This window comes from Emys orbicularis, chromosome 12 (genome assembly GCF_028017835.1).
Source record: "Emys orbicularis isolate rEmyOrb1 chromosome 12, rEmyOrb1.hap1, whole genome shotgun sequence".
Lineage (NCBI taxonomy): Eukaryota > Metazoa > Chordata > Testudines > Emydidae > Emys > Emys orbicularis.
This window is the reverse complement of record NC_088694.1, coordinates 44,161,883-44,233,217: the sequence shown is the minus strand read 5'-3', so window position 1 is coordinate 44,233,217 and position 71,335 is coordinate 44,161,883. Positions and strand designations below refer to the sequence as shown.

Below are 71,335 nucleotides of genomic sequence, written 5' to 3'. Positions count from 1 at the left end.
CCCCCACATTTGTACCCTAAAGTTCAGAGTGGGGAAGCAGCCTTGACAACATCTCAGAGCAGGAAGGGACAGGCTGGCTTGGGGGATAAGAGATGAAGCAGTTGCTTTCACCTCTAGACCAATTGTCCCAACCGAACCCCACTGAGCAGTGGTCAGATCCACAAAAGGATTTAGGTACCTAAGTCCAAAATTTACATCCTCAAACCTCTGCTCAACTGCTGCCTAACCCTGTAAGTTCCTACGTTTCCCTGGATAAAGACAATTACAGTCTCATGCTGCATGGGCTTGCAGATGTTGACGTATTGGCCATATAAAACCAAGGTTTGTTCTATTAGGCTCTTTTTGCAAATCACAGGCTTAATATTTTTGAAATTCACGAGAAGCCCAGGCCTTAGAAGTTAACAAGATAGAGATGGAGCTAGAATTGCAAAGGGCCTTAGGTACCTAATTGTTCTAATAGGTGCCCAGTGGGATTTACAATTCACCTAAGCAGACTAGGTGCCTAACTCCTATTGGAAGTGAACAGGACTTAGCCACCTAGCTCATATAGGAGCCTTGATAAATCAGACTAGGTGCCTGTCTCCATCTTTAGGTGCCTAAATGCCTTTGTAATCCAGCCATTGAAAACACAGAAGCTGAGCTGGAATAAGGAAACACTGTGGGAGATCCTAAGACCTGTGCTATGCAGGAATCAGACTAGAAGATCACAAAGGTCCCTTTTGGCTTGGAAATTGGTGAATCTGTGAATATGTAGGCCTGTTAGCCTGAGATAGAATTTTGGGTTTTGTTTGCCTGTTTGACTTTTGATACTTTTATATCCTTACTAATATGTGTGAACAAAGAACAAAGACACTGTGTGTTGCATTTCCCACAACCAGATGGGGCTTACAGTACAATGAGAAAAGATGAGGGATATGGTTAAAGTGTTCCTGGGCATGGTGGGAGTGTAATATACGAGCATACTCTGGAAGAACACCCACCACAAGATCCAGTCCTGATGCTGAGGTGGACGAGGGTTTCAGGTAGGCAAAGGTTGCAGGGAAAAAGAAGGAGATGACAATGAGGTGAGGAAGGCAAGTGGGGAAGGCGTTATGCCAGCCCTCCTCAAAGAGGATTCTCAGCATCGTAGTGAAGAGCTGAATATACAACACAATTATTAAAGCAAAGAAGATTAGGAATAGGCACACGCTAAAGAAAATAGCCCCAGTTTGAGGTATGAGTCAGAGCAGGCGAGCTTAAGTAGCTGGGGGATTTCACAGAAGAACTGGTTCATGGCATTGGAGTGGCAGAAGGGTAACCTGAAGGTGTTCCCGGTGTGCAGTGCAGAGTAAACAATACCAGTAATCCAGGCACTGGCTGACATTTAGACACATCTAACTTGCATCTGAAGAAGTGAGGTTCTTACCCATGAAAGCTTATGCTCCCAATACTTCTGTTAGTCTTAAAGGTGCCACAGGACCTTCTGTTACTTTTTACAGATTCAGACTAACACGGCTACCCCTCTGATATTTAGACACAAACTCTCCTATACATCACTCTCTGATAGTGCAGTGGTTGGCAGATGGTGACAAATCAGTCATATGCCGTGATGGTGAATAAGGAGATATTGGTTGCAGTGAAGAAGACAAAGAGAAAGACTTGGGCAACACATCCAGAATACGAAATCAACCTGGTGTTCAGTAGAGAATTGACCATGGACTTGGGGACAGTGACAGAAATGGATCCAAGGTCTAGAATGGACAAATTCACCAGGAAAAAGTAAATGGGGGTGTGAAAGGGGCAGTTGAGGGCTACAATAGTGACTACAAGAAGATTCTCTTTCAGGGATGTCAGATACATCACCAGAAACATGAAAAGTGCAAAATCTGCATCTCAGAGAAACCCAAGAGTAGGAACTTGGTCACAGTAGTTCAGCTGGACATTTTCCTTCTCAGTGCATCGTGTGCTGCCTGTGGAGGAGCAGTCCTCACCTCTGTGATAATTGTGATAATGCACCTGACTAGGTGTGTGATTGTCAGAGGTGAGGACTACTACATCCTGACCTTTGCTCTGTCCTCCCCTCCACAGGCAGCACACCATGCACTGAGAAGGAAAATGTCCAGCTGAACTACCGTGACCGAGTTCCTACTCTTGGGTTTCTCTGAGCTGCATATTTTGCACTTTGTCATGTTTCTGGTGATGTATCTGACATCCCTGAAAGGGAATCTTCTTGTAATCACTATTGTGAGTGTAAATTGGTAGGCTCCAATAATTGATCATTAATAATTTGTCAGTATCAACAACCAATGACTTGATAACCAATAACTGGTAAACATTTCAACTCTGATTATATGCTTAGCAAGAGGGCTTTTCTTGTGTTGAGATTACTTTACTTGTAACAAACCTCGGAAAAGTCAAATTTGATTGGATGTATTGATTAACAGTTAGTAAGGATAGGACACACAGAGAGAGGCATACAGTTACCAAGAACTGGGGAAGAACTTCCCCATAGTTTTCTGCAAGTGGGCTCTACTACCTCCTCATTTTTCAGGGCAGTTATACCCTTGTTACCCTCATTGTGCATCATTCTGATCCTTATCTATTTTCTCTTTTTGGAACACACTTCATCTTATCTTAGGCTATTTCCAAGGTTCCCTGCTCCACTGGAACTTTCCAATTCTCTCGACATCTGTTGGTGAGTCATTAAGTATGCCCTTCTAAGAGGCATGTTGATTCATTTCTCATCTTGCAGTTAGAACATTGCTAAGATATCTCTATAAAAGTTCTGAAAATATGCTAAGGGTTACTGCTTGGAAAAATTCCACTCTCTAAAGTTAGTTTCCTCTTAACTGTGATGCATCATAGGGGTCTTGCAAGCCTTAAAGTCTTTCTTGGCCTATCTTAAGTGTCAACATTCCCTTAAAGTCAATAGAGTGGCATCTAATTCCACCCTCTGACAATCTGGTTCAAAATATGTTTGATAATATGCAGTATAAATATGGAACAAATTATAACCCCAACCCAACAATCTTAGGAACAATAGTTGTTCTATTGCGACGATGGAGAACCTATTTTGTGAGAGGAGACTAAAATAATTACGTTTCTTTAGCCTAGCAAAACACAGACTGAGGTGGGATTTGGTTGCTCTCCATAAATACTTCAGAGGGACAAACACCATGGAAGGAGAAGGGCTATTGAAGCTAAAGGACAATGTTGGCAGAAGAACAAATGGGGAGAAACTGCCCAAGGGTAAATTCAGGCTGGAGATGAGAAGAAGATTTGCACCCATCAGAGGAGGGATGGTCCAGAAAAGCTTCCCAGTAGGAGCAATGGGTAAAACAACCTAAGTAATTTTAAGATGGAGCTTGGTAACTGTATTGCCAGGTTTGTATGATAGAGTTACCAGTGATATCAGGGATTGGACTGGATGACTCAGGTCCTGTCCAGTTGTATGTTCTTATGGCAAACAGCAGGCTCACAACTTGGCCAGGAAACTGAAATTCTAAACCATCAGTACAACCTGATTCCCTCTTGCCATTGAAACAGGACATGGGCGCACCCAACATCCAAAGTGGCAGCTCGTCTGTGATGATTCCACCCAATGTCATGTTGATGGCCTGCTACTCGGCTGCACACTGATTTATGGCAGCCACCACTGCACTTTGCTATCAGTGCAAGGATGGGCTGGTACCATCCCTTCGCTACCACTGTGTTGTACAGTTTCCCTCTGCACTGAGAGGGTCAGTGGTCCTCAGGAGACTTGGGTTCTATTCTTGGCTTTGCCACTGAGCTGCTGTGTGACCTTGGGTCAGTCACTTCCCCTCCCCGTGCCTCTGTTTCCCCTTCCTCCATCCCATTTCTCTGCCTTGTCTAGGAGGACTGTGAGCCCTTTGGGAGATGGGCTGTGTTTGATTGTGCATATATTCCATCTTCAGCATTTGTGCTCAGCTGACAGCAGTGCTGTACACAGGATACAGTGTTAGACTAAAGAGCTTAGTTCTAGTTCTGATAACCCCTTATTTCTCCTTGGGCAGGATACAGATAGACTGAAATTGTCTGCTTGGTTCAAATCTGTCCCTGACTGTAAAGGTGCCAGCATGTATAGAACATATTCTGTGGGCTCTCAGCTTTGGTGCTTTGCAGTTTTGCCATCCTGCAGCTTCCCTGTGAAACTGAAATTAAAATGGATGCAATAGCATGAATGGGTTTGAAATTACAATATTATTGGACAATATTAGTGATCCCCAACCTTGTGGAAAGCTAAGCTTCCAATTAGGGGTGATCAGAAAGGTTCTGATTAAGCTATTTTTAAAGGAAAATTGGGGTTTTGATTACATTTCCAGGTAAAGTCTCAGCTATCCTTCCCCTCCCCCACCACTCTGTGTGTGTGTGTGTGTGTGTGTGTGTGTGTGTGTGTGTGTGTGTGTGTGTGTGTGTGTGTGTGTGTGTGTCAGAAAAATTGAAACCCCATTTTGCAGGACATTATGGCTGAAATTTACATTTTCATATGACCCACATTTGGGGTCCTTTAAGCTAGGTGTTGCTGAGATATAAGCTATGAAAGAGGTTTCTAAGTGGTGGTGTGGGTTTTTTTTTGTGGGGGGGTATTTTTGGTTTTGGTTTGGTTTTGGTTTTTCGTTTTGGGGTTTTATTTGTGCAGAGCTAGAGGTCAAATAATTGACGTGATGCAGGTCAAAATGCTCTTGATCTGTTGACTTTTAAAAAGGTAGTTCATAACCTCCATAAAAATCTTTGGGGAGACCAAATTGAGAAATGTATTTGAGAAAATGTACATTTTTAGTGTGCATGCACCAATGCAGAAAAATGGCTAGAAAGTTTCCATTCCCAACAGTTTATATTCTTTAAAGCTCGACTCTTGTAGGTGTTCTAAAATCTGCTTTGCTCTGAAGTTTGGTGAGCCACTTGCAGGCATGGGGTATCTTTAGTGATCTAAATTTGGGGTCATTTCTCTGCAGGTATCCTGTGTTTCTCCTCCCCTTCCCCCCCTCCCCCAAAAAACCCTTTCCTTCTGCTGTCTTGCACTGTTAAACTGAGAGGTACTAAGGACTGGATGAATCACAGAACATGTTGAGATGAATGGCTGTGAACTCACCCTTCAGTTAACATAACTAAGTGTAAATTAATCACAAGTCCCCACCCACAACAAAAGGAGTTTTAGACTTAGTGGCAGGTAGTTACTAAATTTGTGAAGCCTGGGTGGCAATTTTATTTTAGGGGGAAGGCCATAGAAAGAGAGGGTGCTGGTCTACAGGGGAAACTGCTGGAGCTTCCGTCTCCACCACCGTCCTATCCACCTCCACACACATAAAGGGCTTTTGAAAGGTCCCCCCAATCCCAAATAAACAAAGCAAACTCTGACAGGCCAGAACCTCAGCTGATGTAAATTGGCCAGACCTTGATTGAAATCAAAGGGCCAGGTCATCAATTGCATAAATAGCCCTAGCTACTCTGAAATCAACGGAACTGTATCAATTTACACCAACTCAGGACCTGGTCCTAAGTTTTTAGTCTTTGCCTCTGAATACCTCTTAGTAACCAACTTTGAAAACTCAGGGCAGCCTGAGCTGTGGGTTCTTTGGTGGCTGCATGCCAAAGGCTGCTGAAGTAGTAGAGGACAAAAAATTATCTTCTCCCCCAGTGGTAATCATGTGGCGTTAATGAAGGAACAGGCTGTTCCAGGCCATCTGGGGCTCGGGCACTGCTAGGCTCTTAGCTAGTATAGGTCACATGTCTGAGATATATATTTGATTTGTCAAATACCTTAGTCAAACCTGCCTTGTTTTTAGCCAAGGGTCCTTCTGGGGATGCTGCCATTGTGCGAGATCCAGGGCAGGTCGTGTTCCCCCTCTGTGGGGGTTAGGTTCGATTAGGGCAGGTTGTCAGGGTGGCTTGTTCAGAGGTCCCATCAGATCTGGGCTTACAGCCCTGGAGACCAGATTCAGCTATTTAGCCCCAGAGCAGGGACATACTGGGATGTAGCCATCTCTGGATGCTGCACAAGCTGGTATCAGCTCTAGAGCTGGGAGGCGCTTTCAGCTCTGATCCCATTTAGTCCATCACCTCTCAGCTAAGCCTGCCCAAGGAGGGGAGCAGGGAGTGCCCATTGGTGGAGTGGGTCCTTGGCTGCTAGGAACTACAGAGAGACCCAGCAACTCCGGAGAGCCAGTGACAGAACATGGAAACTGCTGCTGGATAATGCAGTGATGGCTCCATGAGAGAGATAAGGTGATAGACTGTTGTGCATGGAAATATACAGCTAGATAGTGGCCAATAGTTTCTGGTACCGGAGGATCAAATGAATCGCAATTTGGGGGAAATTATCCAAAGACCAGCACAGTAAGTTTGCTATTTCAACTAAATATGTTAAACTATTAATGTACAGGGCAAATTTAAGAACATAAATGTGAACTGCAATTGAAACTCTTTACAATGTTTGCTATCAATTCAATCAAACAAGTAGAGCCAGCCAGATTTATTTATTTTATTAGAAAATTTTGACTTTTCATAGAAGTCCATAAAATCCCTAAATGTTGGGGTTTCTGCAACAGAGAACCAAACATTTTCTGCTGAAAACTGAACAATTCCAACCAAAATTCCCCACAAAGAAAAAAATCAGTTTTTAGATAGATAGATAGATAGATGAGACCTTGCATAAAAAATTGTTTAACTGAAAACCCAAAGTTTCTTTAAAAAGAGTTAAAGCAGAACATTATTGACCAGGGTGGGAAGTACTAATGTTGTCCAATGATACCGTAGTTTCAAACGCTGTCATTAAGTTACATCCATTTTTATTTCTGTTTCAAAGACATAACTGCAGGATGGCAGAACTGAATAAACAGCAGAGCTGACACCCAGGGAATATGGGCTGTACCTAATAGACGTACTAGCAGCTTGAAACTCGGAGTCCGGGTTGAATCAGGCAGTCGTAGCCTGTCTATCTGGACCCTGCCCGAGGATATGGAGGGCACATCTACAGCGCAGCTGGGAGTGAGTTTCCCAACTCAGCTAGGCAGACTTCACCAGTTCTGTGTTAAACATAGTGGAGTAGATGGGGGCAGCACAGGCAGCAGCTCAGTCTCGCCACTTCAGTGGAAACCCTGCTGAACTCTGTGGCTTCGTAGTCAGCTGATGCCCCTGCTATCTCTGGCATTTAGGATGCTCAGCAAGTCTGTCCTATTTCCCTAGAATGGGGGAATCGGGCTGTCTTGGAGTTCTAGTACTTTAGTTTTGTGCCCAAGTTTTTCCTCTGTTGTTTTACAGAGTTGAGGGGCCATATTTGCTCGATCTGTGGGTTTGGGTTGTAATTTATTCCAGTCTTTAATGCATTTGATCAAGTGACGCCTTGGGCCAGATCCTTAGATGGTGTAAAGTGACACAGCCACATGGACTGTAAGGGCATTACACCAATTGACACTAGAGGGACAACACAGCTGGGTTATGGTCTGATTGCATGAAGTAGTTGTAGACATGTTGGTCCCCATTTATTAGAGAGCCAAGGTGGGTGAGGTTGTCTGTGTGGCTCTAAAGTTTGTCTCTCACACCCACAGAAGTTGGTCCAATAACAGATATTACCTCACCCTCCTTGTCTCACCAGTGCTCTGATTGTCGGAGGTGAGGAGCACTCACTGCTCCTAGTCAATTGAAGTGACAAGCGCTGTGCACCTTTGACATTCAGATCATGGGGTATTACTCGGAAGGAAAAAAGGGTAATTCCCTCTGTCTCTCTAATCTTGACCATTGCCATTCTCCTTCCCTCCACAGCCATCACACAATGTGCTGAGGAAGAAAATGTTGAACCGAACCACTGTGACCGAGTTCCTTCTCCTGGCATTTTCTGATGTTAGGGAGCTGCAAATTTTGCACTTTGTGGTGTTTCTAATGATTTACCTGGTAGCCCTGCTGGGGAATCTTCTCATCATCACAGCCATAGCCTTCGACCACCATCTTCACACTCCCTTGTACTTCTTCCTGGTGAATCTGTCCATCCTAGACCTCAGCTCCATCTCTGTCACCATCCCCAAACCCATGTCCAATTCCCTCATGAACACCAGGGTGATTTCTTATTCTGGATGTGTCGCCCAAGTCTTTCTCTTCATGTTCCTTGGTTCAGCTGATCTCGGCATCCTGACTGTCATGGCGTATGATCGATATGTCGCCATCTGTCAACCACTGCACTATGAGAGAGTGATGAACAGGAGAGCTTGTATCCAAATGGCAGCCAGTGTCTGGATCAGTGGTATTCTTTACTCTGCCCTGCACACTGGGAACACTTTTGCAATATCCTTCTGTGGAGGAAATGTTGTGGATCAGTTCTTCTGCGACATCCCCCAGCTACTCAAGCTTGCCTGCTCTGACTCAGACCTCAGTGAAACTGGGGTTATTGTCTTCAGTGCATGCTTAGCTTTAAGCTGCTTTGTTTTAATAATTGTGTCATACGTTCAGATCTTCAAAACTGTGCTGAGAATCCCCTCTGAGCAGGGCCGGCATAAAGCCTTCTCCACCTGCCTTCCTCACATTACAGTCGTCTCTTTGTTTATTTTCTCTGGCATCTTTGCCTACCTGAAACCCAACTCCAGCTCAACATCATATCTGGATCTCGTGGTGGATGTTTTCTATTCCGTGGTTCCTCCAATGATGAATCCGGTCATCTACAGCATGAGGAACAAGGAGATCAAAGCTGCCCTGAGGAAATTTATTGGACAGAGGTTTTTCATGATCAATAAAATGTCCATCTTTCTCCTTTGATTTTAATTTCCTTCTGTGCTTCCAGGGTTGCTGGAACAATTTTAATAGTGGGGGTGCTGAGAGCCATTGAACCAAACTTTATAAACCCTGCATATAATAGAAACTACTTCAAGTCAGGGGGTAATGCAGCACCCCTCGCACCCTTAGTTTCACCGCCCATGTGTGTTTCTTTACAAATAAATCAACTGATGACATTTTTGTCTCCATGAGCACATGGTTTGCCATCTCTTTATACACAAAGGGGAATTTGCATGGGCAAAAATGAGAACACCACTCAAGTCAATGGAGCTACTGTAAATTTATATCAGTGTGGATAATATCAGCATCAATTTGTCTGTCTAGCTGTCTGTTTATCTATCACAGGATTGTATACTGCCACCCATCACCATGCTATCTGAGCACCTTCCATATAAAATCAGTAGCCATATCAAAGTCCTTAGTGGACTTCATGGAGTCCCTGCCTCTTCTTTTTTGGGGTACAAAATTGGATTGCAGTATCAGTGCAATAGCTGTTGGTTTTTTGCTTCTGTCTCTGATTTTTAGTTATATTTTTTTTTACCTAATCGGTAGGTGGGTTTATTTCTTTCATTGTTCCATTGTTTTTAAGGTGGGACTGACTGGGGAGATGTTAAGTATTAATTGAGACAGCATTGTCAATATTTTGTTACCTATTGGGGGTGTCCCTATGTCATCTCTTTGGTGGCGTTTTTTGCGTGAGCTGCAAATTTTCTTTCTACAACTATAAAGGTGTGACAATTGTCTGCATGGTTGAGTTCCTATTGAAATAATTATATGAATAGAGCTGGGGTATTAATGTGTCATTAATGATGTGTTAGGGAACCAAGAGCCTTAGGTAGACATCTTTTTATTGTTGTAACTTAAATAAATAAATCAATGCTGTGTCATTCGTGCTATAGTGGGAAAAGTTGTTTGTTTGTTTGTTTGTTTAAGAGGAAGCTGTGGAGTATTTCTTACAGACAATCAGACAGGATAATGAGGCCAAATTTTGATCCCTTTTAAATCACTGGAATTTAGCCACTCACTTCAAATGGATCAGGATTTGGCCAATGGCCAATACACACAAAGTTCCAAGAATGGGTAATGGTGGCCGGGAGAAAGTGAATGCAACAGAGATGCATAGGTGAATTCCCCATCTCAGCTAATCCTGTGCTAATGCAGAGAAGCTCCATCAACATCGCTGGTTTGATACTGTCCCAAAGACACAAGGCTAAGTTCAATAGTGACATAAACACTGGTGTATGCAGTGTTGTTGTAGCCATGTTGGTCACCAGATATTAGAGAGACAAGGTGGGTGAGGTAATATCATTTATTGGACCAAGTTCTTCAGGGGAGAGTGTGACTTTCCCCTCTGGTGTTATCCGGACCGGTGATCTGCTAGGTCACTCCAACCCTTGACTCTAGGAGCCAGCCTTACCCTGCTCTGCTGTGAGAACCCCCACTCCTGGATTGTTCACACACAGCCTCTGGCATGTAAGCTGCTCCTTGGATTGTGCAACCGAATGACACTAGCCAATATCTCCAGTCTCAGACACAACCCCAGGAACCTCAATCTTGCAGTGTCCAGTTATGAGTTTGTTAATTTAACAAATAAATTGATATGTATCAGGCTTGTTATCCCAAGGGGAGTCTCTGACACATTTAAAACCAAACGCACTGCTTCAGGAGAATAAAAAGACCAGTGATTTATATATCAAAGCATAACAAGTCAGAGTGGTTACCAAAAGAAAAGAAAATATAAGCACGCAGTCTAAACTCTCAACCCTATTAGACTGGGCAGCAACTAGATTAAGCAGTTTTTCTCACCCCACTGGAAATTGCAGTCCTTAATATATGGGTTTATTCCTTAAACCTGGGCCAATCTCCTGTGTTAGAGTTGTGTCTTCTTCTCAGTGTCCTGGTTGCTTGCAGCTGAGGTGGGGGCAGGAGAAGGGCCCAGTATGTGTCCACTCTGTCTGTTTTATACTCTCAGTCCATGTGCTTGTAGAACACAAGTCCAGGCATGCAGGGCCGGCTCAAAGCTTTTTGCCGCCCCAAGCAAAAAAATTTTCCCACGCCCCCCCAGCCCCGCCACAAATCCATCCTTCCCTGCCCCATTCCAATCCCTTCCCCAAATCCCTGGCCCCGCCTCCTCCCCTGGGCGCACTGCATTTCCCCTCCTACCCCTCCCGCCCAGGCCTGTAACCCTGGGAGGGGGGCAGAGGAACCGCCCCGCACCGCCACAGCTCACCTCCATTCCACCTGCTCCCCTGAGCGCGCTGCTGCTGCTCCGCTTCTCCCCCCTCCTTCCCTCCCTCCCAGGCTTGCCGTGCCAATCAGCTGTTTTGCGGCAAGCCTGGGAGGGAGGGAAGGAGGGGGAAGAAGCAGAGCAGCGGTGCGTTCGGGGGAGGAGGACGAGGTGAGCTGGGGGGGAATGGTTCTTCTGCCTCCTGCCCAGGGTTACTTCCTGTGGCCCTCCCCACAGCCCCCACCGCCGCAGCTCACCTCTACTCTGCCTGCTCCCCTGAGCGCGCCGCCGCCACTCCGCTTTTCCCCCCTCCCTCCCAGGCTTGCCGCAAAACAGCTGATTTGCATGGCAAGCCTGGGAGGGAGGGAGGGGGAGAAGCGGAGTGGCAGCGGCGCGCTCAGGGGAGCAGGTGGAACGGAGGTGAGCTGCGGTGGTGGGGGGCGGTTCCTTTGCCCTCCCCAGGGTTACTTCCTGCGGCCCTCCCCGCATCCCGTACCGCCGCAGCTCACCTCCGCTCAGGGCTGGCTCCTGGCTCTTTCCACCCCAAGTGCAAAAAAAAAGGAGCCGGAGTGCCCCCCCTTGGAAAATGCTGCCCCAAGCACATGGGCATGTCTGTAGGGCATTTCTGAGTCTCTCCAAACAAGGTTGAGCAATTCCCCTGGTGTGGCCTCATGCACGTGAGTCATTACACTGTTGCTCCCTTGCTGGACAATGGCTGCTGATGGGTTGTTTGACACCCTGCCCGGGCATTGGTTACTTTCCTTGCTGTTGCCTCTGGGGAGCTAATATCTGGCTGATTCCCCAACTTACAGCATGTTTTAGTGACAACCATACAACACAATTCTCATAACTTCATATGCATTAATGGTATACATATACGGATAGAGAAATGACTTTCAGCAGATCATGATATTTTCACCGATACCTTACAAGGCATGTTTTATATGTAAGATCATGATTATATGAAAATGAGGAATATGTGGGTTACAGTGTGCTCCCCCAAGGTATAGAATGTCACAGAGAGAGACAAGGTTTCAAACATATACAGAGCTCTTCTTCAGGTCTGGAGATGAGCTCTGAATAAAGTCCATCTTCTCTCTCTAATAAATACTGGTATGAGTAATTTGACTGTTGTCATATCTTTATAATATTGGTGTAAGTGGAAAAGTACCATCACATGCACTGACCTGGCATTTCATGCTTTATCCATTGTAAAACTAGTCACATCCAAGCTAAAAAAGGATCTCACAAAGCACGCCTATTCTTCGTATTAGGATACCAATGTCTGTGCATGGATATATACAATTCATATATGAGGGACAAAAGCATAGTATGTGATTTGAGATATAGATTGATAGATCAATCAATAGATAGATAGATAATGCCAATTATTGTGACTCATTTCCTCTTCATGATTGTCCATAAGTATTCATTATAAGACATTATTTAACAAAGGATTTCTATGAGTATCTTACTTCACAGATCATACACAAACAAAAAGAACAGGAGTACTTGTGGCACCTTAGAGTCTAACAAATTTATTAGAGCATAAGCTTTCGTGGGCTACAACCCACTTCTTCGGATGCATATAGAGTGAAACATATATTGAGGAGATATATATACACACACATAGAGAGAGCATGAACAGGTGGGAGTTGTCTTACCAACTCTGAGAGGCCAATTAAGTAAGAGAAAAAAAACTTTTGAAGTGATAATCAAGATGGCTCAGTACAGACAGTTTGATAAGAAGCAAGTGTGAAAATACTTACAAGGGGAGATAGATTCAATGTTTGTAATGGCTCAGCCATTCCCAGTCTTTATTTAATCCTGTGTTGATTATGTCTAGTTTGCATGTCAATTCCAGCTCAGCAGTCTCTCGTTGGAGTCTGTTTTTGAAGTTTTTCTGTTTTAACCGCATTTGCTCCAATCCCTCAGATAGAGACAAGCACCTACAAGATCTCTATCAAGCAGTCTTAAAACTACAATACCCACCTGCTGAAGTGAAAAAACAGATTGACAGAGCCAGACGAGTACCCAGAAGTCACCTCCTACAAGACAGGGCCAACAAAGAAAATAACAGAACACCACTAGCTGTCACCTTCAGCCCCCAACTAAAACCTCTCCAGCGCATCATCAGAGATCTACAACCTATCCTGAAAGATGATCCTTTACTCTCACAGATCTTGGGAGACAGACCTGTCCTTGCTTACAGACAACCCCCCAACCTAAAGCAAATACTCACCAGCAACCACACATCACTGAACAAAAACACTGACCCAGGAACCTATCCTTGTAACAAAGCCCGATGCCAACTCTGTCCACATATCTATTCAAGTGACATCATCATAGGGCCTAATCACATCAGCCATACCATCAGGGGCTCGTTCACCTGCACATCTACCAATGTGATATATGCCATCATGTGCCAGCAATGCCCCTCTGCCATGTACATTGGCCAAACCGGACAGTCTCTATGCAAAAGAATTAATGGACACAAATCTGACATCAGGAATCATAATACTCAAAAACCAGTGGGAGAACACTTTAACCTGTCTGGCCATTCTATGACAGACCTGCGGGTGGCTATCTTAAAACAGAAAAACTTCAAAAACAGACTCCAACGAGAGACTGCTGAGCTGAAATTGATATGCAAACTAGACACAATCAACACAGGATTAAATAAAGACTGGGAATGGCTGAGCCATTACAAACATTGAATCTATCTCCCCTTGTAAGTATTTTCACACTTGCTTCTTATCAAACTGTCTGTACTGAGCCATCTTGATTATCACTTCAAAAGTCTTTTTTCTCTTACTTAATTGGCCTCTCAGAGTTGGTATGACAACTCCCACCTGTTCATGCTCTCTCTATGTGTGTGTATATATATCTCCTCAATATATGTTTTACTCTATATGCATCCGAAGAAGTGGGTTGTAGCCCACGAAAGCTTATGCTCTAATAAATTTGTTAGTCTCTAAGGTGCCACAAGTACTCCTGTTCTTTTTGCGGATACAGACTAACACGGCTGCTACTCTGAAACCTGTTGTCATACACAAACAGCTCATCATAAGTACCTGGTGTTTGAGCTGTTTTCACTGGCTACCTTTTAACATGCCCTGTTTCTCTTCCCTGAGTGGATAAATTGAATTATCACACCAGGGTCCATTAAAAGGGAAGGTGCCAGTCCTCAACTAGTTTAAGTTGCCATTGCTCCACTGACATCGGTTGAGCTTGAGAACTTGCACACGCAGAGAATCTGCTCTCAGCGCTTATGATTATTAATTCATAGCTCACTTCCTTTGCATATTTTGCACTAAGGCCCTGATCCAGCAAACCCCTTTAGTTATCTTTGGTTATCTTTAAACACATGAGCAGTTCCACTGACAATTTACAGTTAAAAACTCATATTTTATTGGATTAGGGTTAGAGCTAGGTCTAAACTGGTGTCAGACCTGTCACCACCTGAATATTTCTCCTTCCTCTGTTAATCCATCTCCTACATTTGATGTATCTGAATTACTAACCCCTTGTGGGGACTGGTTTATTAACACAGAATAAGGGTTGTCTCAAAGCTAGAATCTCTGGGTTGCCTTCGCCCAGACTCACCAGGCTGTTATGCCCCTCCTAACTCCCTCTGATGGGTTCTGTTCTTGCTCTGCAGTGCAAGTCGCTCCAGCGAGGCCTCCACTCTGGCTGCTCTGGAGAGCCTCTTCCCAAGTCCTACGTGACCCTTGTTCCCTTCTATGCATGTCCTGCAGGAGGCTCCCTACTCCCTGACTTTCTTCTACTCTTTATCTCTGGATCAGAGATTACAGCTGGGGGTCCCTGTCTTGAATGGGAGCTTCAGCTCTCCGCTCTGCAGCCTGGAAGCCCCAAGAACCCTGGCTAAAGACAGGGCTCTGAGGGCTTCCAGATTCCATGCCATGGAGCTGGGAGCCTGGAATCCCATGGTCCATGGCTCTGGGGTAACCTTGCCATGCAGACTGTGCTAGGCCAGGAACATAAGGGCTTCCAGATTCCCAGGCCAACTGGCTCCTTGGAACCAACACTGAGACTGGAAGCCTGGGGAGCCAGGTGTCCCAAGAGACTGGAAGCCCTGGGGTACCCAGTCTGGGACAGTTGCATGGCTGGCCAGACCCTGATCAGCAATCCCTAAACCCATTCCCTAGGACCATTCCTGCAGCCATTGCTCATGCAGCACTGCCAATGACTGCTGCCAGAACCCTGAGGAATGGCTGCAGGATCTGGCCCTGGCATCCCAAATTCAGTCCCTATCAAGCACAGCTTCTCCAAGATGGAGCAACAGTAGGGGTTGAAAAACGATTTCAGATCCCTGCAATGTGCAGAGAAAGGGCTCTGGGTCCTCAGTGCAGGACACTGTGTCTCAGATCACATGGTCTTTGTCAGCAGGACTCTAGGGGCACAGCACAAGCCTTGTTAGGCAGAGCTCTGTGCCCTGCAGGGGGGGGTTGCTGAACAACACCCCCTCCCCCCCTTAGGTGTAGCAGCCATTTCAAAGAAGCTGCTTCCCAATCCTTGACTTTGATTCTCCAACATGCCACCAGCCTTGGTGGACACTGACCTGAGGAACCTCCAGTGAGATCCTCAGTTTCCTGCCCCAGGCCAGGAGGTGGCAGTGGTGGCTGGTTATTGTTCAGCTTGGGCCTTAATTTATGGAAGGTTTAACTGGAGCATGGTCCAAGCATAGGACTTAGAACCAGAACAGAGTTGCAATCAGACTCCTCTCTACCCAGGCCTATAGGCTGTTTAGCCCATTCCTGGCCATGTGTGGTGCCTCTGCTGTTGACCATCTCTGTGACGTAGCTCCATCACCTACATGAGGACATGGCACATTGAGGACCGTCCAACAGCTCTCATCCAGTGTCCACCTCCAGGATGGATGATGAGCCCTAGACAGTCCATAGAAGGAGAGGAGAGGGTGGTGGTACTCAGGAGAAACTTTTGGAACTTCAGCCTCAACCCCGCCCAATCCCCCTCCACACAAAAAATGGTCTTTCAAAAGACACGCCTAATCCCAATTAAACAAAAAAAAACTCTGACAGGCCAAATCCTCAGCTGATGTAAATCAGCCATAGCACAATTGAAATCAAGGGCCAGGCCATGATTCGACATAATTAGCCCTAGCTACTCTGAAATCAATGGAACTGTATTAATTTACACCAGCTCAGGACATGACCCTTCTTTTTTAGTGTTTGCCTCTGGCTACCTCTTAGTGATCAATTTCCAGCAGCCAGGGCAGCCTGGGCTGTGGGTTCCTCTGGTGGCTGCATCCCAAGAGCTGCTGATGCAATGCAGGGGGAAAAAAACTCTGTTTCCCCCGAAGAAATTATGCGGCAGGAATGAAAGAACAGGCTATTCCAGGCCAGCGGAGCTTCTGGTGCCACTAGGCTCTTAGCTATTGTAGGTCACATGTCTGTGCTATAAATAAATATTTGATTTGGCAAATATCTTGGGACATTCTTTGGGCCTCAGCCCTGCCTTGTTTTTAGCCAAGGGTCCTTCCAGAGATGTTGCCATTGAGTAAGATCCAGGCTGGGTTGCGTTCTCCCTCTGTCGGGTCAGTTAGAGTATATTGTCAGGGTGGTTTGTTCAGAGGTGAGATCATTGCTGGGCTCACAACCCTGGAGACATCATTCAACTATTTAGCCCCAGGGCAGGGACTTCCTGGCCTGTAGCCATGTCAAGATGTACAGCTGGGAGGGACTTTCAGTCCCTGATCCCATTTAATCCTTCACCTCTCAGTCAAGCCTGCCCCAGGAGTGGAGCAGGAAGGGCCCATCTGTGGAGTGTATCCCTGTCTGCTTGGAACTGCAGAGAAACCCAGCAACTCAGAAATCCAGTGACGGAACATGAGGGTGACAGATAATGCTGTGATGGATTTATGGGAGAGATAAAGAGATTGTTGTGCATGGAGATATATAGATGGATAGTGGCCAATAATTTCTAGCACTGCAGGATCAAATGCTTTGCAAGTTGGGAAACGCTATCTAAAGACCAACACAGTAAGTTTGCTATTATCTTTTTTTCTTCATTAGAAAATGCTGCCTTTTTATAGAAGTCCCCCAAATTTCCAAACATTGGGATTTTTGCAACAGAGAACCAATCATTCTCTGCTGAAAACTGAAAAATTCCAACCAAAATCTCCCACTCCCCAAAGAAAAAAAATCAACTTTTAGATAGATAGATAGATAGATAGATAGATAGATAGATAGATAGATAGATAGATACTTTCCATGAAAATTTGTTTAACTGAAAACACAAATTTTCTTTTAAAATTTTAAGCAGAACTTTATTGACCAGGGTGGGAAGCACTAATATCGTCCAATGATACCATAATTTCAAACGCTGTCATTCTCTTACATCCATTTTTATTTCTGTTTCAAAGACATAGCTGAAGGATGGCAGAACTGAGTGAACAGCAGAGCTGACAGCCCAGGGAATATGGGTTGTACCTAATAGACATGCTAGAACCTTGAAATTCAGAGTCTGGATTGAATCAAGCAGTGGCAGCCTGTCTATCTGGACCTTTCCCAAGGACATTAAGGGCATATCTACACCACAGCTGGGGGCATGCTTCCAAACTCAGGTAGGCAGACTTCACTAGCTCATAGCAGAGTAGATGGGGCCAGCACAGGGAGTGGCTCAGTCTAGCCACCTCAATACAAACCTGCCTGAACAGCGTGGGTTCGTAGTCAGATGGAGCCTGAGCTGCTGCCCAGACTACCTCTGGCTACATGGGTCTGTTTTGTGTAGTAACTTGAGCAGAGCTAGCCCATGTCCATCTACTGGAGCTGGGAAGGTGTTCCCCTCTGCTATGTAGGTGAACCCCCAGGAGGTCAATGGGACAGGAACCCAGACCTCCTGGTCTATCACCATATCCCGTGTGCAACACTGCTGCCAGCTAAGCACAAAGTCTGTAAATGGGTTCACAGTGCAGATACATTATAAGACACAGCCCATCCCCCACAGAGCTCATAAAAGAAAAATCAGAGAAAAGGAGGGAGGGGAAACAGAGGCATGGGGAGAGGAAGTGACTGTCCCAACATCACACAGCAGGTCACTGGCAGAGACGAGAACAAAAGCCAAGTCTCCTGACTGCCTCTGACCCGCACAGACCAGATATAAAGTCACAGAGGGAAACGACACAACCTAGCAGTAACTGTGCAATGCTACTAGCCCATCTTTACTCAGAGATGGGAGTGCTGCTGGGATTGCTGACAACAATCAATTTGTAACCAAGTGGCAGGTCATCTATAAACAGAGTTTGGGGAGGAATTGTTACAGACAAGCTAGCACTTAGGACGCTCAGCGAGTCTGTCATATTTCCCTAGAAAGTGGGAATCAGGCTGTCTTGGAGTTCTAGTACTTTAGTTTCGTGCCCAAGTTTTTCCTGTTGTTTGACAGAGTTGAGGGGTCATCTTTGCTCAATCTGCGGGTTTTTTGCAATATGTTCCAGTCTTTAATGCATTTGTTCAAGTGACATCTTGGGCCAGATCCCCAGATGGTGCAAACTGATGTAGCCCCATGGATTTTATGGGAGTTGTGCTAATTGACACTAGCGATAACACACCTGTGTAGTGGTCTGATTGTATGCAGTAGTTGTAGCCATGTTGGTCCCAGAATATTAAATAGACAAGGTTGGTGAGGTAGTATGTGAGGCTCAAAAGCTTGTCCCTCTCACCCATGGGAACTGATCCAATAACAGCTATTACCTCACTCACCTTCTCTCTCTAGTGCTCTGATTGTCAGCAGTGAGGAGCACTCGCTGCTCCTAGTCAATGGAAGGATGGGAGGAGTGCTGTGCACATTTAACAGAGGATTATGGGACATTACTCAGAAGGGAATCAAGGCCATTCTCTCTGACACTCGAATCCTGACTATGGATCTTCTCCTTCCCTCCACAGCCATCACACAACGTGCTGAGGAAGAAAATGTCCAACCGAACCACCATGACCAAATTCCTTCTCCTGGGATTCTCTGGTGTTCGGGAGCTGCAGATTTTGCACTTTGTGATGTTTTTGGTGCTTTACCTGGCAGGCCTTATTGCGAACCTTCTCATAATCACAGCTATATCCCTCAACCACCATCTTCACACCCCCTTGTACTTCTTCCTGATGAATCTGTCCATTCTGGACCTTGGAGTCATCTCTGTCACCATCCCCAAATCCATGGCCAATTCCCTCATGAACACCAGGGTGATTTCTTATTCTGGGTGTGTCGCCCAAGTCTTTCTCCTCATGTTCCTTGGTTTGGCTGATCTCGGAATCCTGACTGTCATGGCATATGATCGATATGTTGCTATCTGCCAGCCACTGCATTACAAGAGAGTGATGAACAGGAGAGCTTGTATACAAATGGCAGCCAGTGCCTGGATCAGTGGTATTCTTTACTCTGCCCTGCACACTGGGAACACATTTGCAATATCCTTCTGTGGAGGAAATGTGGTGGATCAGTTCTTCTGTGACATCCCCCAGCTACTCAAGTTGGCCTGTTCAGAGTCAGACCTCAGTGAAAATGGGGTTATTGCCTTTAGTGCTTGCTTAGTCTTAAGCTGCTTTCTTTTAATAATTGTGTCATATGTTCAGATCTTCAAAACAGTGCTGAGAATCCCCTCTGAGCAGGGCCGGCATAAAGCCTTCTCCACCTGCCTGCCTCACCTCACTGTTGTCTCTTTGTTTGTTTTCACTGGCATCATTGCCTACCTGAAACCCAACTCCAGGTCCATATCACGTCTGGATCTCATGGTGGATGTTTTCTATTCCTTGGTACCTCCAATGCTGAATCCGATCATCTACAGCATGAGGAACAAGGATTTCAAAGCTGCCCTGAGGAAACTGATTGTACCGAGGTTATTTATGACCAAATAAAGATCCATCTTTCTCTTTTGATTTTAATTTCCTTCTATGTTTCCTTATAAATATAATCAAATGATGACATAATTGCCTCCACGAGAACATGGTTTGCCATCTCTTTATTAAAAAAGGGGAATTTTCACTGGCAAAAATTAAAACACCACTCAAGTCAATGGACCTAATGTAAATGCATACCAATGTACATAATATCATTCTCTATCTGTTTGCCTGTCTATCTATCTATCACAGGATTGTGTACTGCCACCCATCACCATGCTATGTTAGCACCTTCTACATAAAATCATTAGCCATATCAAAGTTCTTACTGATCCTCAGGGAGTGTCTGGTTCTTCTTTTTTGGGGTAAAAATTGGATTGCAGTATCAGTGCAGTAGCTGTTTGTTTTTTATCTCTGTCTCTGTTTTTTTAGTGTATTTTTGGTGGGTTGATTTCTTTCTTTCTTTGAAGTTTTTTTAAGGTGGGAATGACTGGGCAGATGGTAAGTATTCACTTAGACAACATTGTCGATGTTTTGGTACCTATCGGGGGTGCCCAAATATCATCTGTTTGATGGTGTTTTCTGAGCGAGCTGAAAGTTTTCTTTCCACAATGATAAAGGTGTGCATAAGAAGTGTCTGCATAGTTGAGTTTCTGTTGAAATAATTATATGAATAGGGCTGGGATATCATTGTGCTTTTAATGATGTGTTTGGGAACCAAGAGCCTTAGGTAGACATGTTTTCATTATTGTAACCCTAAATAAATAAATAAATGCTGTGTCATTCCTGCTATGGTCAGAAAGGGTTGTTTGTTTGTTTGTTTGTTTGTTTGTTTTGTTTAAGAGGAAGCTGTGGATTATTTCTTAAAGACAATCAGACAGTATAATGAGGCCAAATTTTCATCCCTTTTAAATAACTGGGATTTAGCCACTCAATTCAAATGGATCAGGATTTGGCCAATGGCCAATACACATAATGTTCCAAGAATGGGTAATGGTGGCCAGCAGAAAGTGAGTGCAACAGAGATGCATGGGTGAATTCCCCATCTCAGCTAATCCTGTTGTCGGAGAAAAACACAGTTCTCACTTTTTGTTTTGGTACAGCAAGTCAGATGCTTTATTTTCTTTTTTTCTATCAATTGCATAGAGGGAGAGAGCTAAGCAGGTCTCTCAACAGGTAAACAATTACAGCAAGCATTTATACCTTTTGTTACAGACAATAATGAGCAACAGCTGCATTTTGTTTATACATAGGTCATTCTGATATCTTGTTTTGCTCACTAATGTAGACTCTTAGTCTACATTCCATATTATCTACACAAGGTCGCAACAACTTCTTACACAGTTTTTTTCCACTTGCCTTACACATTCCTTGCTTCTACAAATTTCACGTTATTAGGGTTACAGTTAGCCTAACTCTTGCTAACGAACTGTTATGCATTGCAATCCCCTTCCTGTCAGTTTTTTCTCTGCTTCCACACTGTGCTAATGCAGAGTAGCTCCAACAACATCGCTGGTTTGATACTCTCCCAAAGACACAAGGCTAAGTTCAATAGCGACATTAAACACTGGTGTATGCAGTGTTGTTGTAGCTATGTTGGTCGCCAGATATTAGAGAGACAAGGTGGGCTAGGTAATATTGTTTATTGGACCAAATTCTGCAGGGGAGAGTATGACTTTCCCCTCTGGTGTTATCCAGACCAGTGATCTGCTAGGTCACTCCAATCCTTGACTCTGGGAGCCAGCCTTACCCTGCTCTGCTGTGAAAACCCCCACCCCTGGGATGTTCACGCACAGTTTCTGGCATGTAGGCTGCTCCTTGGATTGTGCAACCGAATGACACAAGCCAATATCTCCCATCCCAGACACAACCCTAGGAACTTCCATCTTGCAGTGTCCAGTTATGCCCGCTGGATGTTGCAAGCTTATATGAGTTCGTCAAATTAACAAAGAAATTAATATGTACCAGGTTTCTTATCCCAAGGGGAGTCTCTGATACGTTTAAAACCAAATGCACTGCTTCAGAATAAACAAACAGATTTATTAACTACAAAGATAAATTTTAAGTGATTATAAGTCAAAGCATAACAAGTCAGAGTGGTTACCAAAATAAAATAAAATATAAGCACATAGTCTAAACTCTCAACCCTATTAGACTGGGCAGCAACTAGATTAGGCAGTTTTTCTCACCCCCACTGGATATTGCAGTCCTTAATATACAGGTTTGTTCCTTAAACCTGGGCCAATCTCCTCTGCTGGAGTCTTGTCTTCTTCTCAGTGTCGGGGTTGCTTGCAGCAGAGGTGGGGGCAGGAGAAGGGCCCAGTATGTGTCCACTCTGTCTGTTTTATACTCTCAGTCCATGTGCTTGTAGAACATAAGTCCAGGCATGTCTATGGGGCATTGCTAAGTCTCTCCAAACAAGGTTGAGCAATTCTCCTCGTGTGGCCTCATGCAGGTGAGTCATTGCATTGTAGCTCCCTTGCTGGACAATGGCTGCTGATGGGTTAATTGACACCCCGCCTGGGCATTGGTTACTTTCCTTGCTGTTGCCTCTGGGGAGATAACATCTTGCTGATTCCCCAACTTACAGCATGTTTTAGTGACAACCATACAACATAATTCTCATAACTTCATAATTATTAATGATATATATATATGGATAGAGAAATGACTTTCAACAGACCATGACCTTTCCCTCATACCTTACAAGGCATGCTTTATATGGGAGATCATGATTATATGAAAATGAGGAATATGGGGGTTAAAGTGCGCTCCCCCATGGTATAGAATGTCACAGAGAGACAAGCTTTCAAATGTATGAAGATCTCTTCTTCAGGTCTGGAGATGAGCTCTGAATATGGTTCACCTTCTCTCTCTAATGAATACTGGTATAAGTAATTTGCCTGGTGTCATATCATTATAATATTGGTCTAAGTTGAAAAGTGCCATCACATGCACTGAGCTGGCATTTTATGCAACTTCCATTCTAAATCTAGTCACATCCATGCTTAGAAAGGATTTCACAAGCAGGCCCATTATTAGTATTAGAATACCCATCTTTGTGCATGGATATATACAATTCATGTATGAGGGACAAAAGCACAGTATGTGATTCGAGAGATAGATCGATAGATCAATCAATTGATAGATAGATAATGCCAATTATTGTGACTCATTTCCTCTTCATGACTGTCCATAAGTATTCATTATTAAACATTATTTACCAACGGATTTCTATGAGTATCTTACTTCACAGATCATTTACAAACAGCTCATCATAAGTACCTGGTGTTTGAGCTGTTTTCACTGGCTACCTTTTCACATGCCCTGTTTCTCTTCCCTGAGTGAATAAACTGAATTATCATACCAGGGTACATTAAAAGTGGAGGTGCCAGTCCTCAACTAGTTTAAGTTGCCATTGCTCCATTGACATCAGTTGAGCTTGAGAACTTGCACCAGCTGAGAATCTGCTCTCAGTGCTCATGATTATTAATCCATAGCTCACTTCCTTTGCATATTTTGCACTAAGGCCCTGATCCAGGAAACCCCTTTAGAAAGTGTCAAGTATCAGAGGGGTAGCCGTGTTAGTCTGGATCTGTAAAAGCAGCAAAGAGTCCTGTGGCACCTTATAGACTAATAGACGTATTGGAGCATGAGCTTTCGTGGGTGAATGCTCTAATATGTCTGTTAGTCTATAAGGTGCCACAGGACTCTTTGCTGCTTTAGAAAGTGGTTATCTTTAAACACACGAGCAGTTCCACTGACGGTGTACAGTTAATCTCATCCTTTATTGGTTTAGGGTTAGGGCTAGGTCTAAACTGGTGTCAGACCTGTCACTGCCTGAATATTTCTCCTTTCCCTGTTAATCCATCTCCTACAATTGATGCACTTGAATTACTAACCCCTTCTGGGCACTGGTTTATTAACACAGAATAAGAATTGTCTCAAAGCTAGAATCTCCGGGTTGCCTTTGCCCAGACTCACCTGGCTGTTATGCCCCTCCTGGGTTCCTAACTCCCTCTGATGGGTTCTGTTCTTGCTCTGCAGTGCGGGTCGCTCCAGTGAGGCCTCCCCTCTGGCTGCTCTGGAAAGCCTCTTCTACTCTTTATCTCGGGATCAGGGACCATAGCTGGGGGTCTCTGGCTTGAATGGGAGCTCAGCTCTCTGCTCTGCAGCCTGGAAGCCCCCAGAACCCTGGCTAAAGACAGGGCTCTGAGGGCTTCCAGATTCCATGCCATGGAGCTGGGAGCCTGGAATCCCACGGTTCATGGCTCTGGGGTAACCTTGCCATGCAGACTGTCCTGGGCCAGGAACCTAAAGGCTTCCAGATTCCCAGGCCAATTGGCTCCTTGGACTCAACACTGAGATGGGAAGCCTGGAGAGCCAGGGACCCCAAGAGACTGGAAGTCCTGGGGTACTCAGTCTGGGACAGTTGCATGGCTGGCCAGACCCTGAGCAGCAGTCCCTAAGCCCATTCCCTAGGATCATTCCTGCAGCCATTGCTCAGACAGCACTCCCAATGACTGTGGCCAGAACCGTGAGCAGCATCTGGCTGCAGCATCTGGCCCTGGCATCAATTCAGCCCTGAAAAAGCACAGCTTCTCCAAGTTGGAGCGACAGTAGGGGCTGAAAAATGATTTCAGATCCCTGCAATCTGCAGAGAAAGGTCCTCAGTGCAGGTCACTGTGTCACAGATCACATGGTTTTGTCAGCAGGACTCTAGGGGCACAGCACAAGCCTTGTTAGGCAGAGATCTGTGGCCTTCCCGGGGGTTTGCTGCACAATCCCCCCCCCCCTTTAGGTGTAGCAGCCATTTCAAAGAAGCTGCTTCCAAAATGCTTGAGTTTGATTCTCCAACAGGCCACCAGCCTTGGTGGACACTGACCTGAGGAACCTCCAGTGAGAACCTCAGTTTCCTGCCCCAGGCCAGGAGGTGGCAGTGGTGGCTGGTTGTTGTTTAGCTTGGGCCTTAATTTATGGAAAGTTTAACTGGAGCGTGGTCTAAGCACAGGACTTAGAACCAGAACAGAGTTGCAATCAGACTCCTCTGTATAGGCTGTTTAGCCCATTCCTGGCCATGTGTGGTGCCTCTGCTGTTGGCCATATCTGTGACATAGCTCCATCAGCTACACGAGGACATGGCACATTGAGGACCGTCCAACAGCTCCCATACAGTGGCCACCTCCAGGATGGATGATGAGCCCTAGACAGTCCATAGAAGGAGAGGAGAGGGTGGTGGTCCTCAGGAGAAACTGGTTGGAACTTCAGTCTCCAACCCCACCCTATCCTGCACCACACAAAAAATGGTCTTTCAAAAGACACCCCTAATCTCAACTAAACAAGCTAAACTCTGACAGGCCAAACCCTCAGCTGATGTAAATCAGCCATAGCATAATTGAAATCTAAGGGCCAGGCCATCATTCGCATAACCAGCCCTAGCTACTCTGAAATCAATGGAACTGTATTAATTTACACCAGCTCAGGAGATGACCCTTCTTTTTTAATGTTTGCCTCTAGCTACCTCTTAGTGATCAATTTCCAGCAGCCAGGGCAGCCTGGGCTGTGGGTTCCTCTGGTGGCTGATCCCAAGAGCTGCTGATGCAATGCAGGGGGAAAAAAACTCTGTTCCCCCAGAAGTAATTATGTGGCATGAATGAAAGAACAGGCTATTCCAGGCCAGCGGAGCTTCTGGTGCCACTAGGCTCTTAGCTATTGTAGGTCACATGTCTGTGCTATACATAAATATTTGATTTGGCAAATATCTTGGGACATTCTTTGGGGCTCAGCCCTGCCTTGTTTTTAGCCAAGAGTCCTTCCAGAGATGTTGCCATTGAGTAAGATCCAGGCTGGGTTGCATTCTCCCTCTGTGGGGTCAGTTAGAGTATATTGTCAGGGTGGTTTGTTTAGAGGTGAGATCATTGCTGGGCTCACAACCCTGGAGACATCATTCAACTATTTAGCCCCAGAGCAGGGACTTCCTGGCCTGTAGCCATGTCAAGATGTACAGCTGGGAGGGACTTTCAGTCCCTGATCCCATTTAATCCTTCACCTCTCAGTCAAGCCTGCCCCAGGAGTGGAGCAGGAAGGGCCCATCTGTGGAGTGTATCCCTGTCTGCTTGGCACTGCAGAGAAACCCAGCAACTCAGAAATCCAGTGACGGAACATGAGGGTGACAGATAATGCTGTGATGGATTTATGGGAGAGATAAAGAGATTGTTGTGCATGGAGATATATAGATAGATAGTGGCCAATAATTTCTAGCACTGCAGGATCAAATGCTTTGCAAGCTGGGAAACGCTATCTAAAGACCAACACAGTAAGTTTGCTATTATCTTTTTTTCTTCATTAGAAAATGCTGCCTTTTTATAGAAGTCCCCCAAATTTCCAAACATTGGGATTTTTGCAACAGAGAACCAATCATTCTCTGCTGAAAACTGAAAAATTCCAACCAAAATCTCCCACTCCCCAAAGAAAAAAAATCAACTTTTAGATAGATAGATAGATAGATAGATAGATAGATAGATAGATAGATAGATAGATAGATACTTTCCATGAAAATTTGTTTAACTGAAAACACAAATTTTCTTTTAAAATTTTAAGCAGAACTTTATTGACCACGGCGGGAAGCACTAATATCGTCCAATGATACCATAATTTCAAACGCTGTCATTCTCTTACATCCATTTTTATTTCTGTTTCAAAGACATAGCTGAAGGATGGCAGAACTGAGTGAACAGCAGAGCTGACAGCCCAGGGAATATGGGCTGTACCTAATAGACATGCTAGAACCTTGAAATTCAGAGTCTGGATTTAAGTATCAGGGGGTAGCCTTGTTAGTCTGTATCTACAAAAACAACAAGGAATCTGGTGGCACCTTAAAGACTAACAGATTTATTTGGGCATAAGCTTTCGTGGGTAAAAACCTCACTACTTCAGATGCATAGAGTGAAAGTTACAGATGCAGGCATTATATACTGACACATGGAGAGCAGGGAGTTACTTCGCAAGTGGAGAACCAGTGTTGACAGGGCCAATTCAATCAGGGTGGATGTAGTCCACTCCCAATAATAGATGAGGAGGTGTCAATTCCAGGAGAGGAAAAGCTGCTTCTGTAATGAGCCAGCCATTCCCAGTCCCTATTCAAGCCCAGATTAATGGTGTTAAATTTGCAAATGAATTTTAGTTCTGCTGTTTCTCTTTGAAGTCTGTTTCTGAAGTTTTTTTGTTCAATGATAGTGACTTTTAAATCTGTAATAGAATGACCAGGGAGATTGAAGTGTTCACTTACTGGCTTATGTATGTTACCATTCCTGATGTCCAATTTGTGTCCATTTATTCTTTTGCGGAGGGACTGTCCGGTTTGGCCAATGTACATGGCAGAGGGGCATTCCTGGCACATGATGGCATATATAACATTAGTGGATGTGCAGGTGAATGAGCCACACCACAGAAACACCAACCCAGGAACCAATCCCTGTAGCAAACCTCGTTGCCTACTCTGTCCCCATATCTACTCTGGCGACACCATCAGAGGACCCAACCACATCAGCCACACCATCAAGGGCTCATTAACCTGCACATCCACTAATGTTATATATGCCCTGCCAACACTGGTTATCCACTTGCAAAGTAACTCCCTGCTCTCCATGTGTCAGTATATAATGCCTGCATCTGTAACTTTCACTCTATGCATCTGAAGAAGTGAGGTTTTTACCCACGAAAGCTTATGCCCAAATAAATCTGTTAGTCTTTAAGGTGCCACCAGACTCCTTGTTGTTAGAGTCTGGATTGAATCAAGCAGTGGCAGCCTGTCTATCTGGACCTTTCCCAAGGACATTAAGGGCATATCTACACCACAACTGGGGGCATGCTTCCAAACTCAGGTAGGCAGACTTCACTAGCTCATAACAGAGTAGATGGGGCCAGCACAGGGAGTGGCTCAGTCTAGCCACCTCAATACAAACCTGCCTGAACAGCGTGGGTTCGTAGTCAGATGGAGGCTGAGCTGCTGCCCAGACTACCTCTGGCTATATGGGTCTGTTTTGTGTAGTAACTTGAGCAGAGCTAGCCCATGTCCATCTACTGGAGATGGGAAGGTGTTCCCCTCTGCTATGTAGGTGAACCCCCAGGAGGTCAATGGGACAGGAACCCAGACCTCCTGGTCTATCACCATATCCCGTGTGCAACACTGCTGCCAGCTAAGCACAAAGTCTGTAAATGGGTTCACAGTGCAGATACATTATAAGACACAGCCCATCCCCCACAGAGCTCATAAAAGAAAAATCAGAGAAAAGGAGGGAGGGGAAACAGAGGCATGGGGAGAGGAAGTGCTCCTAGTCAATGGAAGGATGGGAGGAGTGCTGTGCACATTTAACAGTAGATCATGGGACATTACTCAGAAGGGAATCAAGGCCATTCTCTCTGACACTCGAATCCTGACTATGGACCTTCTTCTTCCCCCCACAGCCATCACACGACGTGCTGAGGAAGAAAATGTCCAACCAAACCACCGTGACCGAGTTTCTTCTCCTCGGTTTCTCTGACATTCGGGAGCTGCAGATTTTGCACTTTGTGGTGTTTCTAATGATTTATCTGGCAGGCCTGCTGGGGAATCTCCTCATCATCACAGCCATCGCCCTCAACCACTATCTTCACACCCCCATGTACTTCTTCCTGGTGAATCTGTCCATCCTAGACCTCGGCTCCATCTCTGTCACCATCCCCAAATCCATGGTCAATTCCCTCATGAACACCAGGGTGATTTCTTATCCTGGATGTGTTGCCCAAATCTTTCTCTTCATGTTCCTTGGTTCAGCTGATATCGGCATCCTGACTGTCATGGCGTACGACCGATATGTCGCCATCTGTCAACCACTGCACTATGAGAGAGTGATGAACAGGAGAGCTTGTGTCCAAATGGCAGCCAGTGTCTGGATCAGTGGTATTCTTTACTCTGCCCTGCACACTGGGAACACATTTGCAATATCCTTCTGTGGAGGAAATGTTGTGGATCAGTTCTTCTGCGACATCCCCCAGCTACTCAAGCTTGCCTGCTCTGACTCAGACCTCAGTGAAACTGGGGTTATTGTCTTCAGTGCATGCTTAGCTTTAAGCTGTTTTGTTTTAATAATTGTGTCATATGTTCAGATCTTCAGATCAGTGCTAAGAATCCCCTCTGAGCAGGGCCGGCAAAAAGCCTTCTCCACCTGCCTGCCTCACCTCACTGTTGTCTCTTTGTTTGTTTTCACTGGCATCATTGCCTACCTGAAACCCAACTCCAGGTCCATATCACGTCTGGATCTCATGGTGGATGTTTTCTATTCCATGGTACCTCCAATGCTGAATCCGATCATCTACAGCATGAGGAACAAAGAGATCAAAGCTGCCCTGAGGAAACTGATTGGACCGAGGTTATTTACGACCAATAAACAGTCCATATTTCTCTTTTGATTTTAATTTCCTTCTATGTTTCCTTATAAATATAATCAAATGATGACATAATTGACTCCATGAGAACATGGTTTGCCATCTCTTTATGCAAAAAGGGGAATTTGCAGTGGCAAAAATGAAAACACCACTCAAGTCAATGGACTTAATGTAAATGCATGCCAATGTAAATAATATCATTAGCTATCTCTTTGCCTGTCTAGCTATCTATCACAGGATTGTGTACTGCCACCCATCACCATGCTATGTTAGCACCTTCTACATAAAATCATTAGCCATATCAAAGACCTTAGTGAACCTCAGGGAGTGACTGTCTCTTCTTTTTTGGAGTAAAAATTGGATTGCAGTATCAGTGTAGTAGCTGTTTGTTTTTTGCCTCTGTCTCTGTTTTTTAGTTTGTTTTTGGTGGGTTGATTTCTTTCTTTGTTCAAAGTGTTTTTAAGGTGGGAATGACTGGGCAGATGGTAAGTGTTCACTTAGACAGCACTGTTGATGTTTTGTTACCTATCAGGGGTGCCCAAATGTCATCTGTTTGATGGCGTTTTCTGAGCGAGCTGAAAGTTTTCTTTCCACATTGATAAAGGTGTGCATAAGAAGTGTCTGCATGGTTGAGTTTCTGTTGAAATAATTATATGAATAGGGCTGGGATATCATTGTACTTTTAATGATGTGTTAGGGAACCAAGAGCCTTAGATAGACATGTTTTCATTATTCAGAGGGGTAGCCATGTTAGTCTGAATCTGTAAAAAGCAACAGAGGGTCCTGTGGCACCTTTAAGACTAACAGAAGTATTGGGAGCATAAGCTTTCGTGGGTAAAAACCTCACTTCTTGCATCTGAAGAAGTGAGGTTCTTACCCATGAAAGCTTATGCTCCCAATACTTCTGTTAGTCTTAAAGGTGCCACAGGACCCTCTGTATGTTTTCATTATTGTAACCCTAAATAAATAAATCAATGCTGTGTCATTCGTGCCATGGTGGGAAATGGTTGTTTGTTTGTTAAAGAGGAAGCTGTGGAGTATTTCTTAAAGACAATCAGACAGTATAATGAGGCCAATTTTGATCCCTGTTAAATCACTGGGATTTAGCCACTCACTTCAAATGGATCAGGATTTGGCCAATGGCCAATATACAAAAAGATCCAAGAATGGGTAATGGTGGCCGGGAGAAAGTGAGTGCAACAGAGATGCATGTGTGAATTCCTCATATCAGGTTTCAGAGGGGTAGCCGTGTTAGTCTGTATCATCAAAACCAACAAGGAGTCCTTGTGGCACCTTAGAGACTAACAAATTTATTTGGGCATTAGCTTTCATGGGCTAAAACCCACTTCATCAGATGCATGGAGTGAAAAATACAGTAGGCAGGTATAATTATACAGCAGGTATAAATATACAGCCTACTGTATTTTTCACTCCATTCATCTGATGAAGTGGGTTATAGCCCACAAAAGCTAATGCCCAAATAAATTTGTTAGTCTCTAAGGTGCCACAAGGACTCCTCAGTGTTTTCCCCATCTCAGCTAATCCTGTGCTAATGCAGAGTAGCTCTATCAACATCGCTGGTTTGACACTGGCCCAAAGACACAAGGCTTAGTTCAATAGTGACATAAACACTGGTGTATGCAGTGTTGTTGCAGCCAAGTTGGTCACCGAATATTAGAGAGACGCGGTGGATGAGGTAATATCGCTTATTTGACCAAGTTCTGCAGGAGAGAGAGACAAGCTTTCAAACGTATACAGAGCTCTTCTTCAGGTCTGGAGATGAGCTCTGCATAAGGTCCACCTTCTCTCTCTAATAAATACTGGTACGAGTAATTTGCTTGGTGTCATATCATTATAATATTGGTGTAAGTGGAAAAGTACCATCACATGCACTGACCTGGCATTTCATGCGTCATCCACTGTAAAACTATTCACATCCAAGCTAAAAAAGGATCTCACAAAGCATGCCTATTCTTAGTATTAGAATACCCATCTTTGTGCATGGATATATACAATTCATATATGAGAGACAAAAGCATAGCATGTGATTTGAGAGATAGATCGATTGATCGATCAATAGATAGATAACGTCACTTATTGTGACTCATTTCCTCTTCGTGTCTGTCTATAAATATTCATTATTAAACATTATTTACCAAAGGATTTCTATGAGTATCTTACTCCACAGATCATTTACAAACAACTCATAATAAGTACCTGGTGTTTGAGCCATTTTCACTGGCAACCTTTTTAACATGCCCTGTTTCTCTTCCCTGAGTGGATAAATTAAACTATCACACCAGGGTTCATTATATATGATGGTGCCAGTCCTCAACTGGTTTAAATTGTCATTGTTCCACTAAAATCAATTGAGTTTGAGAACTTATACCAGCTGAGAATCTGCTCTGAATGCTCATGATTATTAATCCATAGCTCATTTCCTTTGCATATTTTGCACTAAGGCCCTGATCCAGCAAATCCTTTTAGAAAGTGCTTAACTTTAAATGTGTGAGTAGTTCCACTGATGATTTACAGTTAAAAATTCATCCTTTATTGGATTAGGGTTAGGGCTAGGTCTAAACTGGTGTCAGACCTGTCACGGCCTGAATATTTCTCCTTCCCCTGTTAATCCATCTCCTACAATTGATGCATTTGAATTATTCACCCCTTGTGGGGACTGGTTTATTAACAGGGAATGAGAGTTGTCTCAAAGCTTAATCTCTGGGTTTCCTTCGCCCAGACTCACCAGGCTGTTATGTCCCTCCTGGGCTCCTAACTCCCTCTGACGGGTTCTGTTTCTGCTCTGCAGTGCACGTCACTCAAGCCAGGCCTCCCCTCTGGCTGCTCTGGAGAGCCTCTTCAAATGTTCTCTCTGGCCCTGTGTCTCCTCTCTGCATCCCGTGCAGGAGGCTCCCTACTCCCTGACTTTCTTCTACTCTTTATCCCTGGATCAGAGATCATAGCTGGGGGTCCCTGGCTAGAATGGGAGCTCAACTCTCAGCTTTTCATCCTGGAAGCCCCAGGAACCCTGGCTCAAGACATTTCCAGAAATTGCAGTTGTTAGAAACATGAAAGTGCAGTGTCTCTCCTCTCCTCTCCTCTCCTCTCCTCTCCTATCTTCATTTAGACACCAGGAGAACCAAAATCTGCTGAGACAACTGAGCAAACCAATGCTGATACATTGACAGTGGAATGCTTTCTGAACCCGCAGCCCAAGTCTGTTAAACTTCAGGATGTGCCCTATGGCCTACCCATTCTCCAAAGCTTTCCTTGAAGACATGAATACAGGACATGATACGACTGGGAAGAATTATATGGAAGTTTTGTTGGTTGAAGAGGGAGAATGTTATGGTTGGTGAATGGGGCATGTTCTCATTATCATTGAAAAGGGAAGAAGGCTAGTGTTGGCTGGGGGAATTTTATAGATTGTCAATGGGGGGGAAAGATAGGTGGAGGAGGGAAAGTCTGTGATTTTTGGAAGGTGGAGAAGTGTAGGGTAGTGAAGGGCAGAGAAAACTATGGCTGGTTGAAGAAGGAGAATGTTCTAGCTCATCAGTAGAGAAAAAATTGCCATTTGCTTAATGGGGAAAAATTACAGTTAGTTAATGGGAAAATTGTTTGCTGGAGGAAGGAGAATGTTATGCTGGATAAATTGCTGAGTATTTGGTGGACAAAGTCAATGTATTTTACATGTGTTATTACCGTACTGGGCACAGACCTACAGTTTGGGCTCTCTTTTCAGTCAAAATGGATAAGTAATACAAATATTGCGGTAACTTGATTCTATTGTGACAGATTTTCGTTACCAATCTGCCTGAGGCAACAGCTGATCAGGCTGGGGCCACAGGATCTTTTGGGGAGGAGACGACGAAGCACACCAAGTGTCTAAATTTTAAAGCTTTATTATTAAAATAATGAAATAACAGCAGAGAGTGCTGGGAAAGCTCCCACGTCACTCAGGGGAAGAAAGAAAGCGTTAGTGCCCCAAGCCCTAACCCACTTTCATACTCAAACACGCACTACCCGAGACTGGCCAGGCCTGGGTGTAATGCCAGAAGAATGGGGGAGGGGGAAGGGGGGGAATGCTGTCCTGGGCCCAGGTCGTCCAGGGAGGATCTGTTGTGATCTCCGAGTTGCTCCAGCTCTCAGGAGGTTTTTAAGTCCTGAGCTCCTTGGGGGAGTGTTCCACTCGGGGACTTCTGCTTCTGGTGCTCTTTGTGACAGTTCAAACCGGCCTTCTGTGTCTTCCTCAGCTTCCCCAAAACATACCAGCAAGACTCTGTTTTCCTCCTTATTTTCCTTTGTGCTGGCCTTCGCTGTCTTGCTCATTTTGGGCCGCCTCTGCAGGTCTGTTCAGTTGCATCTTTCTTTCTCATGGCTGGTCGGGGTGAATTTCAAGCCCCCCTCTTTCTTGGCAGGCGGCCGAGAGTCAGATGTGTGCTGCGACCTTGAGCTGGTTGGAGTCGACGTCTTATCTCGGGCCTAGTAGGAGCGTGGAGTTAATCCGTTCTCTGATCTCTTCTTCCTTCCCCCCTCTCCCTCGGCCTCTCGTAACCTGCAAAGGAATCTTCCATTCCACACTCTCACCTGTAACCCCTTCCCAACATGTCTTGCGATGTTTGCAACAGCGTTAGCCACATACAATGCTGATCTGCCTCCCCTGGGGGCTCTCTGAGGGAGGGGCCATTGGGGTGTGACACTACAGCTCAGGCCACAAGGCTATATCTATGTAAGAGATTACCCAGTAGGATGGGGCCCATTCCTACAGCCGTTGCTCAGACTGCACTGCCACTCACTGCTGCCAGAATGCTGAGTAAAGCCTGCAGGATCTGGCCCTGGCATCCCAAATTCAGCACCAAACAAGCACACCTTCTCCAATGTAGAACAACAGCAGGGACTGAAAAATGTTTCCAAATCCCTGAAGTCTGCAGAGAAAGTGTTCTGGTTCCTCAGTGCAGGACAGTGTGTCCCAGATCACATGATTTCTGTCAGCAGACAGAACAAAAGCCTTGTTAGGCAGAGCTCTGTGCACTGAACATAAGATCGTAAGAACATAAGAACGGCCATACTGTGTCAGACCAAAGGTCCATCTAGCCCAGTATCCTGTCTTCCAACAGTGGTGCCAGGTGCCCAGAGGGAACGAACAGAACAGGTAATCATCAAGTGATCCATCCCGTCGCCCATTCCCAGCTTCTGGCAAACAAAGGCTAGGGACACCATCCCTGCCCATTCTGGCTAATAACCATTGATGGACCTATCCTCCTTGAACTTATCTAGTTATTTTTTGAACCCTGTTATAATCTTGGCCTTCACAACATCCTCTGGCAATGAGTTCAATGGGTTCACTGTGCATTGTGTGAAAAAATAGTTCCTTTTGTTTGTTTTAAATCTGCTGCCTATTAATGTCATTTTGTGACCCCCTAGTTCTTGTGTTATGGGAAGGAGTAAATAACACTTCCTTATTTACTTTCCCCACACCAATCCTGATTTTATAAACCTGTATCATATCCCCCTGAGTCACTGGAGGGGGGTTTGCTGAGCAACCCCCCCCCCCCCCACACACACACACACCTTAGTGGAGAAGCCATTTCGGAGAAGCTGCTTCCCAAATGCTTGAGTTGGATTCTCCAACAGGCCACCTTGTAAGACAGGGTGATGAGCCCTAGGCAGACCTTAGAGGAGAGGGCGGTGGTATTCAGGGGAAACTGTTGGAGCTTCAGTCTAAGCTTGGATCTGTAAACTAAGAAACTACTCCTTTTGTCTTTGGTTCCTCCTCCTACAGAGAAGCAGGAATTTGTACATTCCTTGTAAATAAATAAGATTGCATCAAAGAAAGTACCAGATTTTATCATCATTTTCTACTTCCAGCTGGAACGAGCTACCAGGCCCCAAACTCTGGCTATCCACTTGGGTCAAAAAGGGGCAACATATCCAAACTCATGTTATTGAGATCAATGCAGGGGTAAACAGGTGAAATCTAATGGTTTGTGATATACAGAAGGTCAGACCATATAATCTCTTGGTCCATTTTGGGCTTAAACTATAGGAATCGATGACTTTATAGAGCTGCTCTCCACTATGTTGGCATCTGGTTCTAACAGATTTTAGCACATTGATTATTTCCCCCTAAAAGGTTGGACCGACACAAAAAGGAAACAATCATGGTGTCATAATGACACTTGAGAAGCGTAATTTGACATTGATAAGAGGTAGCCATTTCCCCTTTTGGATTAACACCCACCAAAAATAACCCAGATATTCACCCAGGGTCATCAAATGCAGTATATAAAGTACAGGAGGAAAAGGGCATACAACCATCAGCCAGCTACTCTGTATTAATGAATTTATGGAAATTAATACTCTCAAAAAACACATGAATATGCCATTGTTTGCTTGATTGAGACTAAAAGCTTTATAATACAATGTAGAAAGCCCAAGTTTTAGAATAATGTTAACATTGATGGACCCACTAATTAATGAAAATGACACCTCAAAGGGCCTGATTCCCATTGGTTGGCCAAGCCTATGAAGGTCTTACAATCAACTCGACAGCATTTCTCTGTCTGTCTATATACTCTGATAACTTTTGAATAGCACATCTGATCAGTTCCAAAATTTAAGGGAATATTTTAGGAATCAATGGCCAGAATCCAGCTTATTTTGGGAAAAATCAACAGAGGAAAAATATGGGACACATGGAGCTCCTGCCATATGATTAGCACATCCACAACTACAACCACCTTTGCAATTGTCGGTAGCTCATAGAATTGGTCCACCATTAAAGTCTTCCACCATAACAATACTCTATCTCATCTCTGCCAGTCCTCCCAATAGAGTTTAACATCTTGACATCTTGCATTACTCATAGAGCAAGAAGACAAATAACTAGAGGAAGGACTAGGAGAAAATGTAGGGGAAAGGAGGGAATGGGGGTGTACACAGCCCCTGGCATGGAGAGGGAGAGAACATGGGGACACTGGTCAGGGGACAAAGGCACACATAGAACCACTGCTATGGGGGAAGGATGGATGCCCTGGTATTGGAGGAGGGCAGGATGAGGGGCACAATGAACTTCTGGGGGAGGGGAGATTGGTGGAGCTCCAGGGAGGAAGGCTAAAAACACATCTATTTGTATAACTATTCACACAAATTATTACCAAATACTTCATCTATGGTAATTCACTCTACTTAAGCTCAGGAAAATATATAAGAAATGTAGTCAGAAGGGCTAGAGAAAATGTGGAAGTATAGTGATGCCCTAAGGCTATCAGACAGAAATATTACAACATTTTAGGAGAAAATAAATAGATCTTTCAAGATTACTAAAGTTAGGCCACCTGCTGAACTCACAGCTATAGTACAAAGCGGGTTATTGACTCAGGGAAGGACCGATTCACCATTATTGCTAGTAGCCAGATCTGTGAGAGCTCATGTTTGGAGAAGGACAGATCCACCAACATTAGTAGCATGGAGAATAAAGTATGGGAAATCCTTCCAATGGAGAAAATGGCAGATATCCCAAGCTCAGGGTCAAGTAGAATGCATAAGGAATTAATACCGTGTTTGGCAGCTGAACATCACGAATACAAACTTCATGCTAAGAGGCTCACCAATACAATTTCCCCCCATGTCACATACAGGAATTATGAACGAAAACATTTAATCTGATAGGAAGTTCATGCAAGATAATTATTACAAAATGGAAAAAAAGCTCATCCAAGATAAATTCCATCCTTATAATTTCCTCTCTGAGAAAAGGATTCTTCTCATCAGTCTCCTGATGGCTTTTTTCATCTCAGCATTTTTCAGGGTGTAGATCATTGCATTAATCATCGGGGTGATTAGGGTGAAAAAGACTGAGGCCAACTTGTCCATGGGGAATTTCCGGAAGGGCCGAGCGTAGATGAAAGTGGAAGGTATGAATTGTAAACACACAACTGTGATCTGGGTTCCACAGGTGGACAGAGCTTTGCGCTTCCCATCTGTGACGTGTTTCTTTATCTTGACTAAGATGATGGTGTATGAAATGAGCAGGATGATGAACATTACTATGACGAGCATCCCGCTGTTGGAGACCATCAGCAACTCAACCAAGTAGGTGTCAGTGCAGGCCAGTTTGATGACTTGTGGGACATCACAGTAGAAATTATCCAGGATGTTTGGACCACAGAATGGCAACCGGAGGACCAGTGCAATCTGAACAATTGAGTGAGCCAATCCACCCATCCATGCCCCTGCCACCAGGCCCACACACACACCCTGGTTCATGATACTCAAGTAACACAATGGTTTATAGATAGCTACATACCGATCAACTGCCATCAACACAAAAACAAAAATTGCAGCACCAGCGAAGAAGTGGAAGAAGAACATCTGGAGGATGCACTCATTGAATGAGATGGTTCTGTGCTGGGAGAGGAGACCCAACAGCAATTTGGGAGCAGTGACTGATGAGTCGCTGATATCTAGGAAAGCCAAGTTGGCCAGCAGGAAGTACATGGGGGTGTGGAGCTGGTGCTCAGTTATCACAGTGATGATGATGGTAACATTTCCCACCCAGGTTGTAAGGTACACTATGAAGAAGATGATGAAGAGGCATCGCTGAATCTCAGGACTCTGGGTGAGGCCCAAAAGGACAAATTCTGTCACTGTGGAAGTGAGGTTCTGCTGTTCCATTTACTAGCCTCAAAACATGCCTACAGAGGCAACTGTAATAATTAGTATGAAGAAGTTCTTATTACTCTCTCCTTAAATTACTAATGTTAAGTAAGTATTAACTCCTCTTAACTGAATTTGGTTTAGGAATTTTCTTAGCTCACTAAATTCAGTCAGCCTCAGTGGAGGGCAACCCTGCTTCAACAGACCCTAGGAGCTACACCAGTGGTCATCCTCAGTTCTGGGGTAATTGGGAGTGAAGGAGACCAGCCTTCAATTCAAGATTATGTCTAACTGCTGCCTCCATTCACCTTCCTGCAGTTCTGATGCTGCACATCTCCTGAGGCCCAGAGGGTCAGGGTTGAGTGGAATGTGGGTTTCAGAGAGTGCTTTTAAGTTGGACTTCTCAGAGTCCAATGGTTCTCAAAATGCAGGTCACAAAGAAGTGGCAGGAGATTATGATGACCAAAATGCCCTTCCTATATTCACAAGTGGCAGGGAAGTCGCAGGTAGCTCCTGGTCTAGACTGAAGAGGAATTGGATTGAAAATTTTGAGAACCACTGATTTACGGGATTCACATACCCAACCTGTGGCCTTGATGTGAGAGGTATTGAACATCTGTAGCCCACATTAACAAAGTGATGGTAGTTGTCCCCTTCTAGTGGCTACAAGAAGAGAAGGAATTAAATCTTTTTCTCTTTAGCAGAAATTGCATGTGTTCCCCACATGTGAAATAAATATAGTTACTGTAATGAGATGTCCATGGATTCTGGTGCTTAATTTTAAATACCTCTATTTAAAAGCTGTGAACACTGGAATATTTCCATGAATGAACAGAGATATAAATATTGAAAACTACTGTGGGGTTATGGATGCTCAACTTCCATTAACATTTTCAAAAATCTCTAGAAGTAGTTGGCAAAAAAAAAAAATGTTCCCAATAATGTTCCCAAGAAATTGTCAATATTTCTAATTTTTCATGGTTAAATTTCTAAAGCAATAAAATGAAAATTTTCACATCATTGGCAATCAAATCCCATTTTTCATTTAATTTGTAAACAAGGATTTGTTTATTTTTTATTTCAAATTGAAATTTAACTTTTAACTTTAATTCTTTTTTATTGGTGGGGAGTCAAACATATTTGAAATCTGTTGTTATGAAGAATACCATTAGTACCTGGCTCTTTATATCTAAAGACCTCAAAGTGCTTTACAAAGGAGGTTGGTATCATTATACCCATTCTACAAATGCAGAACTGAGGCACAGGCACGTGAAGTGAGTTGCACAAGGTCCCCCAGCCAGACATTGAAAAAGCCAGGAAAATAACAGAGACCTCTGCAGTCCTGGTTCCATGCTCACTCCACTAGGCCATGCTACTTTCAGTCTCGCACCATTCCCCCATTTTCATCCCTTTTTTTCATTACTTCAAGATTTTTCCTCTCCAAACACTGGGTTTTGAGGAAAGCTCATATTTCTACAGGAAATAGATTTTGCCAAAGCATGTCAGCCAGCCGGAAATGTCTCCTCCTTTATGGATAGGGCCATGTTACTATGTGAACATAGGAATGGCCGTACTGGGTCAGATAAAACAGTCTATCTAGCCCAGTATCCTGTCTTCTGACAGTGGCCAATGCCAGGTGCCCCAGAGCGAATGAACAGAACAAGTAATCATCAAGTGATCCACATGTGCTATAGGGGGGATGGCTCTGTGAGTAAAGTACTGGCTTCAGACTTCGGAGATTTGGGTTCAGTCTTTGCCCTGCCATGGACACCTTCTGGGATGCTGGGTAACTCACATCTCCACTTGGTCTAGGATTTTCAAGTAGTAAGAGAGTTAGGCACAGGGAATCTCATTCAGGTTTTATCCAGAGATCAGGGCACTTCCCTGTATTTTTTCCAGTTTTCATGTCCCTGCTCCAGAGATAAAACCTTTCAGATCAGAGCAGCACCGACCCGCTGCCATAAGAAACACCTGGTCAGACAGAGCTAGTCATATAATTTTGGGTGGTAAAGGGTCTATGGATTGTTCTCCTCCTAACTCACTTAGGTTCCTGTAAGATCCAAGCCAGTATATGAGCTCACCAGCACCCACTTCCTCTCTGCAGTAACAATGCCTAACGCTAGTACCACATTGTAGATCTTATACAACAAGAATCATTACCTCACTCAAACTCTGTGCTGTTGATCTCAGAGCCGGCCACCTCCAAACAATTGAGGATGATCTGGGGAAGTCACATCTCACATCTGAACCTTGCTCTTCTGACTGGCTGGAGCAGGGGACCTGGTTCCAAACAGGAGAGAGTGATGGAAATCTATCCCTTATATCCCATCTGACCCATGCACCAAGACTGGTGCTAGGATCAAAGACTCACTGAAATCCCCCTGAGCTTTACTGAGCCAGATTGAGAGAGTTGCTGCTTCGGAGATTTGAGAATTCAATCTCAAGTGAAATGATTAATAAATTCCTGGAGTTTTTCATTTTGTTTATGTTTCTTTTTAGCCACTCATACTGAACAGGCTTTGGAAATTTACCAGATGGTCTGAGCCTGAGACAAAGAGGCTCTATGGGGCACAGGGGCTGCTTATGTTGACCTAGTTGTCAAAGTCTCTTCACTTCAATTTGGCTCCCACCAACGTAAGTGCCCCGCCACACTGATTTAATAACACCACCTCCCTGAGTGGCATAGAGTCATGGTCGATATAATTGATGCATTGTAGACACTTAAATGTCAACTGTTATTGGCCTCCAGGAGCTGTCTCACAACGCCCCACACTGACCATTCTGGTCACCATTGTGAATTCAGCTGCCCAGGGTTCAGGTGGACAGGAAGCCCCTCCTCCCCTTTAAAGCCCTGCAAATTTTTGAAATTCTTTTTCTTGGTTGCCTGACATGGCGAGCCCACCCAGCAGCTCTCCTTTGTTGTGTATAACTTCCCTGTTGACCATACTGGCTACATGTTCCAGACGCGTTCCTGCCTGTAGTATGCAGGAGATATTGGATTTCTTGGGCCTGTGGGGAGAAGAGGCTGTGCAAGCACAGCTTGGATCCAGCCATAGAAATGTGAACATCTACAAAGCCTCCCTCAGTCATCTAACTCTGGGTTGAGCTCTTTTATAGCCTTTGTATCTGGCTGTTCAAATTCAGCAGACAGCCACTCCATCTCCACCCCGATAGAAACGTCTCCCCCTTTGCTTCACAGATGTTATGAAGGACACAGGAGGCAGCTATAACCAGTGGGATATTTTTCTCACTGAGTTCCAATCTTGTAAAGTATCAGAGGGGTAGCCGTATTAGTCTGGATCTGCAAAAAGCGACAAAGAGTCCTGTGCCACCTTATAGACTAACAGATGTATTGGAGCATAATCTTTCGTGGGTGAAGTGGGTATTCACCCACGAAAGCTTATGCTCCAATACGTCTGTTAGTCTATAAGGTGGCACAGGACTCTTTGTCACTTTTTGCCAATCTTGTAAGTAAACAATATCAGTGTCCCTTCAGATGACCAAAGGCACATTCATCTGTCATTCTCTGCCTGTAGCTGAAGCAGTCCTTGGTGCTGTCAAAGTGCCCGGTGTATGGCTTCATGAGCCATGGAAGCAAGGGGTTGCCCAGGATCACTATTGGCATTTCAACATTCCCAATGGCAATCAGCTGCTCAGGTTAGAAAGTCCCTGCTTTCAGCTTTTTGAATGGGCCTGTGTTCTTAAATATGTGAGCATCATGCACCTTCTCTGACTAGCCAACACTGAAGTTGGTGAAGCATCCCTGATGACCCACCAGCACTTGCATAGCCATAGAAAAGTAGTCCCTTCTGTTGATGTACTCTGTGGCAGGGTGGTCTGATGCTAAAATAGGGACACATGTGCCATCTATGGACCCACAGCAGTTCGGGAATTGCTGCAAATCCATCCACTATGTCCTGCACATTGCCTAGAGTCACAGTCCTGCGTAGCAGGAGTCAATTAATGACCCTGTACACTTGCATGACAGCGGCCCTTGAAATTGATTTCCTGACTCCAAAATGATTCCTGACCGACCTGTGTTGCATGTTTCCACAGTGCAATCACCATTCACTTCTTCTGTCAGCACGGCTATCATTTTGGTGTCCTTGTACTGAAGGGCTGAGGCAAGTTCAGCACACAGATCCAGGAATGTGACCTTGCACAGCCACTGCTCATCATCACAAACCTGCCTGAAATCGATCCCACCAGTCAGTGCTTGTTTCTCAAGCCCAGAAGCGCTGCTCTACAATCTCCAGCTGCTCTGTGGACTCCAACAGCAACCTTGAATTGTTTCTTTCTAAGTCCCACAGCAAGCTAGCCTCTAAGGAATCATCATGTTCTCCATGGCTCCTCTGGCAGCTCTGCAAATACTGAAGGATCAGGTGCCCCATACTCGCGATGCTCATAACAATAGTGCCAAACTGTGCAGTCTCCGTGCCTCTGTCAGAGATGGTGGACAGCGAGGAGGGACGTGCATATTTATGGGACTTTGAAAAGAAGGTGTAAAATATTATGGGCTGCAGATGAAAATATGGAATGGAGAACACTGCATTATGGGAAGTTGACACTATGCTCCCAGTCACCCTGCGAAACTTGTTTCAGCCCTACCAGGCACTACAAGAACTTCCCAAAAGACCCTGTGCTGGAAGGCAGTGAGTTGCATGCTGGGATACTTACCCACGGTGCACTGCTCTCTGAATTATTACAAGTGCTTCTGGTGAGGATGAACACCACTGACACAAGGAGTGTAGTGTGCACACGCACAAGCGATTTAATAGCTGTGGTGGCTGTGTGCCAATGTAACTTACGTTGACATACATTTAAAGTGTAGACATGGCCTTAGAAACATCGTCCTTTAGACAGCAAGGCTAGAAGGAGGATGAAAGGAAAGGGCTCCTCTGCACACCCATCTGCAGCACTGGGGGCTCTGAGAGGTGTGACAGGGCAAGTCCATCTCAATGGAATGGTCTCTACCGAATGAGAACACCCCATGGAGATGATACAGCCTGGGACAATAGCTTTAAGATGTGGGAACTGCTCCATTCATCTCAGTGGCTGTTCTCAGCCCCCTCCTGAGTGTTTCAGAGTCTCTGACAGGCAGGAAGTTTCCCTGTTCTCAGCTCCCCAGATCCTGGCCACATGGGGAATAGGTAGAGGGCCTCAGCCCACCTTAGAGGGGCAAGAACCCCCACTCCCAGTTTTGGACACAGACCCAGGAAGGGAGAATGCTGGGCTGATGGTTGCCCCTGCTGCTATTCTCACCCAGTCCTCCTGACACTCACCTCCAACCTCCCCCTGCCCAATGTCCCACCTCTCCATTCCCCAAATCCCCATGCCTCCCTCACCAGACCTCCCAACCTCTCTCCATCTTCTATCTCCATTTGTCGCCTTCCCCATAAACCCCACCCCTCACTGTAGTCCAAACCTCTTTCCGCCAGTTCCCCCACTCCTCTGCCCTCTAATCACCTCTCCCCTTTCAGGAAAGAATCGCATGTCTATTTTTTACACCCAAAGACTTTGATTACATCCCCCAAAATGAAACGGCCACCCAGAACTCACAAATTCACAGCCAGCAATCTCAGTGAGGTCCGTGATTCCTCCAGTCATTAGTAACTCTCAGTTTAACAGTACGAGGCAGCAGAACAAAACCATTTTGGGTGGGGTGTAACTTGTCAACCCCATGGTCACATGATCCAAATCTGGAACATTAACAGTAACCATTTGAATGTTTAGAGCACTTAAAAGAGTTGAGCTTTAAAACATATCAAATGGGGCTCATGGAAACCATCTATCTGTGTTTCTGTATTGGTGTATGCACACTGTAAAAGTGAACAACTTCTTAAATACTATTCTAAGTTTGGGTTTCCCAAAGATTTAGTAGGTGCCATGCACTATCCCGGGTTAAAAGTTGGCAGACAGAGACCATTTTGACCTTCATCACATCAACAGTTTGATCTCCAGGTCTGTGAAAAAATAAATAAATAAAATAAAATAACAAGGCCATTTTCTTAGGACTTATATATCCGGAACCTCTGGCTCAATTGACCCCAAATTTGGGTTGCTAACTTACCCTGCACTGTCCAGACGAACATCATATTTCAAAAGAATGTAACTAAACTGATGCCCCACTACAGCTTTTTGTTAATGGCTGGGTACACATCTCTCAGATTTCTGTCTATTAACCATGATCTTGGAATCTTCCATGAGGTTTAATATGGGCTAGTGGTGTTAAGAAATAAGACTCTCAGATACAAAGATAGAAAAAATTAGGCATTACAGGAAGGATATTTAGCTTATGTAAATTACCATAACTCCATAGCACTAAACTAATTCATCCCATCTTTGGAAATAGCATAATTGACTATATGGGGTTATGTCTGGTTTACAGCAGCTGGGAATCTGGCCCCATTGATTTCAGTGGAACTGCATCAATTTACAAAAGGGGGAGAACTGACACATTTAATCCAGTGGAGCTATGGATGTTTTATACCAGCTGGGGGTATGGACCCATTGACTCAAATGGAGCTACACTGGTTAACACCAGCTGGACTTCTGGTCCTTTATAACTGTTCAATCCCTCTGAGATAACTACAACCCATATGAATTACATGTTTTTAAAATGTCATGAACCATTGCTCCTGCAGCCTAATGAGTGTTTTGTTTTAGTGTCGTCTGAGTAAAGGGAAAAATAGTAATTGCTGAGAAAGAAAGAAAGAAAGAAAGAAAGAAAGAAAGAAAGAAAGAAAGAAAGAAAGAAAGAAAGAAAGAAAGAAAGGTTGGGCCATTCATCCCAGTAGAAGTTGAAAATCAGATACAAAAAATGTCTGCAACACTGAATTCCTCCAGCGTTCTGACCCAGTGGGACTGAATCACTGTGTAGCCATTAAAAGTTCCATTCTTGTAATTAATCCCATGGGACAAAGAGCCATGGAAGGGCAGATGGGTTAAGAACTTTGGACTCATCTTTGGTTCAGAATGACAGGCAAAGTTTATGGATCTGAAACTGTGTAACGGACTGGATCTCAAGCAGGTGTAAATCAGCCACAGCTCCATGGAAGTCAATGGAACAGATCCCCAGGTCATTTAAATCATTGTAGTTCCACTGAAAGCGAAGAACCAGATCCTGAGTTGGCATAAATAGCCCTAGCTACTCTGGAATCAGTTCAACTGTGTCAGTTTACACAAGCTCAGGATCTGGCCCTTAGTTTTCAGTCTTTGACTTTGGTTACCTCTTATAGTGTGTCTGCACTGCAATTAAAAACCTGCTACTGGCCCACACCAGCTGACTTGAGCTCACTGGGCTCAGGTTAACAAGCGGTTTAATTGCAGTGTAAACATCTAGGCTCGGGCAGGAGCTTGGGCTCCAGGACCCTTTGAGGTGGGGCAGACAGATAGGCCTATTACTTGTCCTAACAATCTCATTTTGTCATAATGATATATTTCTATTTGATGTGATAGATAGATAGATAGATAGATAGATAGATAGATAGATAGATAGATAGATAGATAGATAGATAGATAGATAGATAGAATCTCTGTTTGAAACTCTTCCAGGAGTCTGCTGCATTACCTGGGAGTTTCAACTATTTGGGGGCTTTTAGATGCTCCATCTCCATGATGACTCCTTTATTCCTTCACCACAGTCCTCTTTTCTCTGTCCTCTCTTCTACCTCACTCTGGTACCATGTGTTGTGAATTCATAAGGAGGAGAAACATTCTGGAGTCTACAGAGAAAGGCATTATTAGAACTAAAACGTGTTCCAAAAGCTAAAGGAGAGCCCAGAGCTCCGAGCCATGTGTCTGGCAAAGGTGACACTAGAATGCTAGCCCCAGTCCAGTGCTCTGCTCTTAAAGACACAGTACATACTCCTAAGACATATTAACCCTGGGCATCCGCTTCCCATTCATACTCTACCCTGAAAGGACTGTGTGCAGCCCTGTACCTTTAACACCATGTTCTTAGTAACCCCTATGAAACCCTGTCCCTGTCACACCCTGTGAAGTATCATTACATCATAATGTGCTCTCAGGTACTCCTGTGCATGCCTGTTGAGTTCAGGGCTTTGGCACAGATGTCCCTGGTGAGAACTTTGTTCATGATGTTGATGATGATATTCCAGCCAGGAATAATATCTGTGCTCACCAGATAGAAGACCTTCACTGAACCGTAGTTTTTTAGCCCCGCCGAGGACCTGGCCAATTGACTACAATGGAATGATGTTGATTTACACCAGCTGGGGATCGGTTTCATTGATCACAGTTTAGCTATGCTAATTTACATTAGCTCATTGGTCTATGGCGGCTGAGAATCTGATTTTTTATCATCAGTGGAGTGATTCCAATTTACAGCAGTGGTAGAGCTGTCCCATTAGTGTCAACAGAGCTACACAAATTTACTCCAGCGGGGTATCTGGCCTTATGGAGTACAATGGAGCTACACTGATTTATACTTACTGGGGAACTGGCTCATTGACTCCAAAGGAGATGTGCTAATTAACACCAACTTTCCTATGAGTTTCAAGGAAGCTACACTGATTTATGTTGTCAAGTGTCACCAGTGTGGTGCTCTGCTCCATCCAATGTTGATAACAGTTGGCTGCGTGCATATGTTCCCCCTGTGTGCGTCCCCGGCTCTGCAGATAGCTGGCGCACCAGACCTTGAGAGAAACCCCAAGGACCACGGACTCCAATAAGGTACGAAGGCACCCAGCCAGGTTTATTGCCAAATGAAACACAGTGTCTAGCTCCCCGGATCAGATGTCTACAGTTCCGCTAGTACATATGTGCTCCCTGACAATGGAGTGGCTCAGTCAGTGGTGGGATTTACCAGTGCCCCCCTAGGCCAGACAAAGACAACCCCTCAGGGGTGCATTCTTATACACAGGTACCAACAAGTTACACCTCACTCCTGATGTATTGAGGTACAACCCCTCTACGTAGTAAGGTGCCGCCTATCACATGTTGGTTCGATTAAAACAACCCCATTCATCATCAAAAAGAACGAGGAGTACTTGTGGCTCTTTAGAGACTCACAAATTTATTTGAGCATAAGCTTTCTTGGGCTAAAACCTACTTCATTGGATGCATGCAGTGGAAAATACAGTAGGAAGATATATATATATATATACACTCAGAGAACATGAAAAAAGGGGCATTGCTGGCACATTGCTCTGCCACTGCATGCATCCGATGAAGTGGGTTTTAGCTCATGAAAGCTTATGCGCAAATAAATTTGTTAGTCATTCTTTTTGTTGATACAGACTAACATGGCTACCACTCTGAAACCTGTCCCAATCCATCATATTACCCTTTTGCCCCTGTCTTTAGGATGGGTCAGCAGGTTCCTTGTTATCTGTGTGGAATGTGCTAGTATCAGAGTATTCTGGTACCATCCTGGCACATGTTTATATCTCTAGTGTTCAGTACCTTTTAGGTATGTGTGTTTTTGCAACATCAGCCCTCTCCTTGTCAGACTCTGAGCAGGGCCTGCCTCTTGCTCACAGCTTAACTTTGCTTTATGTTAACAAAGGCTTGACCATTACTTTAGTTCAGACCTTAGGCCTCATACCGGGCCTCTGATACAAGGGTTTATGTTTCAGGGCCTCATCTAACTACAATTTACACGAGCTTGTCCCATTGACTCAAAGAAGATTGGTGCTCTTAGTCTATAATTCATTTGTGAGCACGTTTTTTTCATGAGCATTCAGTATTTGATCTTTTCTGGTCGCAGACATATTTCACACAACAGAGGGTCCTGTGGCACCTTTAAGACTAGCAGAAGTATTGGAGCATAAGCTTTCGTGGGTGAATGCCCACTTCATCAGATGCAAGTGGGCATTCACCCACGAAAACTTCTGTTAGTCTTAAAGGTGCCACAGGACCCTCTGTTGCTTTTTACAGATTCAGACTAACACGGCTACCCCTCTGATATTTCACACAGTACATATATCTGATCTCTGATATCTTGAGATCTGATTTCTAATACAATTTATTTTATTCCTAAAATATTGAGACAAGCACAAAAGAAAAAGAAGCCATATGTCATAACAATACTTTAGAGATGCAGTTTGATAAAGGTGCAGCATAGCCACTTCTCCTTCCTTTTACATCTGCATAAAACATCCCAGAATTTCAACCAGCATTATCTAACCCCATAGATGAAGTATGGGAGGGAAAGAGTATACCACCATTGACCAGTTTTTTAGTCATGCTACAATTATAAACACTGATGCCATAAAAGAACTCTTGGTGGATATGAATACACCAGTTCTGGTGTATTTTCAACTGAAACATTATATCAAATCCCATGTGCAAAGCCCAAATTCCTGGAGGCCATCAACCGGGATAGAAAGATTATTCACAGGTGAGGCCTATTCCAGGGCCTCTTTGCATAAATAGGGTGGAAATATAAGGAATTAATATTTTGGCAGAAAAGAATAATAGAATTTTCAAAGTAACTAAAGGTAGGCTACCCACAAAGCCCATATTTACACTCCACTGTTGGTTATTGATAACATAAATACTACTAGAAGCTGAATGTATAGTAGCAAATTTTTGGAAACAAACACATCCTCCAACATTAGTGGCTTGAAGACAAACTATGTGGAATCCTCCAATAGAAAAAAAAAGGAAAACACCCCTATATCAAGATTGTAGAGATATTATAATGTATACTTACCATTATTGGAATGTGAACAAAATAAATCCACAGATAATTATAAGAGTTTGACCAAACGTAAATTGGTATTTTAAAGGTAAATGATACAGGATATGAATGAGATTGGCTAACTTTTTATGGGAAGTTCATGTATGAGAATAATTATAACATAAACATAATTTAAATAAAGTGATAATTAGAAATATTATGTTTTTATTTTGCTCCCTGAGAAGAGCATTCAGCTTATCAGTGTTCTGATGGCCTTTTTCATCTCGGCGTTTCTCAGCGTGTAGATAATCGGGTTCAGCATTGGGGTGATTACAGTCTAAATGACTGAGGCCAGCTTGTGCATGGGGAATTTATGGAAGGGCCGTGCATAGATGAAGATTCAAGGTATGAATATTAAGCTCACCTGGGCTTCGCAGGTGGACAGAGCTTTGCGCTTCCCTTCTGTGACATCTGTTCTTAACTTTACTAAGATGACAGTGTAGGAAATGAGCAGGAGGCTAAATATTATTATGACAAGCACCCTGCCATTAGAGACCATCAGCAACTCAACCAAGTAGATATCCATGCAGGCCAGTTTGATGACTTGAGGGACATCACAGTAGAAATTGTCCAGGATGTTCAGACCACAGAATGGCAACTAGAGAATCAATCCAATCTGAACAGCAGAGTGAGCCAATCCATCCAGCCGTGCCCCTGCCACCAGCCCCACGCAGACACCACAGTTCATGATAATCAAGTAACGCAATGGTTTATAGATGGCCACATATCGATCAGCAGCCGTCACCATGAGGACACCAAACATCGCACCAGCGATGAAGTGGAAGAAGAACATCTGGAGGATGCGCTCGTTTAATGAGATGGTTCTGCTCTGGGAGAGGAGACCCAACAGCAATTTGGGAGCATTGACTGATAAGTTTCTGACATCTAGGAAAGGCAAGTTGGCCAGCAAGAAGTACATGGGGGTGTGGGGCCGGTGGCTGGTGATCACAGTGGTGATGATGGTGAAGTTTCCCAGCCAGGTTGTCAGATAAACTATGAAGAAGCTGATGAAGAGGAATCACTGTACCTCGGGAATTTGGGTGAGGCTCAAGAGGACAAATTCTGTCACTGTGGTGGTGAGGTTCTCTTGCTCCATTTTGTGTCCTTACATGATACCTGCAAAATGAATAAATAATAAATAATAGTTATAATAATGATAAAAAAGTTCTTGATTTTTCCTCCCTTTATATTATGATATTGTCAATACTAACCTCACCTTAAGACCAATGTTGTGTTTGTGAGTTTCCTAATTTTCCTAAATTTATCACTTTGTCCTCAGCCCCACTGTAGGGGAACCCTACTTTAGCAGACTCTAGGAGGGATTTGCAATCATGGGGTACTTGGGGGTGAGGACGAGTGGCCTGCTTACCAAACAGGCCCTAGAAAACCACAGACTTCAGTCATGACCTTGCACCCTTCCATGTTCTACAGAGTGTTCTTGGTGTCGAGAGGCCCTGTCCTGGGAAGGAGCGGGTTGCACTTTTTCAGAGGTTCTCAGAGTCCAGGGATTCTCAACATGAGGGTCACAAACATGTTTCTGGTGGTCACAATGAGCAGACTGATCTACACATATTGCTCAATGGCAGGGAGATGCCTGCTAGATGAGAGGGGATCTGGAATGGAAAAACTTGAGAACCACTGATTTAGGGGATTCAGATGCTGAATTTATGGACTCACTATCAGAGCTACTGAGCACCTGCAATCCACATTAACACAGCAAGCAACTTTGTCCCTTTCTAGTGGCACCTCCACAGAAGAGGTTTAGTCTCACTGAGTGAAGTGCGAAGAGCAGGCGCACCCTACCTCTTGGTCACTGTCTTTTTTATCGTGGTGCCTATGGCTTGTGGTGCTTGCCTTTAAATCCCAGCATTTGAAATTGTGAACACAAAGATTTCCATGTATGCACTTAGCCTGAGATGTTCAAAGGAATCACATGATGAGGACATCTGATTGCCATTAAAACTTTGGAAATTTTCTAGGAGCTGATTGAGAAATCTATCATTTCCTGTGAAATATTTTAATGGAAAAAATGTTATTATTTGTATAAATTTGTTGATGGGGAAATTTTTAAATGAAACAAAATAATCATATTAACTTCATTCCTATTTAAGCCCTAATTTTTACTTTGATCTCATTCATACTGAAATTTTAATTCAATTCATCTTTCAAAAGCACAAAACATTTGGGTTTAAATTAGTGATTTTTCAATTTTCCATTTCCCCCGTCCCTTTTTCTTACCCATCTTTAGTTTGCCATTTGGAAAAATGGGGGCAGGAGAAAAGTCAAGAAGTGGGAGAAAGTGACAAAAATGACCTTATCTCGCTTTTTCCTGTTTGAAAATTTAAGTATTGAAATGATTAATTCAAAATTTAATGAAAAAATAATTTTCTTTGTAATTTTCTGTTTGTTTGGTATTTTTTAAATATTTAAGACAGATTTTCCCATCCACAATTTGTTGGCAAAATTATTTATGTATTCATTTATTTTTGCCAAAGAATGTCAAGCAACTGTAAAAATCTCACTGTAAAGGACAGCAGCATGTTGTACGGGGGGAGGGTGGCTTTGTGGGTAAGCATTGGTTTTGGACTTTGGGGAGCTGGGTTCTATATCCACCCTCCCATAGACAATCTCTCTGACCACGGTTAACTCATATCCTCTCCCCTCTGGGATTTTCCAAGAGAATTAGGAACTTAAGTGCCCATTGTTCTTCACTGAGAGTTTTTTGCCTGATCCCCCAAAAGTCCTTTGACATTCACAGTCTCTGTGCCTCAGTTCCCCTTACAGACATGGGGATAATATTACCGTCCTCCTCTTTTGCTGTGAGGCACTCAGGTACAATGGTGATTAGGTGGACAGCTTGGGGGGAAGCCAACACAGATGGGATCCATTGCCTGGAGAACTCAGAGACTGCCTTGTCTGGTCCAGTTCTCACGACATCGATGTTTGAGTGGCATATCCATGAGAACTGAACTCATGGCTGGAAAACCTGAGCTTTTATTGGTTGAGATAAACACTCAGCCCTGCTAGCTCAAAGATTGTTGGAGTCCTATAAACCACTGTACATCTTCTAGCCAGTGAAGGGGAACAGGGAGACACACTACATTAGCACAGGCTACACCTTGATCCTTGTCAGAATAGGGACCTTTGAACATTTCAGGCAGTTAATGTAAATAAGGAGAATATAAAGTGCTCTCAATTCTTAGACTGGGATTTTCAAAAGAACTAGATGCACAACTCTCAGTAAAATTCTGAAACAGGTCTCCTTTGAAAATTCCAATTCCACTGCTATTAAAGGGCTACAAAATGTATAATATTCTAATAGAAAGAAAGCAAGCCCATGCTAGAAATCTCACTCTGAGCACTTCCCTGGGCTCTTTCTGGTTTTTATTTCCCACCTGCACCCTGCTCTGGAGACATGTCTCTGAGATCAGAGCATCATAGAGCCTCCGCATAGGAGAAACAAGTTCTGAGTGAGCTAGTGACAGGAAGGGCTGAGATAGCCATGGCAACAAAGGTTCTGCGAGCTGTTCTCCTCCTAAATCATGAAGGCTCCTCCAAAAACCCTTTAAAGATACATTACTTTTTAAGAGCTAACTTCTCACCTCCAACATGGTCTCCCTTTCCTCACGGGGAGAATCTCCCAGCCTCCACCTGCAAAGAGAGTGCCTATCGCCAGTATTACATTCCATGTTTTAAGCATCAGGAAAGAATACCTCACCCAGCCTGGTTTGGCTGTGATCTCAGAGCCAGCTGCCTCCCAACGACGGGTGAAAGCCTGGGGAAGTCACATCTCAGAGCTGATATTTGCTGTGCTGACAGACAGGAACAGCAGATCTGGTTCCAAAGAGAAGAGAGCAGCATAAATCTTCCCCTTATATGATTATTGACCCCAAATAAGAATAGGACTAGAAAAAAAGACACTTATATCCCTGAAAATTTACTGAGCTTCATCAGGAAAGTTGCTTGTTTGGAGATTTGGAGATTCTTCCACGAGCCCAATAAACAATAAGCTCTGTGACAGGGTCAGGCCAGATGGCTACAGGAGAGTGATAAAAGGTAGATATATTAGCCCCAGATTAAGCAGGTCCCTTTTCCCTGAGTAAGATAATGGGCTGTTCCAGAACAATCAGAAAGCCACTAGAATCAATTAGGACAGGCAGGCTAATCAGGGCACCTGGTTTTAAAAAGGACCTCACTTCAGTTACTGAGGTGCATGTGAGGAGCTGGGAGCAAGAGGCGCACAAGGAGCTGAGAGTGAGTAGGCGTACTGCTGGAGGACTGAGGAGTACAAGAGTTATCAGACATCAGGAGGAAGGTCCTGTGGTGAAGATAAAGAAGGTGTTGGGAGGAGGCCATGGGGAAGTAGCCAGGGAGTTGTAGCTGTCACACAGCTGTTACAGGAGACACTGTAGACAGCTGCAATCCACAGGGCCCTGGGCTGGAATCCGGAAGTCCCCCCATCCCTCCAACTCCCTATTTGATATAAGAGGAGTTGGCCTGGACTGTGGGTTCCACCAGAGGGAAAGGTCTCTGGCCTGTCCCCCGACCCCCTAGGTGGGTCAGCAGAGACTGCAGGGATTGTTTTCCTCCTTTTCTCCATGCTGGCCAGTGATTAGAGGTTAGCTGCGTGAACAACAGGTTTGAGCCACTGGCAAAAAGGTGTCCAAACTGAGGGATCCTGTGAATCTCTGAGGCGAGCAAATCCTCCAATAAGCACAGGACCCACCAAGGCAGAGGAGGAACTTTGTCACAGATCATAGAGAGTTTCATTTTATGTGTTTATTTTAGCCATGTAAACACAAAGGGCTTTAAAAATTCTTTCCTGTGCAAAGTTGGGAGGGAGTTGACACACGGAGCATATTTGGGACACAGGAAGAACTGGGCATTCAACTGACCTCCAAACAGAGGAAATCCCATGAGTTCTGTTCATTTCTCTGAGATAAAAATCTGATCAAGGAGTCGGAGCCAGAGGAGACTAGTTAGGATTTCTGAGTTCCATGGCCAGTGTGACAAAGTTCCTCCTCTATCTTGGTGGGTCCTACGCTTATTGGCGGATTTTCTTGCCTCAGAGATTCACCATGTGGGTTGGGGAACAGCCCAGAGACCTTCCTCTCTGGAAGAACCCACAGTCCAGGTCAATTGGGAGGTTTGGGGGGAACCCGGGCCCGCCCTCTACTCCGGGTTCCAGCCCAGGGCCCTGTGGACTGCAGCTGTCTATAGTGCCTCCTGTAACAGCTACATGACAGCTACAACTCCCTGGGCTACTTCCCCATGGCCTCCTCCAAACACCTTCCTTATTCTCACCACAGGACATTCCTCCTGGTGTCTGATAACGCTTGTGCTCCTCAGTCCTCCAGCAGCACACCCTCTCACTCTCAGTCTCAGCTCCTTGCACCTCTTGCTCCCAGCTCCTCACACTCATACCACAAACTGAAGTGAGCTCCTTTTTAAAACCCAGGTGCCCTGATTAGCCTGCCTTAATTGATTCTAGCAGCTTCTTCTTAATTGGCTCCAGGTGTCCTAATTAGCCTGCCTGCCTTAACTGGTTCTAGTAGGTTCCTGATTACTCTAGTGCAGCCCCTGCTCTGGTCACTCAGGGAACAGAAACCCTGTCTGACCTGGGATTAACAGATCACTCTTCTGTAGCCCTCTGGCCTGGAGGGAGAGAGATAGGGGGCTGCTCCTCCTCCTCTTTCTCTACTACCTGCTTGCTGGCTGACTGCTAGACCCACCCACACCCTTGGTTGCTGCTGCTCCAGCTAAAGCCCCTTGGGAGGGGCCTGCTGGCCCACTCCCCAGAGGAGGGGAGGGAGAGACCCCAGCCATTGCTCCTGCTGCTGGGCATGCCACCATCATTGACCACCACCTGAGAAGGGTCTTTCCTGCTGGCCACCAGACTGCCGCCTGGAGCTGCTGCGTTTGCTGCTGGGGAGCTGCTGGAGCCCTGAGGAGAAGAAGAGGACCATCTGCCAGTGGGGGAACGCGTAGGAATTCTACAGACCACCGTGGAGGGGGCCCTCCCGGACTGAGTAACTTTTGAACTGTGTTCTTGTGGTGGGGATCTAGACTGTGTTTGTGGGGACACAGGGGGTGTGGCGTGGAGCCTGCCCCCTGGTCCTTCTGTGTCCCCCCCCGATCCCCACCACCACCATCATCGTTGCCCCCTCCACCACCCCCACCGACTACTCACCATCTGCCTCGAGCTCCTGCCTCTGGGACTCAGCTGCTCACCTAGGCTTGCCATGCCCTGTTGCCACCATTGGGCCTGATACAGCAGCCAGCCTAAACTGCTTTTCCTTTTGTTACAAGCGCACGTAGGTGCACGTTCCCCCCCCTTTTGGACTGACCTCCTCCCCCCTGCAGCAAGCCCCCAGCTTTACCCCTGCTGCCTACCCATTTGCCCCTTGCTGCCTTTTGCCCCTCCCCCTTGCCCCAGCCCCTTGCTAGCTCCAGTTTGTTTGCCTGCCCCGCCCTTTCCCTCTGCAGCCTTTGTCTGTTTGACCCGCCCCAGCCTCTAAAGCTAGCCCCGTGGTTCCTCTGCCCCATTTCCCGCCTGGTTGCTCCCTTCCCCCTGCGGTCCCCTTGCCCTGATTAGCCCCTCCCCTCGTGCGCCCATGTCCCCTCCCTTGCGCTTGTACCCCTCCCCGTTTTAGTTTGATTCTGTCTCACTGCACCCCCCAATGCTGTTCTATCCTCCCTTCCTTGGTGCAACAAGAGGAGCCGGAAACCTTCCCTGGGTCGGTGACTGACCCCTAGCTCTTGATAGCCCACCCCCATCCACCCCCTCCTTTTTCGGCGCCCTCCTCCCCTACCTACAGCCTAGCGGGGAGGAGTGGTCGACCTGCTTCCCCCTTCCTTACCCCCCCTCCAGTGTTTGCTCTCCCCCCATCCTCATTATGGCAGGGGACGAGGAGAGTGAGACCCCTTGGGCGGACCCTGCTGCCCCTCCTCCACCCGCCCCACCATCGTCCTCCCTAGCCTCTACCTCAACCGCCGCTGCCGAGCCACCTACTACCACCCCTGCTGGAGTGCCGGCAGCGGTGGGTAACGAGGTGACCTCCGCTGCTGCCACGTCCCTCGCCCCCTCTGACTCTGGGGGAGTCCCTCCAACCGGCAGGAAGGGCCAGGGCACAAAGAAGGGTAAAGGCCCCGCTAAAAAAGCCAGGCCCTCCATGGCAGGGGGTGCCCCCACTGCCACGGCCCCGCAACCGGCCGCGGCGTCCCTCCCTGCTGTTCCTTCCACCAGCTCTGTGGGTGTCCCTCCCTCGACCCCCAGGGCATATGCCCAGGTGGCGGCGGCCCCCCCGCCAGCCGCTACGTCATCTCCCCCATCCACCGCCTCTGCTACCATCTATAGCGGCCGGGGCCCCTTCCCCACCTTGACTAGGAAGCACGGCATCCGTTGCCTCCTGGTACCCGCCTCGCCCCACGTGGAGACCTACGTGCGGGCGTTGGCAAGGGTGGTGGGGCCCACGGCCATTGTGGCGGCCTCCAAGATGAACGGAAAGGTCGTCTTCTTCCTAGCATCGGAGGCCGCCGCCCAGGAGGCAGTGGAGAAGGGCCTGGCGGTAGGGGGCGTGTACGTCCCCCTGGAGCCGCTAGAAGACCTGGGCGCCCGACTGGTCCTGACTTCTGTCCCTCCATTCCTTCCAAATGCCGCCCTGTTACCCGCCCTCTCTACCCTGGGAAGGCCGATCTCTGTGGTCAGCCCTCTCCCATTGGGCTGCAAAGACCCCGCCCTCCGTCATGTCCTCTCATTCCGCCGGCAGGTAAAGTTACAACTGCCGCCGGCGGCACGTGACGGAGCGGCGCTTGAGGGGTCCTTCTTGGTCCCCTACCAGGGGGCCCGCTACCGGGTGCATTATTCAACGGGGGAGGCCCGGTGCTACCTCTGCCGGGCGATGGGACACGTCCGGAGGGACTGCCCCTTGGCCCGGCACGGAGGGACATCCGAGACCCCCGAGCCCCGGCAGGGCGCCGGCCCCGTCATCGCCGGTGCCCCTAGCTACCCGGCGCCCGAAGCCGCCCCTCCTCCTTTCCGGCCCACCAAAGCTCCCGCTCGGGCCCAAGGGGTATCTCCCCCAGTGCGCCTAGACGAGCGGGAGGGCCACGCCTCTGCCTCCTGCGTTCTGGCAGGGCCTGTAGAGGAGGGTGAGGTAGGGATACCTCCGGGCATAGAAGAGGGCATGCCCCAGGGAGAATCCTCCCTCCTACATGTTACCCCACCATTACCTCCCCGAGTCCCTAAGCTTTCGTCCTTGCTCCCTGACCCAATACCTGTTAGCCAGCCCCCAGATGATGCCATGGAGGGCTGGTCCTTAGTACAGGGGAAGCGGGGCAAGCGGAAGGCTCGAGCTCCGCTCCTCCCATCTGATGCGGTAGCCCCCCGGAAGACCAGGAAGGGGGGCACCGATGCTGAGCCTTCCGCTTTGCTCCCGGGTGGGTTTTGTCCACCATTACCGGCTAGGGAAGACGTGGCAGCATCGGAGGAAAGCACTACCCCTCCTCCGGTGTCCCTTCCTATGGAAGCCCCTGATGGAGCCCCTCTCGCCCCCTTACAATCTGTAGCCCCTGTATGCACCAAGGCGAGCGTTGCTTTGGGTACAGACGGGGAGAGCCCTGGGGTGGTGGAAGGTGATCTCCCCTCCATTTATGAGGAGATCGAGGCCCTGGGTCTGACCCCGGTTACCCAGGGGGAGGACGACCCTCTGCCAGCGGGCCTCGATCTGAGCGACCTCGCCTCAGCCCCCCTTTCCCCATGTTCCGTCCCCTTACCCACTGCTTCCGCTCCCGCCTCCGAGGAGCCCCTGGACTCTTCCACCAACCCGGCTGCAGATGGCACCCCGCTAGCGGTCGCCGAGCCTCTTGAGGCGACGGCCAGTGCCATGCAACCGGGACCTGAGTCACAAGGGGACTCCCTCATGGCTGAGGGGCAGCCGACCTCCTTTCCGGGTGGGGGCCCCACCGTTGTTTCTCCACCTACAGATGCCGTGGCCTTACCATCTGCCTTGGAGCACGAGCCTGGCATCGCAGAGGGCCCACCTCCCTCCCCGCAAATTCCTGAGCCCATTTGCGGGGTGTTACCCCCCCCACCCAGTGGCCTGGCTGCTGGGACCCCCGATCCCAATATCACCCCTTCCCCTGTCCCTATTCCTGATTCCAGCCCTACCCTTGACACCGACCCTGTCCCTGTCCCCTCCACTTCCCGTGATGCTTTTGCCGCCCCTGGGACTGTCTCCTTCCTTATCCCAGAGGATGACCCCCAAGGAGCGGCCTTTGTTTTTCCCTGTCCCGACCCACCAGGGGCTGCTAGTTTCCCTCCGCCGCCCCCCAGTGAGCCGGGATCTGAGGCAGGCCACGTGGCGTCGGCCCATCGGACGCCACGTCGAGGGTCTGCCCCCTGTTTGCCCGTCTCGGTGGGCCACGGGGCTGTGACAGGGGCCCCACTGGGGGAAAGCCTTAGATCAGTAACCCCACCCCCCCATACGCTGAGAGAGGAGCTACGGGAGTTCCTTGAGGACGTCCGTGGCTCCCGCAACAAGGTACAACTTGCACTCCAGCGATGGGGGGATTTTCATCAGATCCTCCGGGCCGCGAGGGCCCTCATGGGGGAGGGTAAGAGGACCGGGAGGCAGGCCGCTGCGGCCTACCAACGGGTCCGCCTCTTCCGTGACTCCTTAATCGCCCACGGGGTAGGTCACGGATTATTGCGCAGCCCGACGGAGGCCGTGAGCGTCTCTGCCGGCAAGGATCCCCCCCAGCCCTCCTCATGGCACCGATCATCTTTGCAACATTAAACACCCGGGGCTGTAGGATGGGTCTCCGCAGACGCCAGGTGCTCTCCTTTCTTCGGGAGGGGGGGTACTCTGTGATTTTCCTGCAGGAGACCCATACGGATCCGGCCGCTGAAGCTAGCTGGCGGCTGGAGGGGGGGGACAGGGTCTATTTTAGCCACCTCACAGTTCGTACGGCTGGAGTGGCGACCCTGTTCTCCCCCGACCTACGGCCCGAGGTGCTGGGGGTCGCCGAGGCTGTGCCAGGCCGCCTGCTACACCTCCGGGTCCGCATGGAGGGGCTTGTGGTTAATCTCGTCAACGTTTATGCCCCGACATTGGGCCCGGAGAGGTTGTGTTTTTATCAGCAGGCGTCCGCCTTCCTCGGCACCTTGGATCCTCGTGAGTGCCTGGTCCTGGGCGGGGACTTTAACGCCACCCTTGAGGAACGGGACCGCTCGGGGACCGAGCAGCACCAGGCCGCTGCGGATGTCCTCTGGGAGATCGTCGAACATCACTCCCTGGTGGACGTCTGGCGCGACCACCACCCGGATGACGTTTCGACATTCACTTTTGTCCGGGTGGAGGTCCATCGGTCGTACCACTCCCGGTTGGACCGCATCTATATGTCACGCTTCCATCTTTCCCGGGCCCACTCCTCCAGCGTCCGGCCGGCCCCTTTTTCAGATCACCATCTAGCCACCGTGACAGCCTCTCTTTGCGCGGAGAGGCCGGGGCCGGCCTATTGGCACTTTAATAATAGCTTGTTGGAGGATGTGGGCTTTGTGGCATCCTTCCGGGAGTTCTGGCTGGCCTGGCGAGGGCAGCGGCGTGCCTTTCCCTCGGCGCGGCGGTGGTGGGACCTGGGGAAGGTGCGCGCCCGGCTCTTCTGCCGTGACTACACCCGGGGCGCCAGCCGACGGAGGGATGCGACGACAGGGCAGTTGGAACGGGAGGTCTTAGAGCTGGAGAGGCGTCTGGCCGCCAGCCCCGGTGATCCACCCCTCTACGGAGCGTGCCGGGAGAAGCGGGAAGAGCTCCGGACCCTCGAGGACCATCGGGCCCGAGGTGCCTTTGTTCGATCCCGCATCCGCCTCCTTCGGGAGATGGATCGCGGCTCCCGCTTCTTCTACGCCCTGGAGAAAAAGAGGGGGGCCAAGAAGCACGTCACCTGCCTTTTAGCAGAGGACGGCACCCCCCTCACGGATCCGGCGGAAATGTGCGGGAGGGCCAGGGCCTTCTACGCAGGCCTTTTCTCCCCGGATCCGACCGATCCTAACGCTTGCAAAATGCTTTGGGATGAACTCCCGACGGTCAGCGCGGGCGACCGAGACAGGCTGGAGCTACCTCTCACTCTGGCCGAGTTCTCGGAAGCCCTCCGTCGCATGCCCACCAATAAATCTCCAGGCATGGACGGGCTGACCGTGGAGTTCTACCGCGTGTTTTGGGATGTCCTCGGCCCAGACCTTGTCACCGTCTGGGCCGAGTCCTTGCAGGGCGGGGTCCTCCCTCTTTCGTGCAGGCGAGCCGTGCTCACCTTATTGCTGAAGAAGGGGGACCTCCGCGATTTACGGAATTGGCGTCCCATCTCGCTCCTCAGCACGGACTATAAAATCGTAGCGAAGGCCATCTCGCTGCGGCTAGGGTCCGTGCTGGCGGACGTGATCCACCCAGACCAGACCTACACCGTCCCAGGCCGCACCATCTTTGACAACTTGTATCTGGTCCGGGACCTCTTGGAACTTGGGTGTAGGGATGGTCTGTCGTTCGCCCTCCTGTCCCTGGATCAGGAGAAGGCGTTCGACAGGGTGGACCACGGGTATCTCCTGGGCACTCTGCGAGCGTTTGGCTTCGGGCCCCAGTTTGTGGGTTTTCTCCAGGTGCTGTACGCCTCCGCAGAGTGTTTGGTCAGGCTCAACTGGACCCTGACCGAACCGGTCAGCTTCGGGCGAGGAGTACGTCAAGGGTGCCCCCTCTCGGGCCAGCTGTATGCTGTGGCGATCGAGCCCTTCCTCTGTCTCCTCCGTAGGAGGTTGGCAGGGTTGGTGCTGCGGGAGCCGGAGCTGTGGCTGGTCCTGTCGGCGTACGCCGACGACGTGCTCCTTGTGGTCCAGGACCCGGGCGACTTGGTGCGGGTGGAGGCTTGCCAGACCATCTATTCGGCGGCCTCCTCCGCCCGGGTCAACTGGGTCAAGAGCTCGGGCCTGGTGGTAGGGGACAGGTGGCAGGCGAGCTCCCTCCCACCCGCGCTTCAGGCCATCCGGTGGAGCGCGGGTCCGCTGCTCTATCTCGGCGTTTACCTTTCTGCCACGCATCCGTCTCCGCCGGAGAACTGGCTAGGTTTAGAGGGCAGGGTGTCGGAGCGGCTCCGGAAATGGACAGGACTGCTCCGGTGTCTCTCCCTTCGAGGGAGAGCACTGGTGCTCAATCAACTAGTCCTGTCCATGCTCTGGTACCGGCTCAACACCCTGGTCCCGGCCCCGGGCTTCCTGACCACCCTCCAGACGTTGATTCTGGAGTTCTTTTGGTTAGGACTGCACTGGGTCTCTGCGGGGGTTCTCCATCTACCCCTGGAGGAGGGAGGGCAGGGCCTGAAGTGTCTGCATGCTCAGGTCCACGTCTTCCGCCTCCAGGCCCTGCAGAGGCTCCTTTATGGTGCAGGTAGTCCGGCATGGATCGTATTGGCGCACGCCTTCCTGCGCCGCTTCCGAGGGCTCCGATATGAACAGCAGCTCCTTTGTCTCCATCCGAGAGGTCTTCCGCGAGGCCCCTCCGAGCTGCCGGTCTTCTACCAGGACCTCCTCCGGACCTGGAAACTGTTTTCAGTGACCAGGTCTGTGGCTGCCACCTTGGGGGCAGATCTCCTCACGGAGCCCCTGCTACACAACCCCCAGCTTCGTGTGCAGGTGGCGGAGTCCCCCATGGTGCGCCAGAGGTTGGTCCTAGCAGAAGTCACCAAAGTCGGAGACCTCCTGGACTACGACCGAGAAGACTGGCTGGATCCCCTGATGCTCGCTCAGCGCATGGGGCTCTCCAGACCTCGTACTCCCCGGCGCGTACTTCAGGAGGTGAGGGCCGCTTTGCCGCCCGCTGCTCGGAACTATCTCGACCGGGTCCTGCGAGAGGGCACGCCCCGCCCACCCTCCACTCCGAGCCCTCCAGACCTTTTCATCGGGCCCCTGCCCCGTGGACCCAACCGGCCCCCTCCCCGTCCATTCGCCATGAGCCGGCTGCACCATTTGCAGCCGGTTCTGTTCCGGACCGCGCCAAGGAAACATCTATACACGCTCGTGCTACATGTTCTTCATGTCCTCACCCTCGCGTCCCGCCCCGATACAAAGTGGCGGGACCTTCTGCCACCTTTGGAGGGTGAGGAGCCCCGGTGGGCCAGCCTTTATTCTGCTCTGATCCCGAAGCCCACCGGGGACATCAGATGGCGGCTCCTTCACGGAGCCGTAAGCACGGGCGTGTACTTCGCGCGGTTTACCCCTATCCCAGACACCTGCCCCTTTTGCGGCGTGAGGGAGACCCTGGCGCATGTTTACCTAGAGTGCGCCAGGCTGCAGCCCCTATTCCAGCTCCTCACAGATATTTTGTTGAGATTTTGGTTGCACTTTTCTCCACACCTTTTTATTTATGCACTCCCTATCCGTCGCCCCACAAAGTTGCGTGACCTCCTGGTCAACCTCCTTCTCGCCTTAGCAAAACTGGCCATCTATAAAACCAGAGTGAGGAGGTTGGCCAATGGAGTTTCCTGTGACTGTGGGGCGTATTTCAGGTCCTCCATTGTTTCACGTATCCGGGCAGAGTTCCTCTGGGCGACGTCCACTGGCTCCCTTGACGCCTTCGAGGAGCAGTGGGCGCTGTCCGGGGTTCTCTGCTCGGTGTCCCCGTCTGGTTCGCTTCTTTTGACCCTTTGACCTCACTCCTGTCCCTGTTCTTTTATTAGTTGTCCCCCGTACTTTTTTGGTCTCCAGGTCCTGTGGACCCCCCCATTAGGCTGGGGGGGATCCTTTAGCAGTGGGCGGGCTTTGCCCGCCCACTTCCTGGATCCCAATAGGTCTGGTCACTCAGGGAACAGAAACCCTGTCTGACCTGGGATAATAGATCACTCTCCTGTAGCCCTCTGGCCTGGAGGGAGGTAGGGGGCTGCTGCTCCTCCTCTTCCTCCTCCTCTTTCTCTGCTGCTCGCTGGCTGGCTGCTAGACCCACCCACACCCTTGGTTGCTGCTGCTCCAGCTACAGCCCCTTTGGGGGGGCCTGCTGGCCCACTCCCCAGAGGAGGGGAGGGAGAGACCCCAGCCATTGCTCCTGCTGCTGGGGATGCCACCACCATCTCCACCTGAGAAGGGTCCTTCCTGCTGGCCACCAGACTGCCGCCTGGAGCTGCTGCGTTTGCTGCTGGGGAGCTGCTGGAGCCCTGAGGAGAAGAAGAGGACCATCTGCCAGTGGGGGAGCACGTAGGAATTCTACAGACCACTGTGGAGGGCGCCCTCCCGGACTGAGTAACTTTTGAACTGTGCTCTTGTGGTAGGGATCTAGACTGTGTTTGTGGGGACACAGGGGGTGTGGCGTGGAGCCTGCCCCCTGGTCCATCTGTGTGTCCCCCCCCCGATCCCCACCACCACCATCATCGTTGCCCCCTCCACCACCCCCACCGGCTACTCACCATCTGCCTCGAGCTCCTGCCTCTGGGACTCAGCTGCTCACCTAGGCTTGCCACGCCCTGTTGCCACCATTGGGCCTGCTACAGCAGCCAGCTTCCATAGACTTTCTTTTTTGTTACAAGCGCACGTGGGTGCATGTACCCCCCCCCTTTTGGACTGACCCCATCCCCCCTGCAGCAAGCCCCCAGCTGTACCCCTGCTGCCTACCCATTTGCCCCTTGCTGCCTTTTGCCCCTCCCCCTTGCCCCAGCCCCTCGCTAGCTCCAGTTTGTTTGCCTGCCTCGCCCTTTCCCTCTGCAGCCTTTGTTTGACCCGCCCCAGCCTCTAAAGCTAGCCCCGTGGTTCCTCTGCCCCATTTCCCGCCTGGTTGCTCCCTTCCCCCTGCGGTCCCCTTGCCCTGATTAGCCCCTCCCCTCGTGCGCCCATGTCCCCTCCTATGCGCTTTTACCCCTCCCCATTTTAGTTTGATTCTGTCTCACTGCACCCCCCAGTTCTGTTATATCCTCCCTTCCCTGGTGCAACAAGAGGAGCCGGAAACCTTCCCTGAGTCGGTGACTGACCCCTAGCCCTTGATAGCCCCCCCATCTACCCCCCTTTTTTTTTTGGCGCCCTCCTCCCCTGCCTACAGCCTAGCGGGGAGGAGTGGTCGACCTGCTTCCCCCTTCCCTACCCCCCCTCCAGTGTTTGCTGTCCCCCCATCCTCATTATGGCAGGGGACGAGGAGAGTGAGACCCCTCGGGCAGACCCTGCTGCCCCTCCTCCACCCGCCCCACCATCGTCCCCCCTAGCCTCTACCTCAACCGCCGCTGCCGAGCCACCTACTACCACCCCTGCTGGAGAACCGGCAGCGGCGGGTAACAAGGTGACCTCCGCTGCTGCCACGTCCCTCGCCTCCTCTGACTCTGGGGGAGCCCCCCCAGCCGGCAGGAAGGGCCAGGTCACAAAGAAGGGTAAAGGCCCCGCTAAAAAAGCCAGACCCTCCATGGCAGGGGGTGCCCCGCCTCTGCCGCCTGTGATCTGGTGGGGCCTGTGGAGGAGGGTGAGGTAGGGATATCGCCGGGCATAGAAGAAGGCATGCCCCAGAGAGAATCCTCCCTCCTACATGCTGCCCCACCATTTCCTCCCCGAGTCCCTAAAGCTTCGCGCTTGCTCCATGACCCGACTCCTGTTAGCCAGCCCACGGATGATGCCATGGAGGGCTGGTCCTTAGTACAGGGGAAGCGGGGCAAGCGGAAGGCTCGAGATCCGCTTCTTCCATATGATGCGGTAACCCCCCGGAAGACCAGGAAGGGGGGCACCGATGCTGAGCCTTCCGCTTTGCCCCTGGGTGGGTTTTGTCCACCATTACCGGCTAGGGAAGACATGGCAGCATCGGAGGTAAGCACTACCCCTCCTCTGGTGTCCGTTCCTATGGAAGCCCCTGATGGAGCCCCTCTCGCCCCCTTACAATCTGAAGCCCCTGCATGCACCAAGGCGAGCGTCGCTTCGGGTGCAGGCGGGGAGAGCCCTGAGGTGGTGGAAGGTGATCTCCCCTCCATTTATGAAGAGATCGAGGCCCTGGGTCTGACCCCGGTTACCCAGGGGGAGGACGACCCTCTGCCAGCGGGCCTCGATCTGAGCGACCTCGCCTCAGCCCCCCTTTCCCCATGTTCTGTCCCCTTACCCACTGCTTCCGCTCCCGCCTCCGAGGAGCCCCTGGACTCTTCCACCAACCCGGCTGCAGATGGCACCCCGCTAACGGCCGCCGAGCCTCTTGAGGCGACGGCCAGTGCCAGGCAACCGGGACTCGAGTCGCCAGGGGACTCCCTCGTGGCTGAGGGGCAGCCGACCTCCTCCCTGGGTGGGGGCCCCGTCGTTGATTCTCCACCTATGGATGCCGTGGCCTTACCATCTGCCTTGGAGCACGAGCCCGGCATCACGGAGGGCCCACCTCCCTCCCCGCAAATCCCTTAGCCCATTTGCGGGGTGCCACCCCCCCCACCCAGGAGCCTGGCTGCCCGACATTGGGCCCGGAGAGGTTGTGTTTTTATCAGCAGGCGTCCGCCTTCCTCGGCACCTTGGATCCTCGCGAGTGCCTGGTCCTGGGCGGGGACTTTAACGCCACCCTTGAGGAATGGGACCGCTCGGGGACCGAGCAGCACCCGGCCGCCGCGGATGTCCTCCGGGAGATCGTTGAACATCACTCCCTGGTGGACGTCTGGCACGACCACCACCCGGATGACGTTTCGACATTCACTTTTGTCTGGGTGGAGGTCCATCGGTCGTACCACTCCCGTTTGGACCGCATCTATATGTCACGCTTCCAACTTTCCCGGGCCCTCTCCTCCAGCGTCCGGCCGGCCCCTTTTTCAGATCACCATCTAGCCACCGTGACAGCCTCTCTCTGCGCGGAGAGGCCAGGGCCGGCCTATTGGCACTTTAATAATAGCTTGTTGGAGGATGTGGGCTTCGTGGCGTCCTTCCGGGAGTTCTGGCTGGCCTGGCGATGGCAGCAGCGTGCCTTTCCCTCGGCGCGGCTGTGGTGGGACCTGGGGAAGGTGCGCGCCCGGCTCTTCTGCCGTGACTCCACCCGGGGCGCCAGCCGACGGAGGGATGCGGCGATAGGGCAGTTGGAACGGGAGGTCTTAGAGCTGGAGAGGCGTCTGGGCGCCAGCCCCGGTGATCCATCCCTCTGCGGAGCGTGCCGGGAGAAGCGGGAAGAGCTCCGGACCCTCGAGGACCATCGGGCCCGAGGTGCCTTTGTTCGATCCCGCATCCGCCTCCTTGGGGAGATGGATCGCGGCTCCCGCTTCTTCTACGCCCTGGAGAAAAAGAGGGGGGCCAAGAAGCACGTCACCTGCCTTCTAGCAGAGGACGGCACCCCCCTCATGGATCCAGCGGAAATGTGCGGGAGGGCCAGGGCCTTCTACGCAGGCCTTTTCTCCCCGGATCCGACCGATCCTAATGCTTGCAGAATGCTCTGGGATGAACTCCCGATGGTCAGCGCAGGCGACCGAGACCGGCTGGAGCTGCCTCTCACTCTGGCCGAGTTCTCGGAAGCCCTCCGCCGCATGCCCACCAATAAATCTCCGGGCATGGACGGGCTGACCGTGGAGTTCTACCGCGTGTTTTGGGACGTCCTCGGCCCGGACCTTGTCACCGTCTGGGCCGAGTCCTTGCAGGGCGGGGTCCTCCCTCTTTCGTGCAGGCGAGCCGTGCTCGCCTTATTGCCGAAGAAGGGGGACTTCTGCGATTTACGGAATTGGCGTCCCACCTCGCTCCTCAGCACGGACTATAAAATCGTAGCGAAGGCCATCTCGCTGCGGCTAGGGTCCACGCTGGCGGACGTGATCCACCCAGACCAGACCTACACCGTCCCGGGCCGCACCATCTTCGACAACTTGTATCTGGTCCGGGACCTCTTGGAACTCGGGTGTAGGGATGGTCTGTCGTTCGCCCTCCTGTCCCTGGATCAGGAGAAGGCGTTCGACAGGGTGGACCACGGGTATCTCCTGGGCACTCTGCGAGCGTTTGGCTTCGGGCCCCAGTTTGTGGGTTTTCTCCAGGTGCTGTACGCCTCCGCAGAGTGTTTGGTCAGGCTCAACTGGACCATGAAAGACCCGGTCAGCTTCGGGCGAGGAGTACATCAAGGGTGCCCCCTCTCGGGCCAGCTGTATGCTCTGGCGATCGAGCCCTTCCTCTGTCTCCTCCGTAGGAGGTTGGCAGGGTTGGTGCTGCGGGAGCCGGAGCTGTGGCTGGTCCTGTCGGCATACGCCGACGACGTGCTCCTCGTGGTCCAGGACCCGGGCGACTTGGTGCGGGTGGAGGCTTGCCAGACCATCTATTCGGCGGCCTCCTCCGCCCGGGTCAATTGGGTCAAGTGCTCTGGCCTGGTGGTAGGGGACGGGTGGCAAGCGAGCTCCCTCCCACCCGCGCTTCAGGCCATCCGGTGGAGCGCGGGTCCGCTGCTCTATCTCGGCGTTTACCTTTCTGCCACGCATCCGTCTCCGCCGGAGAACTGGCTAGGTTTAGAGGGCAGGGTGTCGGAGCGGCTCCGGAAATGGACAGGACTGCTCCGGTGTCTCTCCCTTCGAGGGAGAGCACTGGTGCTCAATCAACTAGTCCTGTCCATGCTCTGGTACCGGCTCAACACCCTGGTCCCGGCCCTGGGCTTCCTGACCACCCTCCAGACGTTGATTCTGGAGTTCTTTTGGTTAGGACTGCACTGGGTCTCTGCGGGGGTTCTCCATCTACCCCTGGAGGAGGGAGGGCAGGGCCTGAAGTGTCTGCACGCTCAGGTCCACGTCTTCCACCTCCAGGCCCTGCAGAGGCTCCTTTATGGTGTAGGTAGCCCGGCATGGAGCGTATTGGTGCCCGCCTTCCTGCGCCGCTTCCGAGGGCTCCGATATGACCAGCAGCTCCTTTGTCTCCATCCGAGAGGTCTTCCGCGAGGCCTCTCCGAGCTGCCGTTCTTCTACCAGGACTTCCTCCGGACCTGGAAACTGTTCTCAGTGACCAGGTCTGTGGCGGCCACCATGGGGGCAGATCTCCTCACGGAGCCCCTGCTACACAACCCGCAGCTCCGTGTGCAGGTGGCGGAGTCCCCCATGGTGCGCTAGAGGTTGGTCCTGGCAGAAGTCACCAAAGTCGCAGACCTCCTGGACTATGACCGTGGAGACTGGCTGGATCCCCTGACGCTCGCTCAGCGCATGGGGCTCTCCAGACCTCGTACTCCCTGGCACGTACTTCAGGAGGTGAGGGCCGCTTTGCCGCCCGCTGCTCGGGACTATTTCGACCGGGTCCTGCGAGAGGGCACGCCCCACCCACCGTCCACTCCGAGCCCTCCAGACTTTTGCGGCGTGAGGGAGACCCTGGCGCATGTTTACCTGGAGTGCGCCAGGCTGCAGCCCCTATTCTGGCTCCTCAAGGATATTTTGTTAAGATTTTGGTTGCACTTTTCTCCTCACCTTTTTATTTATGCACTCCCTATCCGTCGCCCCACAAAGTCGCGGGACCTCCTGGTCAACCTCCTCCTGGCCCTAGCAAAACTGGCCATCTATAAAACCAGAGTGAGGAGGTTGGCCGATGGAGTCTCCTGTGACTGTGGGGCCTATTTCCGGTCCTCCGTTCATTCACGTATCCAGGCAGAGTTCCTCTGGGCGTCGTCCACTGGCTCCCTTGATGCCTTCGAGGAGCAGTGGGCACTGTCCGGGGTTCTCTGCTCGGTGTCCCCATCTGGTTCCCTTCGTTTGACCCTTTGACCTCACTCCTGTCCCTGTTCTTTTATTAGTTGTCCCCTGTAATTTTTTGGTCTCCAGGTCCTGTGGACCCCCCCTTAGGCTGGGGGGGGATCCTTTAGCAGTGGGCGGGCAAAGCATCCTGGATCCCAATAGGACCAGACTCCTGTACCCCACTGGTCTGGGTCTGTAACACCAGTTATTGGTGGAAAGCTGGGTCTAGGAGATTGATGGAAGTTTATTAATATCTGTCAGGGTTTCCCCCACTCTGAACTTTAGGGTACAGACATGGTGATCCACATGAAGACCCCCTAAGCTTATTTCTACCAGCTTAGGTTAAAAACTCCCCTTAAGTAATGCTGCCACCACCAAATTATTTAAACAAACAATTAGGGAGGGCCACTTGGAGCCCTATCTTCCCCAAATATCCCCCCAATCTCCTACACCCCTTTTCCTTGGCAGACTTGAGAATAATCCCCCAAGTTCCTACACCCCCTTTCCTGGGGAGACTTGAGAATAATATCCTCACCAATTGGTACAGGTGAACACAGACCCAAACCCTTGGATCTTAAAACAATTAAAAAATCAATCAGGTTCTTAAAAGAAGAATTTTAGTTAAAGAAAAGGTAAAAGTATTACCTCTGTGAAATCAGGATGGTAAGTACTTTACAGAATAACAAAAGACTCAAGAACATAGAGGATCTCCCCCTAGGCAAAACCTTAAAGTTACAAATCCAGGGATAAACCTCCCTCTAGACAAAAACCTCCCTGTAGACAAGGAAAATCACAAGCCAAAATAAAAGTAAGCTTACACATTCCCTTATTATTACTTACTAATTCTAATTGAGTTGGATTGCTTGCCTTCTTGATCTGTCTCCGGCAAGCACAAAGAACAGACAAAACAAAGCATTTCCCCCCTCCCCAGATTTGAAAGTATCTTGTCCCCTTATTGGTCCTTTTGGGTAGGTGCCAGCTAGGTTACCTGAGCTTCTTAACCCTTTACAGGTAATGCTGCCACCATTTGTTGCAACGACAACAAACAGGCTAATCCAGGGAGAACCCTCTCATCTGGTTTGCTCCAGCATGATCAGCCAGGGTGTTATAAATACCCCTCACAAGCCTAGATCAGTGCAACAAACATGTGATGTCTTATTGTCTGGTACTATATAAGCTAAAACCAGTTTGGGCCAGTTTGGGGGGGTCAACCCTTTTCTTAGGCTTGGTGTAAACAAGATTTATGCCTGGGCCCCCTTCTTTAAGATAACATTGGTATGGTGAAGGTTACTATCAGTTCATGACAGAACAACTTTCCTTTATTGTTCAAACTGGTCAGAACCATTCATGTTAATTGGAGGTGTCTGATTTATCAGCCCCATTTTGAGGTCTGCCTTTTTACAACATATCTTGCCAGTTACACCATTTTCCTAAATTTTCAAAGCCTTCCCATGGCTACTAAATCTCATTTATTTAATAAAGCTACAACACATATATACTTTTCTTCATTAAACGTAAGCTAACCTAACAGTTTATATACCTATCTAATCCTACATGGTTACAAGAGGGGTGTGACAGAGTTTGGGAAGAAGGTTGCTGATTCAACCCTCTGTCACTCCAGCTCCCATTTAGGGGAATAAATGAGAGCTGGTTGGAGATAACCAGGCCCTAATTGGGGAAGCAGAGACAGATGCCACCTAAAATTAGCCTGGGGCTGTATAAAAGCCTCAGGAGAATGAAGCCAGAGCAGAAAGAAAGAGAAAATGCATGGAGTGGAAGCAGGGAGGTAGCTCTCCCATCCCTCTGTCCCTCCTGCCTGCAGATGGTGAAGGGCTAACTGTAAATGGTGAAATGGTGGTAGGAACAAGCCTATGAATCAACTGCACCAGTGTTTACTAACCTGAGGATCTCAGAATGACTGAGGGGGCCCCACTGCACTCTGCTACACGTGGGGGATTGTCCGGGATCCTATGCCACAGAAGTGTTTGGCAGCCTGGAGATGGAGGAGACCCTGCAATGGCTGGCCAAGCACTGGGTCTTGCTTGGGAGGAGGTGCAGAAGGCAATGCAGAGTTTTCAGCAAGCCCACTAGGTGGAGAGACAGGTCTTGCTCACCTGGCAGGCAGAACAGCAGAAGAGCCTGCAGGACGTCATTCGGGAGAAGGCTGGCATAGAATCATAGAAGATTAGAGTTGGAAGAGATCTCAGGAGGTCATCTAGTCCAACCCCCTGCTCAAAGCAGGACCAACCCCAACTAAACCACCAGGGCTTTGTCAAGCTGGGCCTTAAAAATCTCTAAGGAAGGAGATCCACCACCTTCCTAGGTAACCCATTCCAGTGCTTCACCACCCTCCTAGTGAAATAGTGTTTCCTAATATCCAACCTAGACCTCCCCCACTGCAATTTGAGACCATTGCTCCTTGTTCTGTCATCTGCCACCACTGAAAACAGCTGAGCTCCATCCTCCTTGGAATCCCCCTTCAGGTAGTTGAAGTCTGCTGTCAAATCCCCCTCACTCTTCCCAATTCCCTCAGCCTCTCCTCGTAAGTCATGTGCCCCAGCCTCCTAATCATTTCCTTTGCCCTTCACTGGATTTTCTCCAATTTTTCCACATCCTTTCTGTAATTGGGGGGGCCCAAAGCTGGACGCAATACTCCAGATGCAGCCTCACCAGTGCCAAATACAGGGAAATAATCACTTCCCTCAATTTGCTGGCAATGCTCCTACTAATGCAACCCAATATTCCATTAGCCTTCTTGGCAACAAGGGCACACTGCTGACTCATATCCAGCTTCTCGTCCACTGTAATCCCCAGGTCCTTTTCTGCAGAACTGCCTCTTAGCCAGTCGGTCCCCACCTTGTAACAGTGCATGGGATTCTTCCGTCCTAAGTGCAGGACTCCCCACTTGTCGTTGTTGAGCCTCATCAGATTTCTTTTGGCCCAATCCTCCAATTTGTCTAGGTCACTCTGGACCCTATCCTTACCCTCCAGCGTATCTACATTCCCCCCCAGCTTAGTGACATCCACGAACTTGCT

General features: G+C 48.2%; 4 protein-coding genes and 1 pseudogene across 4 annotated transcripts; 3 read left to right on the top strand and 2 right to left on the bottom strand.

Moving 5' to 3' along the window:
* Positions 1-7,788: 7,788 nt before the first annotated feature.
* LOC135886850 (olfactory receptor 14A16-like) lies at positions 7,789-8,745 on the top strand. Its single transcript, XM_065414640.1, has one exon. It carries the CDS (start codon positions 7,789-7,791, stop codon positions 8,743-8,745), a length of 957 nt encoding a protein of 318 aa, XP_065270712.1.
* A 10,197-nt stretch (positions 8,746-18,942) lies between these two features.
* On the top strand, positions 18,943-19,878 carry LOC135887260 (olfactory receptor 14A16-like). Its single transcript, XM_065415029.1, has one exon. The coding sequence runs from the start codon at positions 18,943-18,945 to the stop codon at positions 19,876-19,878; it is 936 nt and encodes a 311-aa protein (XP_065271101.1).
* Positions 19,879-28,353: 8,475 nt separating this feature from the next.
* Positions 28,354-29,310, top strand: LOC135886840 (olfactory receptor 14A16-like). Its single transcript, XM_065414629.1, has one exon. It carries the CDS (start codon positions 28,354-28,356, stop codon positions 29,308-29,310), a length of 957 nt encoding a protein of 318 aa, XP_065270701.1.
* A 7,710-nt stretch (positions 29,311-37,020) lies between these two features.
* LOC135886021 (olfactory receptor 4D9-like) lies at positions 37,021-37,962 on the bottom strand. Its single transcript, XM_065413914.1, has one exon. It carries the CDS (start codon positions 37,960-37,962, stop codon positions 37,021-37,023), a length of 942 nt encoding a protein of 313 aa, XP_065269986.1.
* A 10,844-nt stretch (positions 37,963-48,806) lies between these two features.
* Positions 48,807-49,745, bottom strand: LOC135887180 (olfactory receptor 4D1-like; annotated as a pseudogene).
* Between the last annotated feature and the right edge of the window lie 21,590 nt (positions 49,746-71,335).

What these genes read in the sequence shown, in the direction of transcription:
- LOC135886850 (XM_065414640.1), top strand. Translation starts at nt 7,789, where the DNA reads ATGTTGAACCGAACCACTGTGACCGAGTTCCTTCTCCTGGCATTTTCT.
- LOC135887260 (XM_065415029.1), top strand. Translation starts at nt 18,943, where the DNA reads ATGTCCAACCGAACCACCATGACCAAATTCCTTCTCCTGGGATTCTCT.
- LOC135886840 (XM_065414629.1), top strand. Translation starts at nt 28,354, where the DNA reads ATGTCCAACCAAACCACCGTGACCGAGTTTCTTCTCCTCGGTTTCTCT.
- LOC135886021 (XM_065413914.1), bottom strand. Translation starts at nt 37,962, where the DNA reads ATGGAACAGCAGAACCTCACTTCCACAGTGACAGAATTTGTCCTTTTG.